This window comes from Lycium barbarum, chromosome 9 (assembly GCF_019175385.1).
Source record: "Lycium barbarum isolate Lr01 chromosome 9, ASM1917538v2, whole genome shotgun sequence".
Taxonomy (NCBI): domain Eukaryota; kingdom Viridiplantae; phylum Streptophyta; class Magnoliopsida; order Solanales; family Solanaceae; genus Lycium; species Lycium barbarum.
Genome location: NC_083345.1, coordinates 16,669,552 through 16,741,539, shown reverse-complemented (window position 1 = coordinate 16,741,539; position 71,988 = coordinate 16,669,552). Strand labels below are relative to the sequence as shown.

Sequence of the window (71,988 nt, the reverse complement as noted above, 5' to 3'; positions counted from 1 at the left end):
TATCCAGTAAAATCCCATAAAGTGGGATTTACATATTACATATTTGTTTGTTAATATTTTAGCACAAAGCTAGACTTTGAAGAGGTGACCTGGCACATCTCTATGTATTAGAAGATCATTTTTCTTTTTCCTTTTTTTTTTGGATTTTCTTTATTTTAAAATTAGTGTGCTATGTATTAAAAAACCAAAAAATCCCTCTCGTAAGTCTCTTAATTAATTATGCCTCTTAGGCAATTCTCTTAATTACTTACATCTTTTCCTTCCTCATACAACCGTTGTCTATTATTCACATCATTTTTTTCATTTATCTTCTGTTAAAAAAATTCACTTTCACAACTTATATATCATTATATCCATAAATATATTCCATATTCTCACAATTCCTATGTCTTTAGTATTCATAGCCCCCAAATACTTAATGAGAAAGTTTATGACAATTTATTGTCTTCATAAGCAAGAAGAGATGATGTTTTCAGTATGTAGTGTTATCCCAAAGGTTCCCCACTAATATTTTTAAGGTCTGCAAGAAGAGTCGTAAAGTGATTTTCCTATTTCTCCTCATAATCATCTACTAGACTACTACGGTATTTCCTTTTTTTTTTTTCTTTGTTGCATTGATATTAGAAATGCATATATAGCACCTGCTTTGTGACATTTACATCTTATAAATATTTGTCATTTTGTTGTTGTCATAATGGAGATTTTTAGGCAAAGATTGCTAGGAAAACTATTTATCCTAACATTTACGAAATATTTTGATGTAGAATGCTGAGAAGTATTACAATTTACAAGGATAGCTCACTTATTTTTATCTCTAAGCAAAAGTTCAAATACAATTGCTAAAAAAATTACTCGTATAATTTAAAATAACTAATGGAGTATCTTTTTTATGATCATTATTTAAACAGTATGGGAGTGGGAAATCGAGATGATGTATGTAAGCCCCAAAAACTCGATGTACAATTACTTAAAATGTTATTGTACAAACTAAAAAATATTAGTAATTTTTTCATTTTTAAATTCCAAAAGTCTCTAAAATATAATTAATAATAAATATTATTATTTACAATAACTAATAGTATTGTTTCCAAACAACATATATAATTACTAATAATTCTTTTCTCTATCCCGAAATTCCTACTGCATCTAACATTTTTTTTAACAATATTTACTTTTATGACCGCGCGAAGCGCGAATACATTCATTAGTGTATGTATAGGGAGAATGAAGCTGCCTGTAATTAATTTGGCTTTCTTTTTAACTGTCCTTTTTCTGTTTGTTTAGTGAGGTATATCTAGAATTTGACAATGGAAAGGGTAAGTGCTTAATGAAAATCAAATCTTTCACTTCTACGATGTGAAATTTGTCACGCATGTTAAATCCGTTATAATATACAGAATTAGGATTAGTAGATAGCATGTCCTGATGTATTGTAGCCTACAGATCTATATCTATATATAATATAAAGTTATGCATAGATAAGGTGATGTGACATCTTTTCTCTCTTTCTTTTGCATTTTATCTCTTTTATTTTAAATTATATGATATTTTAAAAATCTCAAAAAAACACATTAATTTCCTACATAATGCATCACTATAACACGTAATAACCGTTACTAATCCCCAAAGTCACATCACTGGTACTTAAAAGCCCAAAAGTATGTAGAAACATAAGCAACCAACCAACGTCTGGAATTTACATTGGAGATTTGTATAATTTCCAAAGGTTACTACCTAGATTGTTTGCAATAACCTTTACGCTGCCATTTTCTTTGCCATTCCTGAGATTTCTATATGTAGATTCTTGCTCTTTAGTTGAGTATTAATTATGAATTTATGTTTTTATTTTATTTTGAACATTTATCCGGCTTCCGTCTTTGAGTATGATTTTTGGGTTTTTTGAATTTCCTTTGGAGTGCATGTGTGGTGCTACTACATTATTTTCTTTTTAATTCTTTGGATTTATAGAAATGATAAAAGAAGCTAATCAAGGAAAAGAAAATGTTTTTTATTTTGTAATTTTGCAGAAGAATGAGATTTTTGCAGGAGAGATTGGAGGAAGAAAACTGCAGATTTGATTGGTGTGGACTAAAGGTGGCAACCGGTTCGGGCTAACCGGTTTTAACCGGTAACCGGACCGGTTAAACCGGAACCGGTAGAACCGGTTCCGGTTAACCGTGTAATTGTTTACCGGTCCGGTTCCAATATTTTGGAAACCGGAACCGGTTAAACCGGTAAAACCGGAACCGGACCGGTTTAACCGGTGAAAAATAAAAAAAAATAAAAAAAAAAAGGAAAGAGCCGTTGGGCCTTAATAGACCGTTGGCAACGGTCCATTTGCAAAAATGGCCGTTGCCAAACGGTTAGTTTTTTAATTTTTGGCCCCCAATTTTTTTTTTTTAATACTTTAACCCATCCCCACCCGTATATAAACCCTTCTTCATTTTCATTAAAATTCACATCAATTCACTCTTCTTCATCTTTCTCTCAAATTTCAATCTCTCAATTATAGTTTCTTTGCAATAATTAGCCACAAAGTCTTATTATAGTTTCAACTTTCAATTATAATATTGTTGGTGGAGTTGGTGATTTTGCAACAATCCGAAGTAGCTTTGGTGGATTTGCAATTCTAGCCGCCTTCACTTTGTTGGAAATTAATCCGGCAATTTGGTACCTTCGTTCCAACTCTATCTTTATTTTTCGCAATTTAATTCTAGCAATTTATTTTTCGCAATTTAATTCTAGCAATTTAATTTGTTGTAATTTATTTTCTTGTGATTTATTTGATTGTGATTTAAATTAATTCTATTTAATAATGTCAAAGAGATTAAGACGTGGTGCCGGTAGTAGTAGTCGTACTGTTAGGGGTGCGCTTAATGATGAAACATTTGTGGAAGAAACACCTAATTTAGGTATTGATGTTGGTGGAAATAATCCACTTTTAGGTCATGAGGCAATGCAACAACATTTTACCGACACTTTTAATGAAGACTTAGATGATGATGATGAAACACAACCCCCCGAAAATCCCATAGGAGATACATGTCCTGCACAATCACATACACAAGACAAACCGCCTAGAACTCGTAAGCCAACAGCTAAAGTTTGGAAATTTATGACTAAGAATAGGGAAAACCAAACAGCTACGTGTACCCTATGTGGACAAGTATTTAGTTTTAAGCAAGGAACTGGTAAGGATGGTGGAACGGGTACACTAAATGGTCATATGAGAACCAAACATATGGATATTTTGGGAGAACAAACGGGTTCAAATGTGGGGGGGATTCAAATGACGATAGACCCACGAACCGGTAGAAATTTTAAGTATGACAAGAAAAAAGAACGCGTAGAAATAGCTAAAATGGTAGCTAATGATTGTTTACCATTTTCCTTTCCCTCGGGTTTGGGGTTTGTTACTTACATTCAACGTTGTTATAACCCGTTATTTGAGGGTATTCCTAGAAGTACTTGTAGAGCCGATGTTATAGATTTGTTTAAAAAATATAGATTTTATTTGCGCCACGTATTTAATTCTTTAAATTGTAATGTTTGTCTTAACGCTGATTTGGGTCTTAGTATTAACCATTTAGATATTTTTGCTATTACATGTCATTAGGTTGATGACAACTGGGTTATGCAAAAAAGAATTATAGCTTTTTTATATGACGAAGGAAAAGGTCGTCACGATTAGGGCTGGGCGTTCGGTATTCGGTTCGGTATTTTCAAAGTTCGGGTTCGGTAATCGGTAATTCAAAGCATATACCAAATACCGAACTTTCAAACTTCGGTTCGGTAATTCGGGAATCGGTAAATTAAACTTCGGTTCGGTACGGTATTCGGTAATACCATATTGAAGTCGAAGTCCACTGTATTAGAATGCAAGTATACTATGCAGTAACAACAACAACATATTCTTAAAATAAATTGGGCAAAAATTGTATACTAAACTGGACAAAAGTTCCAGAATTGAAGACATTCTAGTTAGATCTTTAAAAATCCTCAAGTTATTTCAATAACAAACGACAACCCCAAAAAGTAGCTACTTATAAATTCTTAGTCCAAGATCTCATAAGTCATAATACAACAGCTTCCAATAACAAAAGACTAACAGTGATCAACAAGTTGGTTTTGATCTGCTAGCTGCGCCTGAAAAAACAAAACAAACTGCTTAATTGAAAGTGATTTATTAGAAAATTTGAAGCTTATATCTCCAAATACTTAACTATTTTTTCAGCATAAAATTACTTTGAAGGCAGAGAAAACACTTGAAAAGGGAATATGATAAAGCTATATTGGGAATCTTGAGAAAGCATAGAATTTTCAGCACTCTGCATATATTTGGCTATATTCTACTATCAGTTAGATACAGATACCTGTCTTAGTTTTGGAGTGGTCACACATTCCCCGAACTAGAGGAAATATATACATGACACCTAAGAGGTCATGGAGAAAAAGTGAAAATTTTAGTATTTCCTTCTCAGGTCATGGACAAGTGGTTAAAATGCTTAGTTTCCTCAAAAGGTTACTCCAATTTGCAATGTCACACATCCAAGAACTGACCTCTGTGAGATCAATGGTGACACAAGAATTCATGGAAATTCATCAACAATATTTTTTGTTTCAACCGATCAATTAGCAGCTGAAAAAAACATTGTATGGAGCATAAAACCATATGCTAGAAAATGTGACAACAGAGCAATGGGCAGTGTTACAAACTTAACAGTCAAAAAAGTTCATATTTCACAACAAATCCCAATTTGCACTAGAAATTATTCTGTCCCTGCAGTTGTTTTTTCAACTAAAGGATATGCTGGAAATCACTTCCATGATTTCATTGATGTGCTAATTCCATTATTCCAAACTTTGCGACATTTCAAGGGTGAAGTCCAATTTCTGATTAATTTTTCAACTAAAGGATATGCTGGAAATCACTTCCATGATTTCACTGATCCAGTTTTTGACATTGCATATTTGCAGTTAGTAACTGCCAGTTACTAATGAGCAAGACACAGGTAAAGGAAATCATAATCCAAGGCAGTCAAAGTTTAAACAAGCAAGTTATCGAAAATAGAAATCATGTTATTAAGGTGTTGGATAGTGGAAAGCTGATCAGTGATCATAAGCAGCAGCAGTCGGCATTATCAAAAGTTAAAACTAGCACTGGTGGAGAAATGAAAAATGAACATTTTAACTCTAACATGGACACATTTTAACACTTGAAGTGAGGGGAGAAATGAAAAATGAAAATTCAGAGGCTTATACCTGAGGCATCTTGCGATTACAAATCAAGAACGAGGGAATCTTTTGAGCTATCAGCCATATCTAAAAAGAATTTAAAATGTGTCAACAATTAAACTAAGTAAAAAATATAAAAATAAAATACAAAACTGAAAAACATACCAAGTTCAAGTTTCATAAGATCGTTAAAATCTTCTTCAACATTTATGGGATAAGGCTCAGCTAAGAGAACTTTACCATAATACTTGCACTTTGCTTTATTAATTCCATCTTCTATGAGCTTATCATAATGCGGCCAAGCAGCAGATCTTGGTTCTATAGCTTTCCTCTTCACAGTCACTGGATGTTGTTCAACTTCCGGTGTTGAATCAAGAGACTCGGTAACAAGTGCGCTTCCACTGACATTGGCTGTTCGACTTGTTTCATCTTCCATCTAAACATAGAAGAGATTACAAATGTTATAAGACATACACAGACCTCTTTCGACCTCTTTCTTCATCTTCCATCTAAACACAGACCTCTTTCTTCATCAGAAACAAAACACACACAGAGACCTCCTAATCTTATCTGGAGCCATGATACTTAAGAAACGAAAGCAAATTGAAGCTTTGAACCACATTTTGTTGGTGATTCAAGCTTCATAGATAATGACAAGAACCATGTGCGTAGCCAACTTTCACTTTTCGAGTAATCCTAGTAAATATCCAGACGATATCTCAGATTTTTTTTTAATTTTTTTTTTGGTTTATTCAGTCGTTCTTGTTTCGCTTTCCCTTTCTGAAAACTGATATTGTTGGTGAATATATTAAAGAAGCTTAAATTAGTGAATCTCACCATTGTTTTCTTCCAACACCAGTAATCGACTTCAAAACGTTGTCGTTCACACAAACAATGCCAGCGCCTTCGTCACCATAATCTGAAAATAAGCATTTGGGATCTTGTTAGTCTGTTATTTACATTACTTGATATATGTGAAGAAGAATTTACCAAGGACAGACGTATACATCCATGTAAAAAATTACATTTTTACATGATTTCAAGAAAACCCATTGCAAAACAAATTATAAGTTTACATGATTTAGAGAAAATACATTTCAAGAATAATTACACTTTCACATGATTTAGAGAAAACCCATTTCAAATTACACTTTTACGTGATTTAGAAAGAACCCATTTCAAAAAACTCAGACCTATATAAAAAAAATTGATTCTAACCGAAAATTAACAGAGACATTACAATATCAGATCAGGTTAATATTAATGAAGAGAACTAATAGAGCAGATTGAGAGAGAGGGATATAATGGTGAACCTGATTGTAATTGGAAGCTTAAGTAATTTGAATAGTAATGAAGAGAGTTAAGATGACAATGGAGATACGGACTCTAATCTTTGGTCTATTTAAGGGCTTGTGATGTTGTTGAGAGCTTTGATCTATGTGAAGGTCACGAGGAATAATATTGGTCGTTGATGAGATTTGCGACGGTGGAGGCTGAGGTGATACCGTTTTTGGAGGCTGAGATGATAGATGTCGGTTAGGGATGAAGGTGAAGTGAAGTAGTGAAGTGTTAGGGATTTAGGTCCAAAGTTCACTGAACTGAGTGATGATCGATGAGACGATGAATTGAAGATGAAGTACTGAAGTGTTAGGGATTTAGGGTCTTAGGGATTTTTAATTTTTTATGGATCTGGGCATCTGTGACTATTGGATTCATTTTCGGATTTGGGCTGGTCCTTTGGACTTAAAATGTTTTAAAATGGGCCTTTAGCCCCTTACTCCCTTAAGGTGTACAGACTGTACAGTACATTTAATTTCGGTATTCGGTATTTACCGAATTACCGAACGGTATAATTGTAAATACCGAATACCGAAACCGAATTACCAAATTTTATCTTTCAGTACCGAATACCGAACCGAAAACCGAATTACCGAATACCGAAATACCAAAATAGCCGATTCGGTTCGGTAATTCGGTTTTCGGTATTTTATGCCCAGCCCTAGTCACGATGGAAAATTTTTAGCCGATTCAATGTCTACTATAATGAGATTTTTTAACATTTATAGAAAAACACTTTGTATTGCTTTAGATAATGCTTCTAATAATACAAAGGCAATTGGTCTTTTAAAAAGAGAAATAAACCCTCCTCTAAGAAATATTTTTCATGTAAGATGTAGTTGTCACATTTTAAATTTAATTGTTAAAGATGGTCTTGTGCATTTTGATGATTCTGTTCAAAAAGTTAGAAATGCTGTTGCGTTTCTTTTTTGTAATGTTAATAGGGGAAGAATTAGAGATTTTAAGAATGCTTGTGTGGAAAATAACCTTAGACCTAGGAAAATTCAAGTAGAAATTGAGACTAGGTGGAACTACACTTACATTATGCTACAACAAGCATATGATTATAGGATTCCCATACAACAAGTTCACAACAAATATAATACTGATAGTGAGGATTGGTTAACCTTTAGGCATTGGGAAGATGTTAAAGAATGTATTGAACTCTTAGAAATTTTTTATAATGCAACTCTTGCTTTTTCTAGACAATTCTATCCCACGGTAACCGAAATTTTAGCCTACTTAGCGGAAATAGCTAGAGTTTTACAAGAGTATAAATATAAACCCGATTATCAAGTGGCTATTTTTGAAATGATAATCAAATTTAAGAAGTATTTTTTTCTCATCCCAACTTTATTTATATTTGGTTCCCTTTTAAATCATTGTTTAAAAGTGTCCTATACTAAAAATTTGGTTAGTCAAATTTATACATTTTTAGAAATTGAAGAGGGAGTTCAACCATCTTTAGCTGAAGCCGATCTCGCTATTGATGATGAGTTTAGAAGAGTTTTTACTCATTATTCTAGTTTGGAAGAATGTGCTACACCCGTTGCTCCACGCCATACTACTTCTCAGAGTAGCAAAAAGGGCTTGTCGGGTTTAAAAGTTTTACATTCACAGCCAACTTCTTCTTCTACTGCAAACTTTGATGAATTTAACTTTTATTTGATGCAGCCAAATGTGGATATCAGCCAACTGGATGAGGTGGACGTCTTAGCATGGTGGAAGAAGTACAAGGCAAGCTATCCGGTACTTTCAAGAATGACTCGAGATATCCTTACGGTTCAAGTATCAACCGTGGCTTCGGAGAGCGCATTTAGCCAAGGAAGACAGCAAATTGGAGACCATAGACATTCATTATCCGGCTTTAGCTTGTAAGTACTAGTGTGCATTCGAGATTGGATTAGATCGGAGCGACGCAACCAAAACTCAAAAGCGGAGGAAGGCGAAGAGGAAGAAATTGAAGATTTGATAGCTAGTGGACCGGACCAAATGGAAGACTTTGAAGATATTTCCATGACCGAATATGATGTGGGGAAAATTAACGAAATGGTTCAAAATTGGTGATTTTATTATTCTACTATTTTTGTACAACTCATGTATTATTTGCAAATTAAAAAAAATACAACTTGTAAATAAATGTTATCCAAGAATGAATAAAATATATGGCTCATTGAGCTTTCTTCTATAGTATATTAAGTTATATAGTATACTTAAACATATATAAGTATATATAGTATAAAGTATATATAGTATATAAGTAAGTACATATAATATACAGTACATATATATAAGTATATATATTAAGTTATACACATATATAAGTTATACATATATATAAGTATATGTAAGTTATACATATATATGTATACGAAAAGCACTATTCTGTATTGCTGACTTGCTGTTAGGCTGTTAGTCAGTAAATATTTAAACTTTAATTATAAAGTTGTATAACATATGTAAATATACCTACAATATACAAATAAATACTATAATATATATATATATATATATATATATATATATATATATATATATATATATATATATATATATATATATAATACAAAAAACAAAAACAAAAAAGATTTTAAGCACTCCAAACCGGACCGGTTCCAGTTTGGAGTTTAAAACCGGTAAACCGGAACCGGCCGGTTAACTAACCGGTTACCGGTCCGGTTCCGGTTGGAACCGGTTGCCACCTTTAGTGTGGACAGAGAGTAAGGTAAATGAAGAGAGTTTTTTTGTTTTTTGTTTTTGGTGAAATTTTGCTAAAAAGAAAGACATGTTGAATAGGGGGACAAAAATCCTAGCATTCTATCTTCGAATTGCTCTTTTAACGATAACGTCCGTGAATGTTTAGTTCAGATTCAAAGTTGACACAAATTATATATAATATTTATTGTTTGATATATAACAACGAATACGATAGTTGGATCATGGTGTGTGGTATTCTATGAGAAAACTTACAAACTTACACTTATTTTGTCCCTTCACGTTTTTAAGTCTATCCAACCCAACATCCAAATAATGCTAACACAATTAGTTTCTTACATATGGGAAGTTCATTCTAAAAGTTTTGATATTGGATTGCAGGGATACGGAGGATTAGGGAACACCATACAAAGAGATGTTCAATGTAAGAAGAAGAGAATTAAAAAAAGTAGCACTAATATACTCCATCAGCCAAAATACGGGTTGAATTAGAAATGCTCACCCATCACTCTGTTTTTCAATATGTGGTGGTGAAATTATAGATAAAGAAGAAGAATATTAGCAGTTCCTCTATTGAACAAGAAGATATAATAAAAGCAAAGGTGAACAGATTTAAGATAAATCAGAGTATTCCACTCTTTTCTGAACAAAAGAGTTTTTATTTGACACTTCAATAGACATTTCAAGACTCCGCTTACGGTATCATATTTATTAGATCCAATCACTTATGCTATGTTATTGATTGAAAAATAATGCTCAAGAATCAGAATAAATTTCAAGGGATGCGTCTTAATGTACATTGATTATAATTCTTTTTTTAAAAAAAAACTTGTCACTATTTGCCTTTAAGAAGTTTGTTGAGCATAATGCAAGTAAGCTTCAAATTTTTTAATATTAATTACGAAAATATTTACATAAAAATAGTAGGCTAGATGACTGATACATATATTTACTGCCCGAGGACTCTATTACTGTATAACTAAAAAAATGATGCTTTAATCCAGATTTAATTTTCTTTTCATATATATGCATTTTTCCTAATACATACACACACACACACACACACACACACACACACACACATATATATATATATATATATATATATATATATATATATATATATATATATATTTTATTTTATTTTATATTTTTTTTTATGCATGCCCTACTTTATGTATTTGTTTTTGGCATTTAAGAATTACAAAAGATTATCTCATGAATAAATATATCAAAATACTTAAAAACTTATATTTAATAACAAGTACATTAAGAGAGATTTATGTACTAAAGTTATGCTCATACACATAAACATTCTTTCTTTGTTTTATTATTTCGTAGGTAGAAGATACGCGAATGAGAAATGTGTTTCATCTAAGTTTAACTTCTAATAAATATATTATATGATTTTCTTAAATATATAAAAATTAATTATCACATGTGTATACCAATTAGAATGACGTTTACAACCGCGCCTATTTCACTAGTTAAATTAAATCAAGAAACACATCTTTTATTCAACTTTAATTCAAGGGCAAAATTTATTTCTTAATTAGACATTGGTGATTGGGCTGAGGGCACATTTGTGAAAGAAAAAGTAACATTGTAGAAGTGAAAGGAACCAACCGCATGTTTTTGCTCACAGTGATATTCTTGTAAGCAGTTCTTTATCCAATTGATAATTTCTAGTATAATAATATCAATATGCATCGGGGAATCACCTAACTATACCAACTTTGAACTTCACATATTAATAAAATTTCTAAAAATTATAGATTCTGCACAAGAAAGGTGATTATATCATTAGTGGCGGGGGAATTTTCACCAAGGGGCTGATATTTTTTTTTCTTACTTTATATGTACAGTGTGATTTTTTGACCCTTTGACCCCTCTAAACCCGAGAATATTGATTGCCGGTTATCATTTAGAGCAGCATGCACAAAGCATCACGGGTTAGCAGGGTTCGGGAAAAGGCCGCATCTCAATTCATAAGAGTAATATGAAGCAACTTGTCGATCGATATTTTTGAAAGTCCAACAAGGTGATACTTATCTTCAGACATGCTAGTGCTTTTATGAATAATTGAGTGATAAGAATAATAAAATTAGTTAATTTATTCTAGTACCAGAGTCACAAGTCACAACTCTGGTACGTGAATGCTTCCTTTTTTCATAGCAAATGCACAGAAAATGTAAGATATCCTATAGGTGCTATTGCTGGCTTTGTCCTTCCTTGATTACTACAACTTGCAAGGGCACTCCTCCTTCACGTCCTACGGACCAAACACCCCATACTAAAATATAAACAAATTTATTTAAAAGTTCATCGGGAATGAACGAAAAACAAATGACTAGAGGAGCAGTGAAGGAATTTACCCAAGAAATTTAAAAGGAAAAGCAGTTAGCTGTATGTGCGTGTCGACGGTGCTAGCATAACAGGACCCACTGGCAATAATATAAGAAATTTAAAAAATAATGTGAAATTTATTTTCTAAAATAAACCTTGAACATTAGTATAGCTATAAACCATTTCATTAAGGATAAAGGAGAATTTTAAAATTAAGTTATTTCAGCAAAAGTGGCTCTGCAGCGTCTTATCGATTGGTTGAAAGGCCTCTCTTTTTTTTTTTTGGCGTGGGTGGGGGAGGGGTGGGCATGGTATGATAGATACCGATTACCATACTGAAATCGAAATTTTTATGCCGCAGTTTCGGTATTATGGTATTTGATACGGTATTTGATATGCATTTTTAAAAAGTTGGATATTCGGTACGGTATTCGGTATTCATAAAGAAAATACCGAATACCATATCGAAGTATATAATTACATATATAATTCATATATCTTAGTATTATAATACAAACAAATATATAAACTAGTATTATTAGAAAACTAATTGTTTAAACGTTGGAACTTTGACTACTCTATTTTGATTTAAATGTCTTTTTTGTATAATTGATTTACGAAGGGGATTGCTTGTACTTTCGTTTGAATATTTTTACATGTGTAAGGTGTTTAATACATAATATTTGAGACGTTTCTTAAGTAGCGGAAGTCATAGTTCTCCACGATATGAGTATATGTAAGTCAAAGTCGGATAAACGATAGTACCGATTTACCATACCGCAAAATACCGAAACTGAACTTTAAAATACCGAACCATACTGAATTAATTTGATACGGTAATGGTATAGTATTTTAGAAATCGAAAATTAAAATTATTATATTAAAATTTTAAATACCGTACCATATCCACTCTTAAATGGGAGGGGGGTGTTAATACTATTTTCTGCACACGAAATTTATGAATAAATGATAGTAGAATATCCATCTTTCTACTTCTACTAAACAGGATGGATTGAACTATGTCAACTGACAGCAATCCAAGTTCTAGCTGGTTCTCAAACTTCAAAGGTGGCCTTACATCCTTTTTAGAGCAAACAGGTGGACATAAAATAAAATAAAAATTAATGGATCAAAACTCCCCTAAACTTTTACTTTTTATGGATAATTAACAATAATTAGCTTTTAGGAGCAAATGCAATAATTTGAACATTCAGTGGACAATTAAAAAGATTCACATATGCCCCTAAACAATAACAAATGTTCAAAATACCCAGACACAGCTTTCATTTTTAGTGTAAGATATATAAATGGACATTTTTAATATTTCAGAGATATATATTTAATACAAAAATAACTATGAAGACTTTTATGAATCGATAGGTTGAGGAAGAATAAATATAAGCCAAAACCCAACAGGTTAGAGTATTTTTCGCCATTTTCCTATAAATTTTAATAAATTGTAAGACACATCTTTATTTTTAGGAGTACTAAATTTACCTTTTGTAGATAATAAATTAAAATACTCTCAGTCCCAATTTATGTGACAATTTTTTTTTTAATCTGTCTCAAAAAATGTTATATTTCTATATTTAGAACAATTTAAAGATGATTTATAGCCACACTTTCCTTTTTAATATTCATTTTTTTCTTAAATTTCGTACCTAGTTAAATGGCGTCGCGTTAATTGGGACGGAGGGAGTAATTATTTTTTACTCCCTCCATCTCAAATTTATCGCATTTTTCATTTAGACGCCCATTAAGAAAGCATATAAGGGTGACATTTTGACTATTTTATCCTCTTAATATATTTCATCGTGTTCTCTTTCCGCAATAAATATTTACTGCATTAAAGATGAAATCTCTTAAGTGATGGTATGTGAACTCACAAGTTCATTAATGTAATTAATACAAAGATAAAATAAAAAAAAAACTTAATTTGTCTTGAGAAAATAAAATTATAAATATTTTTAGTTCGATTGATAAATATCGTTGAGACGGAGAGAGTATATGACGTTTCACTATGAAATTACACAATGTCATTAAAAATATTTAAAAAATGAAGAGTATATTGATTGAACAAAACAAAGAAGAGTGAGTTTAATTGTTAAAAAAGGCATCGTGCCAAGTGTCAATAAAAGAGAGGACCTTTGCGTCTAAATAGAGGCCAACATTCACGTGGCCCCAAATTAAAACCCTAGTAGTCCATGTAGGTTCTTCTCCATCTCTATATATATCCTCCCTTCTCTTCCACATTCCTCCTCACTTGTACTGTAAACCTAAGAGTCGAAGCTTTAGAATTTCAGTTCGCCGCTGCGGAAGCATAACGAGCAAATAAATAACCTTCCGCTGCAGCGATCTTGTATTGAAATTCTTTCGCTTCGATGGCTCGCTCTATCTCCAACTCGAAGGTTCTTTCTGCTTTTGTCTCCGACTCCGTTTCTGCTTTTCTCAGCAGGTGAATGACCTTTCTGAATGCTATGTAATACGTTTCATATTATTTGTTATGTCTCTTTATTTCTGTATTTTCTTTTTCTAATTGTTTTTTGAGCCGAGGGTATTTCGTCTGCCTACACTGCTCTTTCAGACCGCACTTATGAAATTACACCGAAACATCCTTATATCCTATGGACAAAAAGGACCAAGGTTATTAATGATCCGATCTCTTTTCCCCTGTAAAACAGAGGCGATCCAATGGCGTTGCATCCGTTATATTTTCTAGTGTATATACTAAAAACCATTTTTTGGTGTAAATCTAAATACTATAATAAATTTTTCTCAACTATATAAACCTATATATGGCATCTGAGTCGAATACTGTTGTGCGTTAAAATCATTATTATAAAAAAGTATGCGAACGGGTCAGGGTATTGGACTCTGTTTCTGTTTTTTCTTAGCAGGTAATGACCAAAACATTCCTTTATCCCGTGGATAAAAGACCTGAGGATAATGAATGTTCCAATCTCTTTTCCCCTGTATGAAACAGAGAAGATCCACTTTTTTAAATCGATAAGCGCGATTAGCCCTGCATCCGTTAAACTTTCCTTTTTGATATATATTTATATTTATGCGTAATAAATTCTTTTTCTCTATGAACCTACATATACCATCTGAACGAAAGTTAGGCAGAACGAAACAGGGGATCTACTTTGGAGTAGAGTTTTTTCTTAAATGACGTTCTATGTCTACTGGGAGAGAATATTTATGCCATGTAGCCCATATTTTGAGTTTGTTATCCAGTTTAGGTCATATTTGCGTTTTCTTTTATACATTTTATACAAGGTTAATGCATTATGTATAATGCTTTCTCCCCAGGTATAATGTTGTATAAAGTATTGTATATTGGGTTACGTGGTGTAATATTTTATGTTAGGCTGTATATTTGAAAATTTCCCTTTTTTTTTATGTGACGTGTATATGAATTATGTATGTATGTGCAGGCGTGGATATGCGGCGGCATCACAAGGTGTGGTCTCCAGTGGTGCCAAAGGAGGTGTGCCAAGGATGATGCAAAAAAGTGGAGAGGAATCATCAGTGAAGACATCATGGGTGCCAGATCCAGTTACTGGTTACTACAGGCCTGAGGGACAAGCTAATGAGATTGATGCTGCTGAGCTCCGTAAAATGCTCTTGAAGCACAAATCTAGAAACAACTGAAGAAAACCTATGGATCGAAAAACGAAGTTCAGGCTTTGATCAAGGTCTCTGGTCAACTAGAAAAGAGCTGGAGGATTTTAGGAGATATGTGTTATTAGTAAAAAAATAGTGAAAATCTACTCCTTGTCGTTGATGCTTCGTGCTTTTCAATTTTAAGCTTAATGTTTTTCTCCTATCTCTATCTTTTTTCATGCAATGAAGGAATCGTATTATTACGTTACTTCTCAATTTATGAACTAGTTTTTTTTTAATGCCTTTTAAGATTTTTAAGTTGTTAATTACTCGATTGAGATTTAGGAGTATATTCGTTAGGTAGTTTTTAAATACTATATAAATTTTATGTCAAAAAAAATTTAAAGCTTTTATATGTTTGAATGGTCAAAATTTTGAAGGTTTAATCAAGAAATTTGTGCCACATAAATAAGGACATAGAGTATAAATTTCCTGTGCTTATACTCTGTATTTAATTTTTTGAATTGGTCTTAACTCTTGCGAAAACAACCTGAGCGTTTTCAGTGGATAATGAGAAAATATGAAAAGGTCTTCAGTTTCTTAAAAATTATAACGGTCTACATAAACTCTGGTAAATTAAAAAATTCCGTTTATTTTAAGTACTTCATTTACTGGCATAGCTGTTATAGGGAGAAACGCAAGACTTTTACAGATCTAAATCTGAACCCACGACTAGTGCGTTCATTTGAATATCAATATGAGGTGTATTTCAGAATTCTCCATTTTCCAGCTACGCTTTGATTCCTTAATAAGGCATTCAAATTTTTTTCTTTTGGGGACGTCTCATAATATTCGATAACAGTTAATAAGAATATTGTTACAACTTTTTAAATCAAACTACTAGTATTTTAATCATAAAAATCTTAGTATATTTTCTTTTATTATTACCAATCTAATGAGATAAGTGAAACATTCTGACCCAAACGGAAGGACCCCGAGTATATAGGAAATGATGTAATCCTTTGATTGGATATAAATTTGAACCATTCTTCCATATCATCTGAGTTCGCATGCAAATCGTTCACTGCTTGGATATAAACAAATAGAATTTCAAAAATATGTTGTACGATGATAATACAGTAACAAAAATGGGAAACGATCATCTGTGATTTTTTTTTTCTTTTTCTTTGATGTGAGTACATGTAACATATTCCATTATAAGACCCTTTTTATATTATGCATGTACTCTTTGACTTTGTCGGCATCTCCCTCAAGTTTATCTTTAGAAGATGGCAATATGCTTTTGAAACGACGAGGGGGCGGTGCTGTCACTTTTTAATAAATTAATCAAATGATAAAGTAAGCGTATAGTTGACTTGACTTCATTAGCTTTAATCATGGAAAGCACGAGCAACGTCTGAGAATGGTGCCGTTGCTTACGCAAAGTTTAAAGTTATCATTAGCTATAGAACAAGCAACTAAAGTAATACTCTCTCCGTTTCATATTACTTGTCTACTTTTTCCTGGACACGCCTCTTAAAAAATAATAAATAATAGATGTATATTTACTATATTATCCTTATATCTCTCCAATAAATGCACTCTAATCAATATTGATTATTTTCAAGAACATTTAATATTAAGAGTAAGATGGAAAAATGGATTTGTAAATGAACGAGTAATTTTGGACATATATTTTTAATAATGTGGATAAGTAATGGGACAAAGGGAGTATTCTGTCATTTACATAGTATACAATTTATTATATGAAACACCTTTCTTTTAGTATGTCAAAGAAAATATTATCTTCCCATATTTAACAATAATATAATTTTAAAACTTTATTTATATTTTTAATGAGATAATCTATAGCCTGACTTGTTTTAGATCATGTTTTAAAAATCTTCATTTTTTTGGGCGTGTTTAATCAAACAATACCACGTAAATTAAGATAAAGAGTAGTACATCTTTTTGTTGTTTGTGGACCTTGCTCTTTTGAACCATCATCCATGAGGCCCAGACCTTTGTTGAAATTGGAAAAAGCAGGAGCAGATATCTTTATCAGTGTTTGTGCTCAGACTTCAGATTACTTATTAAAAAAACTAGTACTCCTGATATTAATATTTACACCAAATCACATGATCAGTTAATTATTAATTTGATGTAAATACTGCGCATGAACAGTTTTTTCCGTTCCTTTTAGTCTAATTTAACTTTTTTTTTTAATTCATTGTGGATGTCTTACCTTTAGTTTGAAGTAGAACGAGATTCTGAGGATCCAAGCAGAGGCGGATCTAGAATTTGAAGATTGTGGGTTCCCAGATAGCAGTGTCTGTTGTTGTTGGGTTCTCAGCTCAAATTTCTTATATATTTGAAGGGTTTCACATTATAAATACAAGGTTCAGATAAAAGTTGTGGGTTCCAGTGAACCCACACCCAATGGTGTGGATCCGCCCCCGCATCCAATCACTAAGAGGGGATTGAGAGGGTTCACAATACAATAGTCTACTGAATTTTACACATCTTAATGCTATTTTTTTTTATTTTTTTTTGGGTCGGGGTACCCAATTCATGCCTCATATGCTCCTAATTCGGGTCTTAATTAGTCATCATTTGCTAGCTTTTCAAACGCGTCCTTACTAAGGGTGGTAACCGGTTTGGTCTTACCGGTTTTAACCGGTAACCGGACCGGTTAAACCGGAACCGGAACCGGTAGAACCGGTTAACCGGTTCCGGTTAACCGTTTAATGGTTTACCGGTCCGGTTCCAATATTTTGGAAACCGGAACCGGTTAAACCGGTAAAACCGGAACCGGTTAAACCGGTAAAAAATTAAAAAAAAAAAAAACTAAAGTATATAAGTAAGTATATATAGTATATAGTACATATATATAAGTATATATAGTATATATATTAAGTTATACACATATATAAGTACATATAGTATATAAATATATATAGGATATATATTAAGTATATATAGTATATATAGTAGATATGTATATATAGTATATATATTAAGTTATACATATATATAAGTATATATAGTATATAGTACATATATATAAGTATGTATAGTATATATATTAAGTTATACATATATATAAGTATATAGAGTATATAGTACATATATATTAAGTATATATAGTAGATATGTATATATATATATAGTATATATATTAAGTTATACATATATATAAGTATATATAGTATATAGTACATATATATACATATATATTAAGTTATACATATATTTAGTATATATATTAAGTTATACATATATATAAGTATATATAGTATATATATTAAGTTATACATATATTTAGTATATAGTACATATATATTAAATATATGTATAACTTAATATATATACTATATATACATATCTACTATATAGTATATATAGTAGATATGTATATATAGTATATATATTAAGTTATACATATATATAAGTATATGTAAGTTATACATATATATGTATACGAAAAGCACTATTCTGTATTGCTGACTTGCTGTTAGGCTGTTAGTCAGTAAATATTTAAACTTTAATTATAAAGTTGTATAACATATGAAAATATAGCTACAATATACAAATAAATACTATAATATATATATATATATATAATACAAGAGTTTGTATTCTCAAATGATATCAGAGGGATTTGCATTTATTATGGAAATTCCGTTTTCTCTACGATTAATATCTTCTTTAAAAAAAATAGATTTTAATCACTCCAAACCGGACCGGTTCCGGTTTGAGGTTTAAAACCGGTAAACCGGAACCGGTTAGGCGGTTCCGGTTTTGGAACCGGAACCGGCCGGTTTCCTAACCGGTTCCATAACCGGTTCCGGTTCCAACCGGTTAACACCTTTAGTCCTTACCATGGCTTAATCCCACTCTTGCCTAACACCTAGGAGTTGACCTTTATGTTCCATCTTTTATGTCAACCTGTAGAATAAACATTATTTATCTTCCAATTCGACAAACTGTAATCAATAAATTTACCACAATAATGTAATGCTGTCATCGGCATCAAATAAGCTTATCATATTTTGGCAAACAGTCGTACTCAAGACGATACCTTTAACTAATAGCAAAGATTTCCTTCCATATGCATATATATGTGGTCGTAATAGCTAATTAGCTTGTCCTAACGCACTGTCAAAGGTAGAATCCTCAATATTGACGAACCTAGTCTACAATTTCACATAACGACAGGTTTAATCGCAACTTATATGTTATGGATTTATTTACTACTACTTACTATTGAAGAACATTTGAACATTGATTCTCAAAATTACAAAACCCCTTTCTATTTATTATCTCTGTGAGTAAAAAGATGGGTTAACAAAAACTCTTAAACAATGAGATCACAATTCGAATCATGAGTTATGAATTTAAATCCAGTGAAGGCAAAGACTTATCCCGTTAAATGGTGTATGACTCTAGAAGACAGAAGACAATCAGATAATCAAGAGATCACAATTTGAATCGTATATATGAATTCAGATCCATAACAATATTTTTCATCAACATGTAAGATTGCTAGTTCCTCTTTAACTATAAACCCCTGTAAACTGTCCTTAACAAATCCATTCTAATAACCCCCTAAGAAACCCTCATTGCCGTCTAGCGGATTGATAAAATATTTCGATGGCCTCCATTAACTAATGGAAATGAATTGAAAAATCGAATAATAAGATCCTCTCAGCAAACAAAAATATGTTTTGTCATTTCAGAGACAAAAAAGTGCTAAACTGTTTAGTCATGTGTTTTCTCGTGTGTCAAGAATGACAATCACAATCACAATGCCAGAAACGTTAAATACAAGGAACACAGTCAGGGGGGTTCACGAAAGTCTTCGAATATAGTAGATGATACCACTTAATAAGTTTAAGTCAAGATACATTGTATGTTTTTATAATATGATTAAGAATTGTAGTGCATGTCACCTTGTGATCCTAGTTATCTTCTCACTTTTTGACTTTTTGGCCTCTGATTTAACATAGTTCTGAGTTCTTTCGAGTTCGAGTACGAGCTATAGAGAGCTTTTTGAGAAAGCAATGAGACGATCATATGCGTGATTCACACTGGGTGATGAATCAATTTGACAAGAGTCCTAAAACGTGGAAAAGAACCTCGTTGTAAATTGTAGTGCATGTCACCTTCTGTTCCTAGTTATCTTCTCACTTATTGACTTTTTGGCCTCTGATTAAACAGAGTTCTGAATTCGATACGTGCTATAGAGAGCTCTTTGAGAAAGCAATGAGACAACCATATAAGTGATTCACACTGGGTTATGAATCAATTTGACAGTCCGAAAAACGTGGAGAAGAATCGTTGTAAGCAGCAATTTCAAGAAGATTGTAAACAACATATACAATGTAAAATTCAAGTAGTAAAAACATAAATACAAAGTAAATGAACACTGGAACTTTCTACTTCCAGTTTTGTGTTGTAACTCAGATGAGGAGGCAGGAGAGAATGACCACTTCAGGCTTTCTGGACACTGCAACAATGTCACCTGATCTTTTCCAGGAGTTGCACGCTGCAAGCACTCAACAAATGGAATCATGTATTAGGTATTTTCCTTTCTTATTTCGAGGTAATGCAGAAGTCAAACACACTATAAAGTACCACAGAACCTAATAACCAAAAGCCTGAAAAGCTACTAAGGAAGAGAAGGAGAGAGGGCAGAGGGGATAAGCATATCTTGTAGCAGGTCACTAACACGCAATGTACTATACAAGGGCATAGCATTCTTGCCAGAGGATTTCACCCTCAATTCATTAAACAGAGCTCAGCATATACAAATTCTATTTCCCTATTCATATCTCTTCTATTTTTGTTGTCCTACATGTCACTCAAATGATGAATAGGAAGAAAGTACCCTGAACCTAACTCAACCCCAAAAGATAGCTCACGAGGTGAAAGCCCAAGACGATATGAGGAGACAATAACCCATTTCCTCAACCAATGTGGGAATATAACTACCCTCACATGTCCATGGACAAAATAACACAGGACCTTACTTTGGAAATCAAGAACATGAATGGATCTGCTTCTGATATATATATATATATATATATATTTGATCAAGTCTGCTTCTGATATTATGTGAAGAAAATGGATCTTGGGGCTAACTCAAACGCAAAAGCTAGCCTCATTACGTGAAGATCACCCAGCAAGTTCATATAAAGAGACAACAACCCATTTCTTCAACCAATGCGGGACAGTTAACAGTGTCAATACATTAGCAAGTTGAGACCTATGTTGCTCGGATTCTCCAAAAGTGTTGCCACATCTGTGTTGGATCGTCAAAAAATGCACTACTTTTGGAGGATCTGATTTGCACCCACCCACATTTTTGAAGAGTCCGAGCATAGGTTGAGACTATATGCAAGTTTTTACAGGACTAAACGGTGTTCTCAATTATGCTTTGAGGACCTGACTCACCCCCTAGGTTTGCCCATCAAAGTTTCCTTTACCTTATTCTTAAATCTGTTTCCACGTAGAGATTCTTTTTATATATGGACAGTAGAAGGACAATCAATACAAACAATCACGAACCTATATCATGGGTACATTCAGCTCTTTTCTCCTATATCTCTCTTGGTGTCCGTGATATTCTTGTTAGTATTTTCATGCAAAAGCTTATCCAACTACATTAACATCAATTGCTTGATGGCACTAGTAAACTAATCGCAAGACTCTTATTCTCTTGTTTCCATATAAACAAACTTCAAGGAAGAACAGTAAGAACCAGAGATCCTTGTACTCATGCTTTTCAGCAACAAATTATGGTCCAAAGTGTTGGCATACCAATCTGTATCAGTTGATTTGTTTTGGTAGCAGCTCTTACAGCCGTGATTTTGACAAATGGCACCATGGTAATATGTAAGTCATATAGTTGCAGTATATCAGCTACCGTCGCAGTGAACCAGCAGCAGAAATGTGTTCTGACTAGGATGTAAATACAGGGAAAGTTCTTGCAAACATCAACAATTGACTAGAAGCACCAAAGAAGGGAGAACGCAACACTGAAGAGCAATCCATTGAGAATCAAGTGCTGATCAATGCATATTTCAGAATAAAGATCCATTCAGCCCTCGGGAATAAAGTTTGTATGTTTAAGCTTGTCCCATATCTCTCCCGTTCCATGGCAAAGAGAGGGGGGAGGGGGTGTAAGAGGGGAGAACAACAAGCTCAATAGATCATTGCACTTTTTACGCCTACAATGGAGAAAGAAGTCTCCCCCCCCCCCCCCCCCCCCAAAGAAGAAAGAAGATAGAAAAGCTAACACTCCCTGTCAAACTTGAGGTAGAAGTTTCAATTGCTTCAAACTATCAGCATGTATTACAACAAGAACGAAAATTAACCTAGAAACTCTGTGCATGTACCATACGAGAGGTATGGTTACCGAGACCTGGGTGGTAATACCAGTATAAAATTTGACATTACATTTATCCCGTGTTTGGTTATGGGTATTAGCCAATACTGGTGAAATTTGTATATAATCCCAGGAACCAAAAGACCCCCAAGTGTTTTAGCTAATATAACCCAGGCCTTTGGTCTAGTGGTAAGATCGCGGCGTGTAATGTATGGGTTATTAGGCACACGTCACAATTTCAAATCCTATCATAGACAAAAGCCTAGTAATTAAGTGGAGAATGGTAGAAGGGTGGGCCCACTATCCAGCGAGTTTCGAATTGTGCGCCATTGGTCCTCAGGGATTTCTAGGCTATTAAAAGAACGACCCTGCAACTTTTTATCTCTCTCATATATGTATTTTACATTTATGATGAAATTTATGAAAATTGATCCACCACTTCTTATTCTGGACAAATGAATCCTATCCCAAAAGGCTTACCTTATATTATAGAGAAGTCTGAGTTTTTCTTATATACGGTAGCACCCCCTGCACTCCTTGTTCAAGTAGATTAAGAAAAATCCTTAATATCATAAAGGAAGTTTGAACCCCCTTCAATTTTCTTGTTTTCTTTCACTTGCTGAAACTTCATCTTCCTGAGATCGTCAATATTGTGTTTGATAAGGCATCTCCAGCATTTCGCTAATAAAGGAAAGCATGAAGCAGTGATGCAAACATGCTTAACTCCTTGTTCCCTAAACCGGTCGCTGGTAGATCTGATTGGATCGCAGACACGTGAGAGTCCAGCCCAGGAGGGATGCATGGTTCCCTGCTGCTTCATGGGACGGACATTCGCGGTTCCTTCTTTTCCTAGAGAACGTCCGATTAAATCTTAGTGTAATGACTCAAATAGAATTGTTTGGGATTTAGAAGAGGAATAAATCACTCTATCTGCATCAAGGTTGGAAATTAATAATTGTCTCTATCTATAAAGATTGAGAGGCTAAAAATGGAAGTGTTCGCAACACATGCCGAAAGGGTACACTTTTAAGTTCGTTCAATTCACACAGCTAGGATGTGAAGTCACTCGACTGAAACGAGAGGGAACAGCCACAATGTTACACCCAAAAACTATACAGAGCCTCCCGGATGACCTAGACTATAGTTTACTAGACTCTTTTCTTTATTTGATTTGCATTTTCTCTCTCCTCTTTCACCAGTGAGTGGTGCCGTCGCTCATCAAGGGCCTAAGCCCGGTTGATTTCCCTTCCTTTAGCTACTAAGATGTCAACCTTGACTTTTCGATTGTAGATTTGTAGTCAATATCTTATTACGAGTAATTCAAATTCTCAAATAGGATTGAATCTAAGATGAATGAGGTTCTACAGAACGATGCCTGTAGCTTCATCTAGTGCCCCAAATCAATGCATTCCATTCTTGGCAGAGGTTCCTTCCGTAATGATTCTTTGTATACGCAAGCTAAAATACAATTAGATTCAAGATTTGCTTTTTGTGCCTACTGATGTGATGATAATTTAGAAGTGAGGCCAATTCCCGCTTCCAACCCATTACTCATTCTTTCCCGGCTCGCTAATATGGACTCACGGACAACGTAATTCAATTAAAAGAACACATACATGATACGTGCTTGTAGTTTCACATGCAGGGTCAACGCAAGATGGTCTCACTTTTGCCTTTTGTCCATTTTAAAGTTGTTTCACTCTTTAAATAGAATTACCCCACAACCACCACATGCTCCAACTGTATGTTTCTGCACCAGTTAAAATGACCTGCTACCATCCTCAAAAATCTTAAACATGAATAGAAGTAATATGTCACTCTACAAGTGGACCATGTTTTCTCTACAAAACCAGATAAATATAGCTCTCATATTAATCTATGTATCCTTTTCTTTTTCTTTTTTTAAGTAAAACAACTAATATGTATTAAACTAATGATGGGGGCATGGTCGGTGGATTTTGGTCATCAAAGTTAGATCTTAGATCAAGCTCTTCTTTTGTTCTTTTTCCTCATCTTCATTCAATCAAGTAAAATTTCTTCATTTAATTTCAGGCCACGAAATATTTAGATGTTGACCTTATTAGAGGATTAACATAATCCACATAAGTGTACAGAACATCATTACAGAGCACAACCAAGGCATCAGTATTAGCTTCAATGCTCACACTACTACAGATGATTTTGAGAGCCAGCAAATAATGCTTCATGGATCATTCTCACAGATTCCATGAAAATCGAACTGCCTAATCTGCTAGAGTCCTGAACATCTTCTGACCAGCGTACAGATGCAAATACTTCTCACAAGAGAAAAAGAACACTCACAACTGAAAGTGATGAACTATCTACTGATACACACCCTACCACACGATCAATGATTCCAATCACCGTTCACAACAAGACATGTTTATTCTTACTTGAGGGATGGGTTGGGGCCGGAAAGGAAGAAAGTAGACTTTCAATCACCGTTCACAACAAGACATGTTTATTCTTACTTGAGTGTTGGGTTGGGGCCGGGAAGGAAGAAAGTAGACTTTTTTTTTTCCGTAGAAATTTAAATGGCGGAGCGACTGAAGAAGCACTTTGCACTACCTATTTAGTTATGCACAACTGTAAGAGTTACCCTGATTTACATCAGAAAAGGAAATCCCTTTCCTGGTACACACCTATAAGAGTTCATCATAGAATAGCATTGGATGGTAGATTAAACATTGATGAGATTTATTGTAGGCCACATATGAATTGAGGTTTGCCAACAGACCATCTCTTTTCCTGATAAGTGATAAGTGACAGTTTTATCTGGTTGATTAAATAAGCAGCTTCAAAAAATTCTTCAACTGGTAACAATTCCACAAATCAAGGGACCTAAACCATATAAATATTCTTGAAATTAATAGTTCTTCACCCCAAATTGAAGTATTAAACATCTAATAACTTCTCCAAGTGAATCAAATATCAGTTCAGTGAGGAACCAACTAGCATATAATCAGAAATATTGCATGCCTTTATAATAATTTCTTCTTTCATAAATGAGCAAGCGAAAGAAAAATTTACAACAAACGAGCAAATTATCATCATAATAAAAAATACAAGGATCATATATTCAAAGCCTGAAACTGACCTCTTTCAGCAAACTCCCTCATCGATTTGGTATGCAGCTAAACCGAAGAGACAAGATGACTGTTTCGAATCTTTAGAATTTGTCCATTGCTATTGCAATTCAATCCACATCCACATTGTGGACACACCAAGAAGTTGTAAAGAGGAAAACTTGCAGAAGCAATCCCAACAGAGAACTCAAGGTTGTCACCATTCTTAACAACCTCCACAATATTTAACCACAAAAAGAGGATTTTTACACTAACCCCATATAAGCTTGTAAGCCTATCTTTAGCTATGTACCCACCGATCCTCGATTTATAACTGTTGAAAAAAATAATTCAAAGTTTTAGGAAATCAATACTGGTTATGTTATATTTTATTTCATGTCTAGTTAGTATTTATAGTTAAATTTCTAAGGGACTAGGTTTTCTTATTTTGAGTTAAACTAGGTTTCGTACTATTATAAAAGGGGGTGCTGTTAGCTATATTCATAGAGTGGAGATTGTGAACAACTTTCATAACAACAACATACCCAGTGTAGTCCCACAAGTGGGGTTTGAAGAGGGTACCTTTGTGGGGGTAGAGAGGCTGGTTCCAATGGTCACGATAGACCATCAGCTCAAAAGGGTAAACAGCTTTCACATATTTAGAATAAAAAATAGGGAAAATAACCCTCTATGACTATTTAGAGAAAATAATTACCCGAAATAGCCCGTGTTTGTAAAATTACTCGAAATGGCCCAATTTGTACCCTCACTTCAAATGATTGTTGTATATTTGTACCCTGACTACAATTAAAAAAATGTTGTATATTGTTGTATACAATTGAATTTTCTTGGATATAAACACCTCTTATACGTTATTATGCACTCTGTACATTATTATACATTTTTATACAAGATTGATACATTGTCTACTCCAGATGTATAAAGTTGTATAATGCTGTATATTGTGAAAAAGTGGCTATGTGGGGGTGTAATTTAAAAATATGACTACGCAAATGTAATTTTGCATGCTAGATTGTACATTATTGAAATTTCCCCTAAAAAACATTGGCAAATTTTCAGAAATATACAGCTTTTGAAAATTATTACACCACGCAGTCTAATATACTATAGTATTATACAACACTATACCTGGGGGAAAGCATTATGTATAATGTATCAATCTTGCATAATAGTGTATAAAAGGTGTTTATACACGTACATATTAGCTAAATTGGGATATATAATTTCAAAAATAGAAATAGAGCATAATTTTCCCTAAATATTACTATATCGGACAGTTAAAGTACAGTTTCGTACTCTTATAATATTTAGAATAAAATATTTTCGTTGAAATACCTAAGTTGATAAGAACCTTCTAGAGCGAAACTGCAAGAGCCGTTAAGGTAAGCACTCCATTTTCCGGTACTGTTATCCAGATCATAACCCGTAACACCCTTAGGAAGAATTCCAACAGGAAAATCATAGCTTGCCAGCAAGTCGTAAGCGGAGAGTGACGTGTCACCGTCAACTTCAACGGCGGTGATTAACGGCGTGAGAAAGATGATTAACAGAGGTAACGCGAGAGTAACGGCGATTTGACGTGTAGTAAACATTGATGATGCCGTTAATTGTGATAGGATTTGGATTAAAAGGATGTTTATATGTGATTTGATTTCTCCGATGATAAGCCGGCGATCTATGTAATTGACTTTGGGAATGTTTGGCAAAGTCGTTTGTTTTTTATAATTATTTTTCGTGTAGAAGACGATAGAAGACGTTATTTGGGTCAATGAAGTTGATGTCTTGCACAATAATTACCAATTTTCCCAATCAAGGGGATTATGTGTTTTGAGTATTACTCCCTCGTCTCAAATTATTTATCATGATTATTAAAAATAATTATCTCAATTTATTTATTATTTTAGAAATTTAAGGCATGATTAATAATTTTTTGTCATTTTATCCTTAGTGAAATTTTGTTATTAATGGAGATGACACATAAATAGAGTAAATATTTAATCGAGATAAATTATAACTTAGACATAAATAAAGATAAAGCAGGTCAAATACCCCCTACAATTTAATACCATACAAATTGAGACGGAAGGAGTATTATTTCTAAAATAGTTTTAAATTGTTGTGTCACCTGAAAACATACTCCAATTTGTTTACCACTGAATTTGTTAAAATAACAATTAAATTTATATAAAATGGATAAAGATACATAAATCGTAATCTATTAAATTATTTTCTTATGGTTAAACCAAAATTATAAGTAAGAGCAAGAATATAAATGGCATGAACTAAAAAGGCAAGAATCTATATACAAAATAAAATTAGGCATGGACAAGGTGATGTGTCGCCTATCTATAACCTCCATTGCTATTTATCTTTTTTTTTTTTTTTTTTTGACAATTTTCCCCATTTTTCTATTTTCTTGTTATACAAGAATAATTATGGCAATTACTACTACTCCATTCATTCCTATAATTTAATGTAATAATTTAAATACATAAAAAATTAATACTTCACTAATTCCCTGTAGGAGCTGACAGTCTGGGACGTATGGTCACAACTCACCATTAATAAGGAGTTGAATGAGTCTATCACGTAAATCACATAATATGAAGGAGTTTTTTCAAATCATTAGACCTTGAAAACGTACTATATAAACAAACCTCCCTATCATATGCTTCTATTTGTAAGTGATGAATACAACGCATTTCTATATTTTCTACTTTCTCATTAAGTCTAAATTTTTATGTTTAATTCGTGCATTTGAATGATAATTTTCTGTTTTTTCAGGTGCAAGAAGAATGCTATAATCTCACACAAAGAAATAGTTGTGTTGTACGTTTGGTGTTGCGGAATGATAATCAACTCTTTTTACTCCAAGACGATGCAATATAAACGATTTTGTAACTATATACATTAGAAGTGCTTCAAAAGACTTAAGATCGGAGGCGGAATAAGAATTTCAACTTTACACCTTATATTGCTGAATATTACAGTTAATCTTCAATCGAGATAGGATACTGCTGCATAGATTTTGAATCACATGTGAAGTAGTTAAGCTGTGATGGTCCTACATGAATAAAATCATTCTTTTTCATTTTATATTAAAGTTACTAAAATTGCAGTTATTTGCTAACAAAATATGTTGCATTATCTTTGTATTCATTTTTTCTTTTCTAATTTTGAGTTTATTGTTGATTTTTAAAATATCCCTTGACTAAGGGGATCAGCCTGATTATTGGCAAAAACATTTATGCTTCGTTTGTTCCTTTTTTTTTTTTTTTTTTTGGAGTGCTTAGCCATGGTTTTACAAACAAAAACAAAACAAAAAAGGTAATGGCCTTGCTCTTTAAAAAGGTTCAGCTGAAGCTAAAAGAAAATTAATAAAGAATAATGTTATTAATGATTCTCATATTGAAAATTGAAATAAAAATTTGGAATTATCGAGTTTTATTACTCGCTAACGCAATTTGCCTACCAAAGTTTTCTTTTGAAATTGAAGATAGGGTGCGACGATTGAAAATTAGACGTTAAAAGAAAATCTTTCAAATAATTTATCAAGAATATACTAAAAAATAGTAATTGTATTTTTGGAAAATAAAAGTGATTTTCATGATGGATTTTATTCATTTTGGAGAGTTAATGTGACACTTTTTAAACCAAAAGACATATTTATTATTTTCTCATTAAAGCCCAAATAAATATGATTAATGATAGACTCACGTTTTTATGATATTTAATTTTATTTGTGAAGAACTTTTAAACATGAACTGAATAGAGACGTCTCACTTATTTTTATCTCTATGGAAGAATCCAAATAAAATTACTAAGAGAATTATAATTTAAAATTACTAATATTCTTATGATTATTATTTAAAAGTATGGAAACTGGGAAGTCGAGATGATGTACATAAGCCCCAAAGATCTCTGTGGGAACTGGGAAGTCAAGATGATGTACATAAGCCCCGAAGATCTCTATGTACAATTACTTAACTTGTTATTGTACAAATAATAAAATTACTAATTTCTTACTATTAAATTTCAAAAACTCTAAATATCATTAATAATACATATTATTATTTACAATAACTAATAGTATTGTTTCGGAACAACATATATAATTATCAATAATATTTTTCTTTATCCCGAAATTCCTAATACAACTAATGTCTTCTAATAATATTTACATTATGATCGTGCGAAGTGCGAATACATTGACTAGTTAGAAGTAAAATGAAGTGCTTGTGGTACTTCGTATGAGCTCATGATGATGTTTTGTTACAAGAGAATGAAAATGCTCTTTCTTCTATGAGAAGGTATATAAATTTATTGGGTCGAGGCTAAGACTTTTCAACTATGTAAAAGTACAACCCAACAGGGCAAAACGACTACTCAACAAGGTAAAAGTCCTATTAAACTGTCTTAGAATTGACACTCGGCTTGAGGTTGATTGAAATCTGAAAGTCGTTGTGGTCCATACTGGTTGGTAAATGCATTGTTATCGAGGGAAAAAAATATCCTATAAAAATGGTATCACTGATCGCCCTGTCACAGAATAGCCCCTGTTGTGACGCGACTGGCAATGTCATTCAAGACTTACTGAAATGGTGATTCAAGTATGCTCCCGGGCTGTGGCTGGAAACATCTTCATCGTTTTGGATCTGATCAAACCAAAAACTTCCACGTGCCGAATTCTATTTGGTTCACCTACCAAGGCCGTATTTTATGCCATATAATATTGTAGAATAGTAATCTATAAAAAGTGAAACTAGTGGAGTACTTTAAGAGTAAATATAACTTTTCTTATATTATTAGTGTTTATAAATCAATACTGACGCGATATTCCTTCCCCCCCCCCCCCCCCCCCCGGTAATAATCAAGTAGAAATACTAAGATATACAAAAGAGTTAAATATCTTTATTTTAAAAAAAAAATTAACATTGTAGATAAGCTATTAATATATGAAAAAGTTGTATGCTTTGCGATTTTAAAATTATTAGTGTTTTGCATGTTAATCCGTGTAAATATTCTAAAATGATATAAATAATATTATAATATGTATATGATGAGTTACACTAATTTTGAAAGGAAAAAATTGACAAGTTCAAACTGATGAATAGTGAATCTGTTCGACGTTGGACAATTAAAGTTAGCTACATAAATAGAATACGTGTAGCGATATTTAATTTTGATATTAATTGTACAAATACATGACATGATCGTGTCTCAGCTAATACTTTCTTACAATAATGTTGATGCATTTATTATTACGTTCGTCTGTTTTGAACACTCATGTTACTCTTGAAACTGCAAGTCCATGTGATTGTATCATGACATGAAGTGTTTCAGCTAATACTTTCTTACAATAATATTGGTGCATTTAATATTACGATCGTCTGTTTTGGACACTCATGTTATTCTTGAAAGTACAAGTTCATGTGAGATAAGTTATGAAAATACAAGCTAATTTTGATTTTGAGATTATATGACCTTGTGATTTATTTATTATCATGTCAAAATATAAATGTATTGGAAAGTGCTTTCAACTAAATTTTAAAAAATATCCTTCATCTTCAAGTGCTAAAAATTATATTCCAAGGAAAAATAAGCATTCTTTAGTACAGCTTCAATCACTGTTATAGAGGTAGCTTCATACAACCAATTGAATTGGTATCATATTTTCTTACTAGGTTACAACTCAATGTATAGTATACCATTATGTGTTGTACTAATTATACTATTAATATTGTTTTTAATACGAAAATGTAAAGTTTTTCTCCAATTACGCAGTCCTTCTAACATATCAATTATTCAACTTGGTTATGTTCTTATTTTTTTTAATTATATATTTCAACAACATGTAATTTACATATGAATATTAATTACATATAGACTTAGGAGTATTTATTGCTTATGTTCAACTACATTTACATTTAGGAGTATTAAAATGTCTTTAGTTAGTCACGTTCACTTTCAACTCTATTTTTGTTTAGGGCTAATAATATATATTATGAAAGGTTTTGTTTCAAATATATATATTTAGGGCTTTTATTTTGTACCAAATCGAGATTTGCGATGATTAGTTTATGCATTATTTCTTGTTTTAATTTTGTATACTTTATTAGTCTTCAAGCTAATGAGTATTGACTTGATTCTTTGTAAATTTTATTTCAAGCGAATACTAGAATCATTACCTTCTACTAATGGAGGTTGACCTTGATCAAATAATGGCGATGTTGATTACTTAAAATATCGATTTAGTGGCAAAACTATTGATTTCAGTTTTCTTCCATCGCAAATTTCAAGTTGTTATCTTCTATCCTACCATACTCCTTTCTGTTATTGTTAGTTTTTTACAAGCAGTTTTGTTCTATTATTATGCTCATATATAATGTAGTTTATTTTTTCTTTACCTTAATTTTTTAAAGTGTATTTGGTATATCAATACCAACGAACTTTCGACTTCTGATATTAATAGCAAAATTTTGTTCGTTGCATTTAAGTTTGCTCCTTAATTGTTAGGGTGTCAAGGAGGTGAGTTATCGTGTTCCTCTTTAATTGTAACCCTAAATTTAGGACCATACTCCTTTCTATTATTGTTAATTTGTTACAAGTAATATTGTTACATTATTATGCTCATCTATACTACAGTTCGTTTTTCCTTTACCTTATTCTTTAGAGTGTATTTGTGTGTATCAATCTATATATATATATATATATATATATATATATATATATATATATATATAAAAGCAGGACACAGACCCGCTGACATGGGGCTCTAAAAAAGCAGTATTGATATTTATCTTTTTCCTGGTTTTTTTGGATTTTCCTCCTAGTTTCTCTCTTTAATTATTTTAAAAACCTAGCAACATGCCTCTCTTCGTAAGGAAAAAGACGCCTCTTTTGCTTTTTCCCAAATGCAGTCTGTCTCTTGCTCTACTTTTCCCCACGGTTTATTTTGCTATATCCTGCTTCATTACTCCTTCACACCGCGTATCCATGTCTACCATTAAATAGCCCTCTCTTTTAAGTACCTATGATGCAAGGATTTGGTAACAACCAGAAGAATTCCATCACTTCTTCCCAGAAGATTTGCTCTTCCGAATGCTGCTGAGGGGAAAATTTTGTTCTCAATGAGTGTTAAAGGTATATTCTATGTCATCGGAATTCAGCCATGGGTTCTGGTAATACACAACTTCTCATCAAGTTCAATAGTTATGCGGTTAATGTTCGGTTTCGGTTATATATTTGGTTCGTTTTTGTAAATTTATGTCTGTCGCGTATGCGGATATAGAGGATTATGGGTTTGAGTGTTCGGACAAGGGGCAGGACGAGCAAGACGTTGACTTTGAGAATAAATATTACAACTCCAAAAGTTTATAACTTCAATTTTGAGATTTTCCTGTAGAATTTTTGAATGTTCGATGCTGCAAGTATAGCGATGTCTTTAATTATTCTCAGTGATTTACACAGTATTATTCTACTTGCTGAGTTGTGCTCATGGTGTGTTCCATGAAACGTTTCATTGTTTGGTTACCTTGTATTGAAAAACGTTCTCTCTAAGGAGATTGTTTCATTTTAAAAATATCTTGATTAGAATACGTATCCTTGATTCAACTATTATTTTTCACATTGTTGTCAACATTTATAAGTTGCCATCTGATCGACGTACCCACGAAGATTCGTACTATAATTTTGTAGCAAATGCTAATTGGCGGAAAGTCTGATATACTATCATCTGAGTGAACCAATAGGTAACAAACCATTGGATTTTACAAACAAAAAACCTCAACTATTAGCAAGATGTGTCATGAAAAAATAGAGACATATTTCATTGCTCCATTGTAAAATAAGAAACCACATATCCAGGTATCATTATCTTCTCCTTCGTCATGTTTTCTCTTCCTCTTCGTAATCAATGAATTTGCTATTTATGATTTGTTGCTTTTGTCCCTATCAATTTAATCATTTACTTTATATCTATAAATGAGTTCCCTGATACAATCTCTGCAAGCGCAAATGACTTTGGCTCTCTCCACGTGGATTCCCAAGAAGCTAAATCAAACAATGGAATTCCACTCTTTTCCTTGCTCGTGGAGTTCAGTAATGAGTACTTCATGAATTTTTTAATTTTTTGGGGCTCAAACATCTCTAAATATCGGATGATTTATTTAACAAAGAATTATATACAGATATATCTGGATTTCTATTAAATTCATTTCTTAGTTAATTTTTGAATGGTTTAGTGACTGGACCCATAACCCATTTATTTAAGAAATAAATCAAACTCAATTATGCTTTAAATCTGGTGTTTTTTAAAGTAATGTTGATCATTGCTTAAATTAGCTAAGTAAACTATGATGCGTGCATTTGTTGTGGCATGTAATTCTTGGCTTCAAGTTTCTTCTTTGGCAGTGCATTGTGTTTACTGATGTTTATTATTGGATATGTTATTTGAGAGTTTGGTTTTATCCTTAGACTGTTAATGTTTATCTAGACCAGAATTCTCAAACTTGTAATGGAGCTAACTTTGATCCTTGTAGAGTTCCGAGTGCTTAAAAGAGAGAGACTTACTTTCTGAGAGTGATATGAGGGGGAACTTTGGAGGTTTTGTTTGAAATAAGCCTATGTACAGGAAATATATAATCTTGAGACCTCAATAACCGATAATCCACTCTGATCCAGCTACAAGCTTATTTTTTCTTACTCCAAATAATTAAAAACACCATGTCATATGCAATTAACGTCTTGATTTCCATGCATCTTTTACACACTTGAAGTAAAATGTCCATCTGCATTGGATTTCCTTTTCAATCCAAACTAGGTACTGGAATTATTCCAGGGCTGCAATGGCAAACAAAAACTCTGAGGATAATAGGACTTGGACCTCTCTATCAATATTTGTAATAGTTGGTCCATGCTGCTTCTTCTATTTACTTGAAGCATGACAAAGAAGTGGTTTTCGGAAAGGAGAAAGTATAGCTCTGGCAGTACCAAGAGGTGAGAATTGTGATATACTACCAAATCTCAATTTTGAGGCTCGACATGTTAGCGAAGCAGGCATGTCGAGTAAATCAAGCCATGTCAAGATCAAAATATGCAATGAACTTCCCAAGGTAAAGTATGAACTACCAAGAAAGGCATTGTCCACCTCACGAAGAGAAGTTACAATTCCTTATTCCAGCACCTAAGGGATATGTCGGGATTCGTTCCCTATGCCAGTGCTCTATATAAGAGCCTGACAATTGAGAAGGCCGTTCAGAACGGGGTTCAGGATGAGAGTAACGTGTTTAGGTTCCCAAGAGGCGGGACAGTTTCCTCAAGAAGCAGATATCTATATCGACTAGCTTGCTTCAGTAGTCCCAACTGAAATGGGACAGTTCAGGCTGCTTTGGACACTGGTTGTGGGGTATGCTCCCTCCTTTTTAAACTTTTTTTTTTCTGAGTGTGACTTGAGATATGAACACACTATATCTTTGTAGCCTTGTGAATGCAATCTGCCGTAACATGTGGGGCCCAAAGCTTTGTTAGAGAATGTAAAGACTAGAAAGTTTTGTCTTGATCTTTTCTTTAGTCTTTTGTAAAAGTTGGAGATTTATGAGCTACATATTCCTATCACAATCGAGGAGTGTATAAGGATGGATAGGATCCCGTGTTCTTTTTCAAACAACCTTACATGGTGCAATAGTGAGAAGTCAATTTTTTTCATCAATGGGTTTCGAATAACGAATGATTACACAAACAAAACACAAATGCATACTATTAATATGGTCGCTAATGTACATCTCCATATACATGTTACTTTAGACTGTAATCCTTCCTCTAATTACTACTTTTCATTTTAGGATTGCTCTTCTTTTCGTGGACTTAAATTATGTGTTTCTTTTGGAGAACAAATATCTCTTATTACAAAAACAATAACCTCTAAATAGATATACCAATAAACATTATTATATATAACAATAAAATTTATTTGTTGGACAAAATATAACTAGCAAGGGCAGGCTAGAACACTTGCTACGTATTGTTTTCCTCCATAAAATGAAGGTCCACTTCCCTATTATGTGACACTTTTATATGTATGTATTATTTTCATCTTTTCTATATCAACTAAATTTATAAATTGCATATCTTACCGCGCGTAGCGCGGGCCACTTAACTAGTACTAATATAATTTTGACTTCTAATATCAATGGCGAAATTTTGTTCGGCATTTAATTTTGGTCATTAATTGTTAGGGTGTCAAGGAGGTGGGTTATGATTTTTCCCTTTAATTATAACCTTAATAAAAGCGCGAAGGCTCTTAGTGAAATTTCGTTCGCCTCTTTTATATCCTTTAAAAAATTAATTCACACATGGGATAAAATAGTCATCTAATTATTTTTTAATAGTCTGCTAAAATTTTGATTATTAAATTTTTTCTTATTTAAACTATGTAGAAGTCCTAAAATAAAATAGTTTTTTGCCTTATATGAATCCTTTCCTAAAATTTAGGACGTTAGGAATTTAACGTGTTGTTGCATTTGCTTAGAGTTCTGAAATCGATTTAATAGTAATTTGTTGTAGCTTAATTCTAAAGTGTTTTTTTTTATTATTATTTTTTATTTTTTATAAACCATTCGAAGTCTAATACTAGGAGTTTATATGGGAATTTCATAATTATTACAAATTGGTAAAATGCAAATTTAAAATGACAAGAATATAATAGTAGAAAATAAAATATATTTTAAATGAATTATCATGTTTTTTGCTACACTTATTCTAACAAATTATACTATCAATATTCTTTTTTATATGAAGTTATTTCACTACTAAACAAACATGAATTAACGATGGAAAGTTAAACAGTAAAATTCGTTGCCAATCCTATCTACAGCTAGATTTAGCGATGAATTATTAAAAAAAAAATGTTAGTTACAAGTATTTTAGCAATCTAGAGTTGCTTGTCGTTCCAACCCAGTTCCAACAATGCATTTCTCGGATCGAGAAAGAGGAACTGCATGACGTTGTATATTAGAACTCATTAAAGCTCGATTCGCATCATTATGTTTGATAAAAGGAATGGGAATGAATTAACAACGAAGTTCGTAGCTAAGTCTAATATTATTATTTTTTTTGTAGTGTTTGTTGTCAAATGAGGTACGCGCTTTAGTCACGCGCAAAACGCGTACACTAAAACTAGTATAATAAAATAAGCCTGGGCGGCTTGAGCTTGGAAGAATCTCTCAATAAAGATGAATCCAAATCAATTCAAAGTCTTGAAAAACAATTTGTATCCAGAACAAAAAGTAACGAATTGTATTATAACTTGCTTGAAGCGTAAAGTGTAATTTGTTAAGTTAGAATTAGATGTGATAACGCCCAAATCCACTCCTCAAAGAGAAAGTGTACACGGTTGTATACAATATAATTTACCCAACTATGAGTCGGGGTCAAATCCACAAGGAACCATATAAAGGCGATTAAAAAGTTAAGGATTTATCACCAATTAAGCTAAGCCAAACACTTTTTCGATATTTATTTTTTTTTCATTTAAAAACTAACAAAGATAAAACTAACTTGAAAGCGGGTAAAATGATCAATGGCCACAAGCATGGATACAAGGAATTTTACTCTCAAGTAACGATCCAATGTATTTCACGATTTTACAGCTAAGAGCGAGTTTATGTTAATAGATAATAATTTTTAAAATCTCATTGAAAGTCTTCCAACCAAATCAATGAATTTCACTCTAAGTTTTTTCAAGCCTTAGACTGTGATATTAGACACAATCAATTTAACCTCAAGTAACTATCCTATTTCTAGCTCAAGTTATTAGATAGGTTTAAAGCCGCGAATTCTTGTTAATTAATCTTTCCCAACCTCAATTTTCCTCTTCCGAGCTCAAATGGAAGTAAATAGACGAGTCCTAGGGTTAGCTAATCCTTTAAGAAACATTAAAGAACAAGATTAATTAAAGAAACAAAGACCCACTTCATTAGAAATAAACTCATTCAATACATAAGCATAACAAAAGTTTCAATCCAAAACCTTAACAATGTATATTTCCATAAACAAGTTTCAAGTAACAGAATAAAATACTACACACTTAGATATTCAATACATAACAAGGAATTGAATAAATGAGTAAAAAAGTAAGAAATTTTTCATCAAAGTCTTCAAATCTTCAATCTCCAAATGTGAGTGTAAGAACCCTAGCTCTCCAAGACTTGTATGAATGGCCAAAGATGACAATATCTTCTCTCATGTCTTGTTTATATAGTTCCACAATCTTCCCAATTAAGATATGACAAAATCAACCCAGATTTTCATATTTCAGATTTAGGATTTTAGCCACATTTTGCGCTTCTAGCCACTTTTCTCATTTTCTTCAATTTGGCCTCTTTTGACTTGTTTTTCACTTGGTTTCTTCCCGATCACTTCTCAATCACATAAAATCTGTAAAATGGGAGTAAACGACATTAAAAACACTATTTTATCAAACAAACTTGGCAAAAATTTAAGATTAAAGAATAGATAAGTTGGTAAATACCAACTTAGATGTCCTTTAACACTAATGTTAGGCTCCCTTTATAGGTATCAATTTAGTAGTCAAAGGTCGTGAATTGCTCCCTCATTATCTACAATAATCAATAAATGCTCCTTAATTACAAATGCATAATTTTTGGCTGCATATCTGGTCCGGATATGTAACGTCTGACTCTCATAATTGCTCTGTGACAATTGATTCAGACTCTTTGCTTCGGACGCTTATGGAACAACTTCCTCTGGTTTCTCGACTAAAGTGCACCCTAATCACTTCTGTCTGCCAAATGTCAACACCATTCCTTGCCACGTGTAATGTCAGTTTTTACCCTATACAGATAGTCCCCACACTTTCCGGTCAAATATTAATATGCGATGGAAAAGTTAAAATGATCTTATCTACGATTCGTTACAATTCAGAAACCACTAGTCTTTATGGCGGAAAAATGAAACGTTTCCACTTCCCTCTAATTTGATGTATATATCCTTTCATTACTAACGTTCTGGACACGTGTCGCATGTGCTTGGCCAATGTGGACGGTTCGGGTTTCAAACTGTTTCCGTAATGATGACAAACTTTTCAATAAGAACCCCCAATCCTTCTTATGTTTCTTTTACTTTCTTCGATCTCTAACCCAAAACTCTCTTGCTGAAATTTTCCTTGCTCCTTGCTCCCATCAAACTATGAATTTCTTTGTTTCTTGTTCTTTGATCAAATCCGCAAAATGACAAGAACTAGACCTTCTTCTTCTACTGCTCGTGATGTTCCTTCTTCTTCTAGACCACTACCGACGCTTGCCGGCGATGGTATCAAAGTTGAAGAGGCTCCATCCGAAACCATTGACACCTCCTTCTCGTTTCTCCCCGACTTGTATAATTTCAATAATGATTTTTCCTTTTGTGCCGCAATTACTCAGAACGACTGGGGTGAAATGGTTAAAAATTACCCTTGTTCAATCACAGCTTCTACCCTCGAGATGTTCCGAAAAGGATTGTCACTGTGAATCCATTTCTCAAATCATTATTCCCAGTGAAAATGATGACATTACCACCCCAAGTCTTAGTTTCTCGAACGCGTACACATATCCGTTTGCACTTGGCTTAAATTTGGGGATCAATCCAGCGATAATCGAAATGTACAAACGATACAACGTTTGCCTTGCTCAAGTCGGTCCATCCATGTGGAGAGTGGTGGCTTGCATCCGGTCATTGGCCAATGAGGCCAAATTACCTTTCATTTTAAGCCATCTAATTCGTCTCTGTACTCCTAAATTTTTTTCGAGGTGGAGTTATCACCATTTCGAAGCGAGGTAAAACCTCGTTCATCACCAGTCTAGACGAAGACAAACAGAGGCTGGATGGAAAGATTTGTCGTTGTTCCTAGAGCGAAAATTATTCCAAAAGAAGATATGCCCTTCCCAGAGGCATAGAACTTATCTCGTAAGTTTTTATCTTTTATGAATTAGTAGACATAATTTTTCTGTGACTATTTCTAACCCATTGCTTCCAGCTGCCAAGTAAACCCCTAACATTCTCATGACCCTTCCCGATCAGGTTCGAGAAATTTTGGGCATTTCAATTTACGAATCCTGAAATTGGAAAGAAATGCCCCGTGATGGATAGCAAAGAACCAAGGTAAAAATACTTCCTTCTTTTATTTTATTATAAATTCATCATCTTTTTCCTCATACAAATTTAGTTTACCAGGTTTTCCCAAAGAAACTGTGCGCCTGAGGGTGATCATGTCGACCCTATTCTTAACCTGGCGGCTTTCGCTCGCCGAATCACCCGAGCAACAAAGAAGACGCAGAAGATGATTAGTTTACAAGAAAACTTTATCTACTACATCAATAAAAGTTAGTTTTTTGCTATTAAATCTTTCTATGATGTAAAATCAATTCAAGTTTATTCTATTTGATCTGCCAAATCAATCAAGTTTTGAGTTATTTGCTATTAAATCTTTCTATGATGCTAAAAAAAAAAATCCGCCTTTTCTTCTTTTATAATCCGTTTTTGTTAGATCACATCCTAGATCTAAGATCTACTAATTTGTCATTTTTAAATCAATCAAGTTTTGTTATTTTTGCTATTAGCTCTTTCTATGAAACTAAATCAATTCTAGTTTTTTTTTTTTATTCTTTTATAATCTGATCCTGGATCTGAAATCTGGTAATTCATCTGCTAAATCAATCTTTCCTTCATTGTCTTAACAATTTTCGGCCAGACATAATAGTGGCCGTCTCAGAGCACAAATTTGAAGCCTCAAAAGTTTTAATTCACAATTCTTGATTAGCCAACACCCATTGTTTCTTTTGCCATTGCCGTTTGTGCATCAAGAGTAAAATCTTATCTCGCCACGCAGGCGAAAAGGCACAACCCCAAGACCATTAGAGGGCTAGAGCCTTGTTGGAAACTTAAGCATATAGTTTGACACCTTTTTATTAAAAAAAAATAAAAATTATTTTAATAAGTTATTTCTAGCGGATGACCATTTGAGGAATTAACTCGACATATAGCTTGTAGATATTAATGTCTATTTACATTAGTAACAATTATTTCATAATAACGAGATGATAGTCGTGTATTCATAATATATTACATTGGACCGCATTGTCAAAAACTTTATTTATGAATGTGAAAATTTGAGTAGCTTATTTCAAAGTCTTAAAATATTAAGCGAATTTCTATGGAAAACTTACGAAATTAAAATAAATAAAAGCCATGAAAGGAAATTCTTATTACTACATTCTTAATGTCACCATATACAAGGAAATAATTAAAGGGTGAACTGCTTCTAAATTCTGTTTTAGGTTTCAGCCAAGACAAGTACTCCACTTCTTAGTAGCGTTTGGCCGTCGGAATTAGAGAGTGTGATTTCATATTTTGATTTCAAATCAGCGCTTGTTTAAAAAATTTGCATATAAATTTCAACTTTAACTTCAAACCATGATTTCAAATTCCAAATTCTCTCAAAGGCAGGATTTAAAATTCAAATCGTCATTTTAATTATTTTTTTAAAAATGTAAAACTTGATCCATAAATTTATATTTTATAAAAAAAAAATCATTTTTTTTTTAAACATTCATGCCGACGTGAAGAGATTGTTCATATCATGCGGAAGAATTTTATTAAAGAGTAGTTAGTTACTACTCTTTCCGGATAAAAAAAAAGAGTTCACTTAGTCTTTTTTTCTTGGATAAACGAAAGAGTCCACTTAGCAAATTAAAAAAAAAACTAAACTTATTTTTTCAAATTTGCCCCTATTAAGTGTTATATGATCAAATCTCAATGCCTATTTAATTAGGAATAGTTTAGTCAAATTACCTATTTTTGTCTAGGAGTTAATATTTTTTTAACGAGTGTGCGAATGACTAAGTGAACTCTTTTTTTGATCCGGAGGGAGTACTATTGATGATTTTCTGAAAGTTAATCTTTATAAAATTATGTGCATTTGAAAGTTTATAATAACATGTAATCGCGAGCATTTATCTACAAAGAAAATATGAAGATATATTAATGTAGCGGCTCAGGATACTTCGATACCTTATTTATGAACTATAATTTTCTCATTTGTGTAAATAAGAGTTAAATTTTTTTTGATAGTTTTCACAAATTGTAGATTTTCATGTTTACGAGAAAAAATACAACTTAAGAAATCCAAATTGCATATCCAAATAACATTTTAACTTCAAATCAATCTAATTTCAAATCATGTCCAAACGGACCATGCGTATATATTTTTAAATATTAACTTTTTATGTCAAAAATAAAAAATTGAAGAATCTATTCCAAATTCGTTAAAGAAATTAAATAATTCGACCTTCCAAGCTCTGAAAATGAAATAAGACAAAGGAGTAATAATCACCAAAATAATCCGACTATTTGTCACACCTACCAAAATATCCCCGAAAAGCTTATGTTGATAGTGATTGAAATCGTAAATACGCTTAAACAGATCTTTTTCACAAACTCCCACAAGTAAGGGGCGGTATCATCCCAAAAGAGCCAAGGAATAAAAAAAGCATATGCTTCCGGTTCCGTGGGATTCTGAAATACTACAAAATGGCCCTAATTCCAAAATGGGGCATTTTTGTGTTTTATTGTATTAAATTTGCATTATTTTGATAAACACAATGTTTTATATCGCTGTGTGTTGTTACGGTCACATATCAGCAATTTAATTTGAAAGATAAATCTACGAGATAAATAGGGAAGTAAGCCCGTTAACCGGTTTAACCGGAACCGGACCGGTAACCGGTTAGGGAACCGGCCGGTTTTCGGTTAAAAAACTAACCGGTTCCGGTTTACCGGTTTGAAACCTCAAACCGGAACCGGTCCGGTTCAAAGTCTCCCAAACCTTTTTTGTTTTTGTTTTTTGTATTATATATATATATATATATATATATATATATATATATATATATATATATATATATATATATATATATATTATAGTATTTATTAGTATATTGTAGGTATATTTACATATGTTATACAAGTTTATAAGTAAAGTTTAAATATTTTCTGACTAACAAGCTAACAGGAAGTCAGCAATACAGAATATACGTGTATATATATATATATATATATTAAGTTATATGCTTAAGTTATAGTGTTATACTACATATACCTAAAATATAGTAAGAATATACGTATATATATCAATATACTTAGGTTATATAACTTATATATATATATATATATATATATCTGTGTGTGTGTGTTTAAGTATACTATATATACTTATAACTTATATATTATAACTTATGTTATTTATAGCTTAATTTTTTTCTAAGTTTATAAATTCGTATATACGTATACATATATATATATATATATATATCAATATATGTATCAATATACTTAAGTTATATAACTTAATATATATAAATATGTTTAAGTTATATATAACTTATATATATGTATAACTTAATATATATATAACTAAAATATACTAAGAATATACTTATAAGTATAACTTAAACATATTAAAAATAAAAACTAGAAAGTTATATACTTGAAAATATATATATATATATACGTTTAAGTTATACTTATAGTATACTATACATTATAATGTATATTCTTAATATATTTTAGTTATTTTTCAAGTATATAACTTTCTAGTTTTTATTTTTAATATGAACACAAGTAAATAGAAGAAAGCTCAATGAGCCATATATTTTATTCATTCTTGGATAACATTTATTTGCAAGTTATAGTTTTTTTTAACTTGCAAATAATACATGAGTTGTACAGAAATAGTAGAATAATAAAATCACCAATTTTGAATCATTTCGTTAATTTCCCCCATATCATATTCGGTCATGGAAATATCTTCAAAGTCTTCCATTTGGTCCGGTCCACTAGCTATCAAATCTTCAATTTCTTCCTCTTCGCCTTCCTCCGCTTCTAAGTTTTGGTTGCGTCGCTCCGATCTTATCCAATCGCGAATGCACACTAGTACTTGCAAGCTAAAGTCGGATAATGAATGTCTATGGTCTCCAATTTGCTGTCTTCCTTGGCTAAATGCGCTCTCCGAAGCCACGGTTGATACTTGAACCGTAAGGATATCTCGAGCCATTCTTGAAAGTACCAGATAACTTGCCTTGTACTTCTTCCACCATGCTAAGACGTCCAAGTCATCCAGTTCCTTGATATCCACATTTGGCTGCATCAAATAAAAGTTATATTCATCAAAGTTTGCAATACAAGAAGAAGTTGGCTGTGAATGTAAAACTTTTAAACCCGACAAGCCCTTTTTGCTACTCTGAGAAGTAGCAGGGCGTGGAGCAACGGGTGTAGCACGTTCTTCAAAACTATAATAATGAGTAAAAAAATTTCTAAACTCATCATCAATAGCGAGTTCGGCTTCAGCTAAAGATGGTTGAACTCCCTCTTCAATTTCTAAAAATGTATAAATTTGACTAACCAATGTTTTAGTATAAGACACTTTTAAATAAGGATTTAAAAGAGAACCCAATATAAATAAAGTTGGGATGGGAAAAAAATACTTCTTAAATTTGATTATCATTTAAAAAATAGTCACTTGATAACCGGGTTTATATTTATACTCTTGTAAAACTCTAGCTATTTCCGCTAAGTAGGCTAAAATTCCGGTAACCGTGGGATAGAATTGTCTAGAAAAAGCAAGAGTTGCATTATAAAAAATTTCTAAGAGTTCAACACATTCTTTAACATCTTCCCAATGCGTAAAATTTAACCAATCATCACTATTAATATTATATTTGTTGTGAACTTGTTGTATGGGAATCCTATACTCATATGCTTGTTGTAGCATAATGTAAGTGTAGTTCCACCTAGTCTCAATTTCTACTTGAATTTTCCTAGGTCTAAGGTTATTTTCCACACAAGCATTCTTAAAATCTCTAATTCTTCCCCTATTAGCATTACGAAAAAGAAACGCAACCGCATCTCTAACTTTTTGAACAGAATCTTCAAAATGCACAAGACCATCTTTAACAATTAAGTTTAAAATGTGACAACTACATCTTACATGAAAAATATTTCTTAGCGGAGGGTTTAGTTCTCTTTTTATAAGACCTATCTCCTTTGTATTATCAGAAGCATTATCTAAAGCAATATAAAGTGTTTTTCTATAAATGTTAAAAAATCTCATAATAGTAGACATTGAATCCGCTAAAAAATTTCCATCGTGATGACCTTTTCCTTCATCATATAAAAAAGCTATAATTCTTTTTGCATAACCCAGTTGTCATCAACCCAATGACATGTAATAGCAAAAAAATCTAACTTGTTAAGACTAAGACCCAAATCAGCGATAAGACAAACATTACAATTTAAAGAATTAAATACATGACGCAAATAAAATCTATATTTTTTTAAACAAACTATAACATCGGGTCTACAAGTACTTCTAGGAATACCCTCAACTAACGGACTATAACAACGTTGAATGTAAGTAACAAACCCCAAACCCGAGGGAAAGGAAAATGGTAAACAATCATAAGCTACCATTTTAGCTATTTCTACACGCTCTTTTTTCTTGTCATACTTAAAATTTCTACCGGTTCGTGGGTCTATTGTCATTTGAATACCCCCCACATTTGAACCCGTTTGCTCTCCCCAAACATCCATATGTTTGGTTCTCATATGACCATTTAGTGTACCCGTTCCACCATCCTTACCAATTCCTTGCTTAAAACTAAATACTTGCCCACATAGGGTACATGTAGCTGATTGGTTTTCCCTATTCTTAGTCATAAATTTCCAAACTTTAGCTGTTGGCTTACGAGTTCTAGGCGGTTTGTCTTGTGTATATGATTGTGCAGGACATGTATCTCCTATGGGATTTTCGGGGGGTTGTGTTTCATCATCATCATCATCTTCATTAAAAGTGTCGGTAAAATGTTGTTGCATTGCCTCATGACCTAAAAGTGGATTATTTCCACCAACATCAATACCTAAATTAGGTGTTTCTTCCACAAATGTTTCCTCATTAAGCCCACCCCTAACAATATCACTACTACTACCGGCACTACGTCTTAATCTCTTTAACATTATTAAATAGAATTAATTTAAATCACAATCAAATAAATCACAAGAAAATAAATTACAACAAATTAAATTGCGTAAATTAATTGCGAAAAATAAATTGCGTAAATTAAATTGCAAAAAATAAAGATAGAGTTGGAACGAAGGTACCAAATTGCCGGATTAATTTCCAACAAAGTGAAGGCGGTTAGAATTGCAAATCCACCAAAACTACTTCGGATTGTTGCAAAATCACCAACTCCACCAACAATATTATAATTGCAAAATTAATAATTGAAAGTTGAAACTATAATAAGACTTTGTAATATTTATTTGAGAGAAATATAAAGTGGCTAATTATTGCAAAGTAACTATAATTGAGAGATTGAGATTTGAGAGAAAAAGAAGAGTGAATTGGTGTGAATTAAAATGAAAATGAAGAAGGGTTTATATAGGGGTGGGGGATGGGTTAAAGTGTTAAAAAAAAGTTTGGGGGTTGGGGGGCCAAAAATTAATTTTATGACCGTTTGGCAACGGCCATTTTTGCAAATGGACCGTTGCCAACGGTCCATTAACGGACAAAGGCCCAACGCCCAACGGCTATAATTTTTTTTTATTTTTTTATTTCACCGGTTTAACCGGTCCGGTTACGGTTTCAAAAAAATCGGAACCGGATCGATAATAATTAAACGGTTAACCGGAACTGGTTAACCGGTTAAACCGAACCGGTTGACGGGTTTATAGGGAAGGAGTAAAGCTGTTACAAAAAATGATACATAACTATAGAATTTAATGATACAGTACAATAAAATTTAAATAGCAATAAGTACAAACATTATTTTTAAACTAAAAGCACGATACGACAGGTAACAACCATCCAAACAAGCTGTTAGTTTCATCTTAAATCCACTTCTACTATTACAATGATCCCAAACTTAACACTCAATTTGAAGAGATAAGCTGCTTCAAATTGAACTCACCAGAATTGACACAATCAAATCCACATCCACACTGTGGAGACTCATAAAAATTATCAACACGAAAATCAGCAGAAGCAATTCCAACAGAAAAATCAAGCTGATCTCCATCACGTGTAACTTCAATAATATTAATCCAAAAGAAAAGCACTTTCACCTGTACACCTTTCATATTTGAGATATTATGTGCAGTTTGTTTTACAAGTAAATTTCAAACGCAGATAGAAGAAGAAGAAAATAACAATCCTCCTGGGGTAGAGAATGTGATTGCTAATCTCGTGGTAACTTAGATAGATTTATCATCTCTAATATTAGCTTATAAACTTAATTATAAAATGTATGACCACATATTTATTTGAGATATTATTTGCAGTTTGTTTTACAAGTAAATTTCAAACGCAGGTAGAAGAAGAAGAAAATAACAATCCTCCTGGGGTGCTGTCAATCAAGTTTTGTTATTTTTGCTATTAGCTCTTTCTATGAAACTAAATCAATTCTAGTTTTTTTTTTATTCTTTTATAATCTGATCCTGGATCTGAGATCTGGTAATTCATCTGCTAAATCAATCTTTCCTTCATTGTCTAACAATTTTCGGCCAGACATAACAGTGGCCGTTTCAGAGCACAAATTTGAAGCCTCAAAAATTTTAATTCACAATTCTTGATTAGCCAACGCCCATCGTTTCTTTTGCTATTGCTGTTTGTGCATCAAGAGTAGAATCTTATCTTGCCACGCAGGAGAAAAGGCACAACCCCAGGACCATTAGAGGGCTAGAGCCTTGTTGGAAACTTAAGCATAAAAATTACTTTAATAAGTTATTTCTAGTGGATGACCATTTAAGGAATTGACTCGACATATAGCTTGTAGTTATTAATGTCTATTTACATTACTAACAATTATTTCATGATAACAAGATGATAACCATGTATTCATAACATATTACATTGGACCGCATTGTCAAAAACTTTATTTATGAATATGAAAATTTGAGTAGCTTATTTCAAAGTCTTAAAATATTAAGCGAATTTCTATGGGAAACTTTAGAAATTAAAATAAATAAAAACCATGAAAGGAAATTCTTATTACGTACATTCTTAATGTCACCATATACAAGGAAATAATTAAAGGGTGAACTGCTTCTAAATTCTGTTTTAGGTCTCAGCCACTAAGCACTTCTTATGTGTGTGTCGCAAAAAGACAAGTACTCCACTTCTTGTAGCGTTTGGCCGCAGGAGTTAGACAGAATAATTTCATATTTTGATTTTAAATCAGCGCTTGTTTAATAAATTTGCATAAAATTTCAACTTCAAATTTAAATTATGATTTCAAATTTTAAATTCTCTCAAAACATAGGATTTAAAATTCAAATCGTCATTTCAATTTTTTTTTAAAATGTAAAACTTGACCCATATATTTATATTTTATAAAAACAACCACCATTTTATATTTTTTTAAAAAAAATTCATGCCGACGTGAAGAGATAGTTCATATCATGTGAAAGAATTTTATTAAAGAGTAGTTAGTTATTACTCTCTCCAGATCAAAAAAAGAGTCTACTTAGCCTTTTTTTTTTTCTTGGATAAACGAAAGAGTCCACTTAGCAAATAAAAAAAAAAAACTAACCTTATTTTTTCATATTTGCCCCTATAAAGTGTTATATGATCAAATCCCAATGCCTATTTAATTAGGAATAATTTAGTCAAATTACCTATTTTTGTCTAGAAGTTAATATTTTTTTAATGGATATGTAAATGGCCAAATAAACTCTTTTTTTGATCCGGAGGGAGTACAATTGATGATTTTCTCAAAGTGAATCTTTATAAAATTATGTGCATTTGAAAGTTTATAATAACATGTAATCGCGAGCATTTATTTATAAAGAAAGTATGAAGATATGTAATTTATTAATGTAGCGGCTCAGGATATTTCGATACCTTATTTATGAACTATAATTTGCTCATTTGTGTAAATAAGAGTTGAATTTTTTTGGATAGTTTTCACAAATTGTGCGTTTTCATGTTTACGAGAAAAAATACAACTTAAAAAATCTAAATTGCATATCCAAGTAAAATTTTAACTTCAAATCAATCTAATTTCAAATCATGTCCAAACGGACCATTTGTATATATTTTTAAATATTAACTTTTTATGTCAAAAATAAAAAATTGAAGAATCTATTCCAAATTCGTTAAAGAAATTAAATAATTCGACCTTCCAAGCTCTGAAAATGAAATAAGACAAAGGAGTAATAATCACCAGAATAATCCGACTATTTGTCACCCCTACCAAAATATCCCCAAAAGCTTATATATCAACAGAACAATAAAGTTTCTAAATGAATATGTTGATAGTGATTGAAATCGTAAATACGCTTAAACAGATCTTTTTCAGAAACTCCCACAAGTAAGGGGCGGTATCATCCCAAAAGAGCCAAGGAATAAAAAAAGCATTTTGCTTCCGGTTCCGTGGGATTCTGAAATACTACAAAATGGCCCTAATTCCAAAATGGAGCATTATTGTATTATATTTGCATTATTTTGATAAACACAATGTTTTATATCGCTGTGTGTTGTTACGGTCATATATCAACAATTGAAAAGATAAACCTACGAGATAAATAAGGAGGGAGTAAAGCTGTTAAAAAAAATGATACATAACTATAGAATTTAGAATTTAATGATACGGTACAATAAAATTTAAATAGCAATAAGTATAAACATTATTTCTAAACTAAAAGCACGATACGACAGGTAACAACCATCCAAACAAGCTGTTAGTTTCATCCTAAATCCACTTCTACTATTACAGTGACCCCAAACTTAACACTCAATTTGAAGAGATAAGCTGCTTCAAATTCAACTCACCAGAATTGACACAATTAAATCCACATCCACACTGTGGAGACTCATAAAAATTATCAACACGAAAATCAGCAGAAACAATTCCAACAGAAAAATCAAGCTGATCTCCATCACGTGTAACTTCAATAATATTAATCCAAAAGAAAAGCACTTTCACCTGTACACCTTTCAAGTTCGCAAGCTTATCTTTGGAAATTTTACCAGTAATTTTACTCATATACTTTAAATTGTAACCACTTATACTAAAAGTGCACGATTTATTAAAGTAAACAGCGAAATTGCCTGTAGTTTTGTTAAATTCGTACCTTGTTACGCCTTTGGGGAGTAGTCCTACAGGAAAATCGTATTCCTGTAGAATTTCGTATGCTGTTGGGGATTGAGAGGAGTTACCAGCGACCAACGGAGTAGCTGCATAGATGAGGAAGATGCAGAAGGGAAGAGCTATAGAAGGCATGTTGATTTGTTAGTGAAACTAACTAGCTTGAAATTGAGATGTTAGCCTTTGTTTTGGGTGGCTTGAATTTGAAACTTGTACTAATGAGTAGCTAATGGTGTGAATTGTGAAACACGTTGATTAAATTCGAGAAATTGTGAGGGCTCTCCTAGAAACGTAGAGGAGATGTGGTTTTATCTTTTCTTGCGGAGGGTGTCAGGGTGACCCAACTTATGTACTGGTTAAAAAGAAAATATTGGTGAGAATTTGTCGGTAGTTTTGCAAAGTTTCCTTAAAAGGATATAACGATTTTGTTCAAACTTTGAAAAAGAAATCAACTTCTTTGAAAACAAAAATGAGCACGGCAGTTTGGTGATGTAATTTGGATTAAATTTGGAATTTGTGTTTGTTTATGATATTTGAATAAAATTTTGATTTGAAATTTTTATTTTAAATCTCAAATTCACCTAAAAGGGGAATTTCAATGCCAAATTTATGATTTCAATTATCTTAAAATTTAAAACTTAACCAATGAATTTATATTTTGCAAAAAAAACTGATAATCTTAAATTTGCGAAAGAAAGATCCATGCTTTACGTGAAGAGATTGTTTGTTCCATCAATCATGTGAAAAAATTATATTAACACAAATTGTTAATTTATTGGATTAGTGAATCTTTGTAAAGTTATGTGATTTAAAAATTAGTTGTGTCATGTAATCGCAATATTTGGTTATAAAAATAACATGTAGATATGTGATTTATTGAAATGTAGTTTATTAATAAGCGCCTTAAGGATAATTTAATACTTTGCTTATGAACTATGATTTGTTTATTTTATTTTTTAAATTGTTTTTATTACAGTAAGAGACAGGGGAAGGGGAAATGGGGGAGGAAATTACAACGTGGGGATTCGAACCCTCACCAACAAGGTGAAAGTTCAGGTAGCCAACCAACTGAACTACTAGATCCCTACATGATTTGTTCATTTAGTAAGATTATATAAGAATTAAAGTTTTGATTATTTTTACAAATTAAGAGATTTATTTATGAGAAAAAAATATAACTTCTAAAATTCAATTTGCATGCATGTCGAAACAAAATTGCCACTTCAAATTAACCCCACCTAAATCAATCAAATCACAACTTGAAATTCAAGTCCAAACGCCTCCTAATACAAAATACTGCTTGTGAGATGATTAATAATGAATGAATTAATAGTTATACCTTCATTAATAATAGCACAATTGTTGTACAAAGCTTACATACTTTAAGAATATTTTTACCTTTTAGTAATTTAACCATGGCTATCGATAATATATATAGTTCATCACACATTTTATTTTATATAAAATAATAAAATTCTCAAATAAGGAGTACTATATTATATTTAATGCGGTCAGCACTCAGCTATGGAGTAATTAGTATCTTTATTATGCAGGCAACCGACTTCGCATTATTCTATGCAAACTTTCGTGCTGAAATTAATTACGCCAATAACCTAACTTTTCTCAATTGGATATAGGGTATTACGACTTACGAGTTAATCCTTTCTTTAAAAAGTTTATCTGTTCCAACTTTTCTTTTTGTTTTCACGTGGCTTGAAAACGAGAAGTTCCGTTCCCAAGGTTGGTGAAATAGTACAGTTTTGTAGAAAATATCAGATTAGTGTGTCAGTGTCTAAAAGCAGGCTCGAGCTTATCCTCTACAATACAGTTCATTGGTTCTAATTTCTCCGTCATTTCTCGGTTATTAAATATAAAATAAATTAGCAAATTATGCTTCTGCGATATATGGGATTTAACATAATTAATTTAATTATTTAATTTAGTTAATCTTTATAATTTATATATTTTACAAATGATACTGTAATTCTCTTTAATGAGTCTTCATATTTTTTTTTCTCTTATCTTTTTCTTAATTTTTCAATTATTTTAAAATTTATGTACTTTTACAAATATTGTGTAGAATTTTTAAGGCTCGAATTCTAACCGCGTGTTCCTGGAGTGTACGTACTATTGCAGTAGCCCCAGGATGGACCAGTAAGTTCTTTCCATGATATTCATATGTATAAATTTCCAAGCAATTCAGCAACACATGTAGTGTGTAGCTGACTTTTCTCCATATCGTTCAAAGTTTCTTTTACGCCTTTTCAAATCTCGACATCGTTGATTGAAGATGGACGATAGTAAATTTATAATTACAAGATTTAAAGAATATTTTACTATATTATACATATTTTTTTTTAAAATTATAAGATTTAAAAATCTACCTTTATTTCTTAAATTTCGTATCTAGTCAAACGTAGATACTTAAATTGAGACAGAGGGAGTATATGCTAACTGAAAAAAATGAAAGGACAATTGAGACACGTGGGGACTTAAAAAGTAAACACACAAGAGGCAGTATTTACGTTAAACTTCTGAAATGTACACATGTTAGTCCCAACTTAGAGTACAATTTCATTTGTTTTTTGTACAACTTATTGTTGATGTGTTTGTCCACCTTGGGTGTTTGTTGTTTAATAAAAAAAAATTATCTTATTTTAGTTATGTTCGTCTTTTTTTATATTTAGTAAGTTGACAATTCAAATATCCTACATGTCAAGTTTATAATCACAAGATTCAAAGGATATTTTATTATATTATACACATTTTTAATTTAGAACCACAAGATTTGAAAGTCTATCTTTATTTCTTAAACTTCGTGTCTAGTCATACATAGACACTTAAATTGAGACAGAGGGAGTATATGCCAAATGAAGGAAATGAAAGGACAATTAAGACACTGCGGACCTATGGAGACTTAAAAAGTAAACACACAAGAGGTAGAATTAATGTTCAACTTCTGAAATGTACACATTTTAGTTCCTGCTTAGAGTACAATTTCAGTTGCTTTTTGTACAACTTATTGTTGCTGTGTTCGTCCACCTTGGACATTTCTATATAATAGGAAAAATATAGGATTGAAAAATAGACATATATTTTTAGTAATGTGACCAAGTAATATGGGACGAAGGGAATACTTCATTTATTAATTCTTAAAGAACGTGAATAGTCAAGTAATATAGGACGGAGGGAGTACTTCATTTATTCATTCTTAAAGAACGTGAAAAGTCAAAAGTGAACAAGTAAAAGTGCACGGAGGAAATAAATATGTGTCGGAGAATTAAAATTGAAGTGCATACTGAGAAGAGAATAAATATTCAGCAAGAACGTGAAAAGTCAAAAGTGAACAAGTAAAATTGCACGGAGGAAATAAATATGTGTGGGAGAACTAAAATCGAAGTGCATACGTGTATACATGAGAAGAGAATAAATATTCAGTACTATGACATATGTCCACGTGGGATTATTAATTCTTAAAGAACGAGAAAAGTCAAAAGTGACCAAATAAAAGTGCACAGAGAAAATAAATTTGTGTAGGAGAATTAAAATTGAACTGCATACGTCTATACATGAGAAGAGAGTAAATATTCAGCAAGAACGTGAAAAGTCAAAAGTGAACAAGTAAAAGTGCACAGAGAAAATAAATGTGTCGAAAAATTAAAATTGAAGTGCGTACGTCTATACATATGAAGGGACTAAATATTAAGTACTATGACATATGTCCACGTGGGATTAAAAAATAGTTGGTTAAAGTGTACAAGTTATATAGCTTTTGATACAAGCATTCATTGCATGTACAATTTATAAAGTTTTTGATACAAACAGTCAAATACTGTGTTGGTCCCTCTTTTACATTTATATATAATAGAAATATAATGTTTGTGTTGCATAAACATTCATTACAGATAAAATGGAACGTTTAAAATTATTGATTGCAAATACAAAAATACGTGTATCTTTGTTACTAATAAAAATTTAAAAGTAACGTTACATATAATGAATTAAATTTTATTAGATGGAGTATGTATTACTCATTTTAACCCTATCACAACTCCTTGAATCAAGGGGATCAAAAACCATTCTCGAAAACTCCTCTTAGTGATGCCTCAAAAAGGTTAGAAGAAGAAAAACCATATTTGGCAACAAAACTTTTTTTTATTGCTATAGATTAATTATTATTGCAAAAAGTATCTTTAGCTACAAAAAACAAAAAAATATTGCATAAACTTTTTTCAACGGTTGTTATTGCAACGGCGTGCAATATTTTTTTTGTTACCAAAAGTACTTATTGCAACAATAATCAATACTATGACAATAAAATTAAATTGTTTGGCAACAAAAAAGTTCATTTGTCAACAATAAAACTAAGTTGTTACCAAATATTAAATTTTTTGTTGCTATTTCTATACTTTCTTGTAGTGTGTGGTGGACGAATAAAAATTCTTCATTCTTAAATATAAATTCTATTTATTTTTAAACAAAACTTTTGAGATCAAACTTTGAATATTGAGAGAAGGAAAAGATAAAAGAAAAATTGAGATGAAACACTTCATAAACGGTGGAGGAGGAACAGATGAAATACGGAAAGAGACTGATTGAAGCCCTTCGGTAGAATTGTTTATCCCGATTTTGGTAACCAATTGAATTTATATGCGGATATAGGATATGTTCTTGGGCCTAAATGTGGATCACAAAGAGCTGGTGTGAATGCTTGTTAATACACGAATAACAGGTATAAATGTCGGATCTATTGCACATATGGCGAGTTGATTGAAGGAATATGGCATAAAAGACCGAATTTGTAATGGACTGAATCGTATTTGGATAACAAGAATTATATATATATATATATATATATATATGTTGTGTTACAAATGTTCTTGAAAGTGAAAAGATGAGCCAACCCCCAAAGGGAGGAGGGAATGCCCTATTTATACCAGTGAGCCCATGGGCCTCCTCCCATATGAATTAATAAAATAGTAATAAAAGGGACAGCCCCTGCACGGATTAGGTGGGATTAGACTGACGGCGCCGTCTGACACACGCATAGTTGGTAGCCGACTATGACGTGACACCACTGATGCGTTCCAGCAACGGTCACAACGGACCAACGGACGCACGGAGACCGGACCAATAGGGATGAGACCTCGGAATGGGACCCCGAACCTTCGGTGACATAGAGACCGGGCCAGATGGCGCCTCTGCTTGGCTTTGATCAAAGCGCTTATCCGGAAAGGTGACTCCCTCGTCCGAACTCTCGGCCCCTTTCTTCCCCCGATAAATTGTTTCACCGGACTTACCCATATCCGATTTTTTACCGTATACAAGAATGAATTGTTCTCATTAGTGTATCGTGTCTTCTTTTTAAGCTACAAAACAAAATTTAATCAAGAATTGCATCTTTAAGCCCCCAATTTAACATTAATACTTGCACCATCACCATCTTTTCGCACTCAGGTCCACAGACTAACCAAAAGCTCAATTACTTTGGTTCACAACTTCACAGGTTAATTATACGAAGATTATAACGTAGAAATTTTTTGGACAAGATTATAACATCATGTAAATATTATTTGTATGGAAATGAAAGAATTACCGTGTAATGATTAATATAGGGATATTTTATAGGGATTATGATACACAAACGCAAAGTCAATCAACAAATAAAAAATAACCGCAACTCTTAAACTTGTTCCTAAGTCACTTTACGATTGTCGATTCGCTTGATGTTCTGATATCCTGACGCAAGGTGACTATAAACTCTCTAGTTAGAGAGTTGTTGCCTACCTCTTATATTAGAGATAATGGATTGGATATCTAATTTATTGAACCTGAATGTCTAATTTATTGAACCTGAATCAAATGTTTACTTTTTCTAAGTGATAGAAAAGAGGATCAGAATGTGACGCAGAAGACAAAAATGAATTATCAAGAACGTAGAGGAAGTAGGATACGGAGTTATTCAGATTTAGTATGCAGAATACATATCCAATAAATATGTGTCGGACATTTGACGAATGTTTTACTCGTTTCATGGTACTTTCATCTTACATGTGGGAAAGAGGTTCAAGTAAGCCCTGCAAACAACTTGATGTATTATCTCCCTTCAAATCCTAACTTGATGTACTATCTCCCTTCAAACCCTTTTGCGCGAAATACGGCAGAAGGAACAGAGGAAAAAAAACAATTCATTCATAAACCAACCCCATCATCTCCGCTCATAGGAACTACGAGACAATCTCAAGGCGCCTTCGAGCGAGGGGCCGTGACCGATCATAGAAACCCATTCAATAAATAGAACACATTTAATTATTTTCTCTCAGCAGGCTGGGAAATCAGGATTAGAGAAGGGCAATGACTCATTCTTTCTCGCCTATCTTGCTTGCAACACAACTTAGTTCTAATATTATTGAATACTACCAACCAAGCGCTACATTAGTTGTGCAGTGATTTTGGTTATGCATAATTATTCTTTCTTATATGACCAACCAAATACATCATCTTATGTGAATTTCATGCTAGGATATTATTTCTGTATCTTCAACCACATGACCCCTTTATCGTATACTGCAATTATTGGACTTGATTGCCCCCTTAGAGGAAAGATTGGAGTTAGAATATGGACTCCTATTTAACTTACTAGACCTTCCATTCTAGATTCCCACGTTGCCACATTGCCTCGTCTGATATTTGCCTTCTATGGATAAAAATCGTTTCTCCAAACACAAGCATATCTATCAATGCAATTACCGTTTCTCTTAATCTCCTTTTCTTCTTTTACTTTTGTTCCGATAGTTGGTTCTTCGAGGAAATGCAAGACTAAGTGATCAATAAAGCTCACTTGCATTTAGTATAAATCATGTACTCTGTCTCAATTTAAATATCTTACTTTTCTTAAAAAAAAAAAGAAAAAATGGATTTAAAAAAAAGCCAAATTTGACAAGGCACCTGCCTTTGTTCTTATTTCTTGAAGATATTGTTACACTAACACAGTGACACATAGGAAAATCAGAGTACCTACTCTACGAAGAAGATACAAGATTATTCTGCCCAAACTTGTTCTCCTCTTCATCAGTACAATCCAATCCACACCCACACAGTGGGCATTCCTCAAAGTTGTCAACCGGAAAATTCGCCGACGCGAGCCCAACTGAAAACTCAAGATTGTCACCTTTTCGCTTAACTTCAACAATGTTGACCCATACCAATAACACCTTAACACTAACACCACTCAGTTTTCTAAGCCTGCCTTTGGAAATAACCCCTTTTATAACAGGCTCGTAATTTAGCTGATACGAGTTCTCCAATCTGAAGCTGCATGTAGAATTAAGATAAGCTGCGAATTCACCTGTTTTTGTGTTTAATTCATAGTCTTTCACCCCTTTTGGAAGAATCCCCATTGGGAAATCATAACGCTGTAGCTCTTCATAGGCTGATGGCTTCTCATTTCTTGAAGCTGCTGTAGTTGAAAAGAAGAGGAAGAGGAGGTAAAAAATGTTTGTAGACATGGGTACTTCTTTGAGCATAAAAATAAGTAATGAAGTTTTAGGTTGTTCCAAAATTCACCGTCTTATAAAAGAGATGACATGACATAAAATGGTGGCACTTGAGGTTGACAGATGTTAGCTTCATAAGTATGACAAACTAGTTTGTTGCTCTGTCTAGTTGTCCACGTGTAGATTGATGCATGTCCTTACTTTATTAGCAATTTCTTGTATCTTTATCCATAATTTGTTACAGTAATATAGTTTATTGGATTGGTAGTTGGAATTGGAAGGGTGTGGACATTGAGAGCGGTTCCATCAGCACATGGTTGAATGGACAAAGGAAATATGAATAACATATTTTTGAAAGGTTTTAAAGGTGCTTTTTTCAGACTGGTGCGACTATACTAATGCCAAGCATACGAGCAAAGGACTCTACCTACCCCATACTGACGAATGAAAGAAGCTCATCGCGGATGATAGGACAAGCGATAGCGGTTCCATTCTTGCTCTTCCTATTCCATACCATAAAAAGACACCTTTGATTCATCGACATTGGCGCTAGAGGCTCTATCTCCACCCACCAGCCTTGGAGTTAGCGGACCAAGAGCAAAAATTCCCCAATATAATAAAGAAAGTAAGACTAAGAAGGGTGGAGAGGAACCTGTCATGTAAGGAATTTTGAATTAGGTCCCATTTTGTCTTGCTCACAAGGGTATGCTCTAATAATTAACGAAAGAGTCTGTAAATTGAGATATTTCAAATTTAAATTTGAGCGCAGGCAAAAAATGATTACTAGTTAGTAATTTCTTTCAATCTATCAACTATCAAAGCCCTATTGGATAGAGTTATCTAATATTTATAGTGTGAGAGGCTTTTAAGTATCTTGTGAATTTAGTTAAGGTACGAGCAAATTGACTTGGGCACAATTATTATAAAATAAAAAAACAAAACAAAAAACGCTGTGCTTTCAAAAAATCCGCCTAGCCTCTTTGGGCCAACCGCACCATTCAAAACTCGGGAATGATGAACCCATCTCTCCATTATTCTTCACTCAAATATTAGATTCAGTTTGTTAAATATACGACTCAAACTTGGTAACATAAAACAGTCTTGTTCTCGTAATTCAATCTCTTAATAAAAAATTATTCCAATAGGATCACAATAAATAGAGAGCATTAAAAATAAGGTACTTACATAATTGACCACAAACTTTTAGATTGAGGTTTCGTTAACTAATTGATTAAGAAAGGGGCACAGACCATTTAACACGAAGGGTAAACAGAATGAAGTATAACGTAATGGCTTAGGATGCACGTATACGGCATTTACAGGCCCACATATAATTTGCATGTGTTCCGCAAAACTCAATAATTTTGATCCAAATTCTATAAATTATTTAAAATGTAATATAAATATAAATTTAGAACCTAATAACTCCAAGACTAGAATCCAAAATCCATAAAATCTGATTTTCTACGACTATTAAGGGAATAGCATCGACGTTACATCCATCCAAATTTTAGCCACTCCCTGAGCTAAAGAGAAACGATGACGAAATAAGAGGAACATGTACAAATCCCTCCACGTTGACGAGAACAGTGAGATCTATTTCTATAACAACAACATACCCAGTGTAAAGTGTAATCCCATGGAGAGTCAGATCTATTACTACTGTTTAAGAAATCTGTATCATCCTGTTTATAGTCAACCCTAATCCTTCCCCCTCCGGAAATCACCTTTATCAGTTATCAGCAAGTAAGCAGCAGCTCTTTCCACACAGTGATTGACAACTCCACAAGCAACCTTTCCCAGTATCAGCATTTTTTTTACATCAAGAAATTCGCCTGGAGCTGACCCTTTGGGCCAACTGCAGCCTTCAAAATGCAGAGATGATGAGCTCACCCCTCTAAAGTCAGTTCACTTGGTGCAGAGCCAATCAAATGTGTGACCTAAAACACAAGTCCCTCAACCCTTCATTTTGCTGCAACATTATCTCCTGCTTCATCCCCACAGCTCCTCCTGTTATTAGTCGAGCAGCTTCTCACTGATATGTAGAAGCCATTTATTTCAATCCTCTCTTTTCCTTAAGCGAATTAAATCAGTCAGTGGTTGAATTAATAAAGATACCTAGCCATTTTTTCCTTCTTGTTTCATTACAGCTGGTGTAGTTCTCAATCCAACTCCAGAAGAAGATTATATGCCTAATGCAAAGTCTTGCAAAGTTAAGCAGGAAGTGTTTTGTCAACCCATGAGGCACAGCAACAACAAAAGATTGAAATGGTATAGATACAACAGGGCCAATATGTCATTATAAAAATAAAAAACAACAGAGCAAATAAGCAAACAAAAGATGTAATTATTCCACCAACAGAAAGCACAGGAGAAACTTGTGTTATGTTGAAACAACACTAGAGACTAAACAATGCAAGAAATTACTACTACATGAGAAAAACAGACTATATCTGAGTTGCAAAAGAATATGACCACAACAAGGAAAAGAATATGCTCTGAAGAATAATACAGCAATCAATGTGGAACTATGAAAGTAACAAAAGTGAAAATGGAAAGCAATTTGCAGTAAAGGAAGCTAGATATGATACCAACAAGTAATCAACACAACTACAATATGGAGATCTCCCAAGGAACATAACATACAGAGATTTGCTGACTCAGTTAACATCCTTCAATCTTTTTATCAATGCATCAAGAGATTTCTTCTTAGTGTTCTGCTTAGACCCCCTTGTGCCAAAGGACCCAAAAAGCCTGTCAGATTGGTCCTTCATCTTTTCTGAGATAGTCACAACTTTGCGGTAGTCCAAAGCATTATAACTTCGCTCTCTAATAACTGGATTCAGGAAATTTTCTGGATGATTGCTCAAGAGTAGATTAACCAACTGCCTGGACTCGGCCAATGCAGCTTTCAACTGACTAGCATCTGCCTCAGATAAAAGAGGAGCTTGGTTTTCAGCAAATGATTCCAACATTCGGATATCGACATCAAGACCATTAACAGCATTCACATTGAACCTTTTTACTGGTTCACCTAGTAAAGCCCCAACAATCATCTCCGATATATGACACAAAACATCTTGCAAAACTCTCTTGAGAACTTGAACAGGCAATATCTGCTGTGCAGTAGAAACTAGCGTTTCAAGAAAAATAATCACCTCATGCACATATTCATTTCCACCTTGCGGAGGATCATCGATTATCCAATTCACATTCTCAATCAACAAAAGGAAACCATCGACCTTTTGCTTAAGCAGGCCAGAAAGCATCTCTTCAGCAGCATCACGCGCTTTAGTCAAAGGAAACAGTCTCCTCCCCCTCTCTGCCATTCTCAATGGTATCCCAGAAAGCTGTGCAGCATGACGAAAGAAGAAATCACAAGCACGTTCAAACACAGCCATATTAGCTGCCATCTGCATTGCTTGGTTAACACCACCGATAGACGTATTAATGAGCTTCAACAAAGCTCCATCCAGGACTTCATTCAAAAGCCGATCCAAGTACTTCTTCACCACATCATAGAAATCAAGCTGACCGCCATGTGACATGAAACTAACCGAGTCCTCAATAAACGACCGCACAATCCTACAACAATCAGGCACCGTACATGAAAACGGTGCAACATAAGGAAATGCAGGCATAATATTCGACGTCTGTAACTGAAACGACAACACATTCATGTTATACTCATATTCCTTTTTCATATACATTTGCTCAAATTTATCCGCAGCAAGCGCCTCAGTTATCTGCTTTCGACAATCAGATAAAAGGAGCTCATGATACTTATCCCTGTGCTTACTCAACACATCAAGCAAAGCCTCCACAGGGTATCCGTATCTACGCAACGTAACACCAAGCAAACTCACATAATCCTTAATTAACAACAAATGATTCGCAGTTTGCATTCTCGAAAACTGATCTTCCAAAACAGAACACATTTTACTCATAGCAGTATCCCACAAATTCTCAACTTCCATTTTCGAAACCAACCCACCACCAGTCCTCAAAACTCGATCTTCCACGATGAAAAAACCAGCAATTTGCGCGAAAAACGTCTGATGAGATTCTAAAAAAGGCGTCATCGATGATACCTGAAAATCCGAAGCCAATTGAAGCTTCCTATTCTCGAAATAATACTGCTTGAATCTTTCCTCAAGTCCTAGTGTTTGATTTATATGATGAGCCCTATATAACGGCGTTAAATCAAACCCTAACATCCCATTACCATCATCATTAATCCCATTAAATCCATCATCATCTTCTTCTTCAAGTGCATAAACACAATCCCTTAAACTTAATCTACTTTGTTCTTCAGCTTGTCTTTGTTTAATTCTAAGTTCTTCTTCTCTTTGTCTTGAAGCTGATGCTTGTCCAATAGCTAGTTGACCTAAATTACGACTAACAACACGGATCTCAACAAGCCAATCACCAAACTCTTTGTTGATTTTCCTTTCAATATGTGAACGAATCTCAGGGATCTGTTTCTCAAGCATTCGTTTAAGAGTAGAAGAAGGTATTTTGTTAGTAAAATCTTGTTCAATTGAGTCAACACACTTCAACGCCATGTAGAAATTGTTCTCTTTAAGATGACGATTTGATCTAGAACAAAGCTCGATTATGTTAACACAAGTACGAAGAGATTGAATAGCAAGAGTGATGTTTTTGCATTTATTTCTTGCTTCAACGAATGAATCGAGAGTGGTTAACAAAGGTACAGCGACAGATTGAAGTTGAGAGTTTGAGTTTGAGAGAGATGATTTGAGTGAATCAACGTCGGAGAGAAGAGATCGGAGATCATCAACGGCTGTGATGAAGTCTTCGTAATGTGCTCTACAAACATCTTCGATTTCAGATTCTTTGGATTTCGTGAAGTGACGGAGGTGATGAAGGACTGTTTCAGGTTTACCAGAAGCGAATGCCTTGCGGACGAAAGGGGCAACGTCTTCGCCGTTACAGATAGCGGCGGAGAGGAGGAGTTGGTCAAGTTTGTCGCCGGAATCGGCGGTTTCTACCGCCGGGACGACTTTCCGGCGCATCTTTGACGTGTTCATTGGTGACGGACGGAGCCGTTAAAAGATATAACTGCTAGATTTTGACGGAGGGGATATAGGAAAGAGGAAAGTTTGACGGGGAGGCAGTGTTAGTTTTGGGACATTGAAATGAGAAAGTAATGATAAATGGTCTTTCTTTGACTATTTTACCCCTTTCCTACGGTCAGCCCTCTCCATAACATTTCCGAGTCCGCGACTTTTGTAGTAAAAAAAAAAAAAAAAAAAAAAAAAAATTGAACCAAAATAGCAATAAAAAAAAAAGTAGATTTCACGCACGAATTTTGTGCGTGAAAGGACCAAACTGTAAAGTTAAAACTTTGGTCCTTTCACGCACAGATTTTGTGCGTGAAAGAGGCTACTTTTTTTTTTTTTTAAGCTATCAAAATCATGTTTTTTTCATACTTTGGGCAAAGATTAGTCATATTTCAAAACTATGAAATATCAATATTTTATATAGAACTTAATATTTTGTTTTGCATACAATATCATCGGCTCATTATATCAAGTATACCTAAACATTTGGATCGTCGTTTTAGGGGTTGTAAAGTGCCCCGAAGTAAATTTTGTTTGTTTGAAAACTTATTATCTTTAGATCTAAGTGTCATATTTTATAGGATTTTGATTTTTGATTTAAGTGTTTTATTATTTAGTCAAGTCGAGTGTATAAATAAAAATATTATATTAAAAATAATTCATCCAATACGAAAAGTTCAATCAAGGTATAATATATCTCATTCAATGCTCCCATAAAGGTTTGATCCCATGTTGTTGGCATAAAAAAGAAGCAAGTAAAAAAAAGAGGCTAACCCACCAAGCCAAATTGGTGAAAGCAACAAAGTAGACATTTTTTATTTTTTATACTGTTCACTAATGCTATCTAACTTGTTTTCATAAATTGAATTTCGAACCTCGAAATTGACATTCAAAACATCATCACCACGGGATTTCCATCTTGAAATCTACTTTTTATCATTAGATTTTCACCAAGCAAGAATGAAAATTGTGCACCAATTTAGGGAAAAATTCAAATTGAATGGGATAATAGACGTTTTTTGAAAAATCGGTCCGGCCAAACCGCCTTGCAGCAATTTTCCTGGCTAGATCTCAAAAAATACCCTGTGTAAAAAAAAAAAACACGTAAATCGGACATCCGAGCGCAAATTTATGACCATTTAAAGTTTCAACAATTTACAACTAGTTTTCTACCTATGCTCTTGTCTTTATTTTTTATTTACGTCAAATCTTCTATGATACATAAATTAATTAAGGTCATGCCACAACGTTAAGGGTTTGGAGCTACTCAAATTTAACATTTAACATGGGAATATATCAATTTTTTTCATCCCATTGTAAACATAATTCAACATTTGTTTCCATTAGCAATCATAAAAATGTAAATTTGTCTCCCTCTATTCGGATAATTTTCAATGTATATATGTCACGACCCAACTAGGGGCCGCGACGGGTACCCGGAGCTAGATATCGAGCACCGCTCACTCTACTACTCATTTTACTCATTTAATGATCTTTTGCCAGTTTTACGCATGAAAGTATAAGAAACATAATTTGTATCAAAACATAAGTACTTTATATACATATGTCTCTCGGCCATCAAAATAATATATACATAATAATAGCATCTTTTGAGACCACCTGACCCACACTACGCATCTACGAGCCTCTACTGTCATAATGAATACATAGACGGAACAAGACTCCGTCGTGTCCAAAATATATATACATATATACCAAAGAGAAATCATAAGCACCTCCGAACAATGGAGTGCTCTCCACCGCTGACAGCTCCTAAGTATCTAGATCAAGCTCGCCTCCCTGTCTACCTGTGGGCATGAACACAGCGTCCAAAGAAGGGACGTCAGTACGAATATTGTACTGAGTATGAGAGGCATGAACAATGAAGAAAGGCATCAATAATATAATGAGAGCATCAATATAAAGCATATGGATCTGACCGATAATCATAAATGGAATAATGCATGCTGTCTTACTCATACTTATCATCGTAACATGTATGCATCATATGCAAGCTTCCCGCCCATGTCGGAACGGTGTGATAATCAATAATATAAGCCCGCGTCCAAGCCTCCCGCGTCCGGGGTACCATCTCATGCCGCCCACTAGTGGTGTCTGCCCACGCCCGAAAGTCGTGGTGTATCCGTATCGCCGCCCGCCGAAGCGGTGTCTGCCCGGCCAACTAGGCCTGGTATGCAATGCTCATGCCATGCTTATCATAAAATAATCATAATAATGTACTCATTGTAAAATACTTATCTTATCATAGCACATGCGTAAGGTTTGAGAACAACTTTACTCTATCGGGGTGACGTAAGGTCGTGACCCCCCGATTACCTTATGGAGCAATTACGGACATTCTGCCTCACCTTGAAAGGACTAGTACATAAGGTGAGTGTAGGCAAGGACTAACAACATCATCATCCTAGCATCATCATTTCGTATAACTTATCTCATATAGGCATTTAACTTTTTGGAATGTAGGAGCTCATGGAAAGATGGTAATTCGGACTATAAGATTCATGCCATTGGAAAGAAAGGACTAGCCTTACATACCTTGCCGTTTAGCTAAGTTGTTGTCCACTTATTCTCCTTCGATACCACGTCGTCACCTTCATGAGAGAATTCATATTACATTAGTTAATTAACTACAAGAACGGATCGCTAGTTCTAGGAAAATTTGGGCAGTACTTCCTTCGTTTATACTACTTTTCCCATGTTCTATATCTACCCCCAACATTCACAATGCTATTCGCAATATCGCAATCAAAATCATCATTTATGCACCATTAGCAAAATTCACCATTTTCCTCCAATTTTCCCATATTTCCCCCTATAGCTCACCTTAGTGCTTTCGTGCATTTACTACTTGTTTCATGTTATAAACATCATTTATATCGTATTTGTACTCACAACACTTCAACATTCATGATTCAATTCCACTATCATTCATTTATGTCACTATTCACTCAATAATGACCCATTCCTATGTTCTTCTACATTTTAAGTATCTAAGCCTTCCAATACCTTGAATCACGTGGTATAGTCATGAAACATACCTTAAATGATGATTGAACAGGCCTTGAGTTGAAATACTTCACTTAGCCAAAACCCTAGTTCCACCCTTTTAAGGATTTCTTGACTTAGATGATCCTTTGATGTGTTCTTACACTTGTTTTCATGAATTTAGTGGTGTTGATCTTGATGTTCCCTTTGATTCTCTTGAATTCTTATGAAGGAAATATTTGGAGAGTTCTAGAGCATTCTTGAGTTGTATGGAAGAAAAATGAAATGAAATGGAGCCTAAGTTCCTTTTAATAATCACAAAACTGATCTTTAATGAAAAATTGTCGGGATGAACAGTGGTCGTAAACCACAGTTTACGGACCGTATTGTGGTTTACGGTCCGTCCTTCATGATCGTTTTTAATCATCCCAGAAACAGAAAGTTTGGCTGGGGGACATGGCAGTTTATGACCGAGGTTTACGGTCCGTAAACCAGTTTACGGGCCGTCCTCCAAGTCGTGTTTAGCCATTTCAACACTTGGCAGAAACTTTGAGATTTTAGAAGGCTGGAGGACGATTGCACTTTACGGTCCGTAAATCACTTTACGGGCCGTATAGTGCCCTTTACGACCACTGAGCTGAAAATTTTCCGCAACCTTCTTATTTCCAAAAATTCATAATTAGCCATTCCCAACTTAGTAAAACATCATACACTCAAGCCCTTCATTGTTCTACTCATCACACAAGTACGAAAAAATTTTCGAGGTGTAACAATATACCTCATATGTATGGGCAACACGTTTTTTGGCCTCTCATTTTTTGGCATCTCGTGTGGGCAACAAGACCGTGGTAGTGCGTGCAAGTTCGTCTCGTGGTGGCAGAACATCTCGGAGTAAAAGAGCCTATCGTCTTGAAATTTTATTTTGAATATTTTGTTATTGTAAAAAATGATGTATTACTTAATGCAATGAATTATTTTTGAATTATTTTGAACCTCTCGTATTGGATGAATTATTTTTGAATTTAATATTTTTATTTGTACATTCGATTTGATTAAATAATAAAACACTTAGATCAAAATCCTATAAAATATGACACTTAGATCTAAAGATGACAAGTTTCCAAACAAACAAAACTTACTTCGAGACACTTTACAACCCCTAAAACGACGATCCAAACGTTTAGGTATACTTGATGTAATGAGTACGCAAAAAAAGATGTTAAGTTTTATATAAAATATTGATATTTCGGGGTTTTGAAACATGATTAATCTTTGCCCCAAGTATGGAAAAAACGTGATTTTGATAGCTTAAAAAAAAAAAGGTAGCCTCTTTCACGCATAGAATCTGTGCGTGAAAGGACGAAAGTTTTGACTTTACAGTTTAGTCCTTTCACGCACAAAATTCGTGCGTGAAACCTATTTTTTTTTTTGTACTACAAAAGTCGCGGACTCTAAGATATACTCTCACGTAACACCACCTCTGTATAATAGTAAAGTTTTCAAAAAAATTGATTTTTCATGTTACTCTTATATTTTATTTTTCTTTAATAATTTTTCACCTAACAATACGTTCTTTATAAAATTAGCAGTTATTTTGATTTTTTTGGTATTATAGTGATTGACATCATTATAAAAATAGAATTTTTAAGATTATTTATAATGGGTCTATTTTGACCAGATATTTTGATACTTCTATATACTCCATACTATTTATAACAAATAATATTATATAAATATATATCTTCATTATTAAAAAAAATTCCTTCGTTATACAAAGTGTGATTAATCTTGAAATTTGGCAATGAAAATATAGGGGCATGATAGTAACTACAACCAAATAGCAGACTTTTTGTAATAATTAGAGACGGTTATTTGGTGATTTATGGAGTATTATTAGAGTAACATCATTTTACATTCCAATTTAGCTACGGTGCTTTCCATAATATAAATACAACGAATCTACGAATCAAATGATTCTTATCACTTATTACTAGTTACTAGATGACCCTTGCCCGTGTTGAGCACGGGCTATGCCTAACATTGCTGTATAAAAGAGGTCTGAAGTCTTCTATTGAAGGAGCAATCAATAGCCTTAGGTATATAGTTGGAGGAATTGCAAGCTGTGGAAGAACATAATGTCATATTTTATAGTGAGCAATCAACAATAAGTGGAAAATCTGCTAGTTTTTCGCCACGAGTATTGTCAATCCAAGGCAAAGTAGCTTTTGTCCACTGTCCAGCTTCAAGATGAATGCCAAGGTTGCTTTGTTAACTGTTGGCCACGAATGGAAGAGCCTTGGAAAGAGAAATATAAATCTGTTATGAAAGGACAGTGATGTAACTATAACTGATTGATTTTATTTCTCCAAATAAAGCACATAGTAAGTTTTAATCAAAAGACAAGTGTTTACCCCCAAATAGTAGTAGATAACAATTAAATTTGTAAGTGGTGAATAGGATATGTGGATAGATTTAATTATAATATAAAGGGATAGCGAATAAGTAATGATATGTATTAGCAAATAATAGTAATGGAAACTAGAAAAGAAGAGTTCACAATTGTTGTGAATTGGTCCGGTCCAGAAGAAGCTTCTGTTATTCGAGCCAAAATACTTGAGGAAATATTTATGCCACTTTTCTGATTACAATCTGTTGAATAGTAAAAGCTAACCTAAAAAAGGAAGGGATAGCCCTCTATTTATAGGTAACAATAAATGGGCCCTATTACAATGTAGAAAAAGTCTTTCTAGAAAAATCCTAAAATGGATAAGGCTTGTCTGTACGGTCTGACGCCCGTACTGTTGTCAACGCAAGTGGCGGAATGGTTGGATGACGCGTGGCCTGCTCCATAATTGATTATCCGAACCCATATTGAGCGTGCTCTTTAGGCTTGGATTTACCATGTCCGATAAAATACTCTCGGTGTTGAAGTAGAGTTGAACGTGTTCGTGACCCCTCGGCTCCATCCTTTACTCCAGTTCCCATCAGACACAAGTTTATCCGATTTTTACCGTATACAGATAGTCCTCACACTTTCCGGATCAAAGTTGCACCGAAGTGACAAGAAGTGGGAAAATGGAAAAATTCTTCCGGTGTGACTTCCCCAGTGACTTTATTTATTCAATACTCGAAAATAAGCGAGAAATGAAACGCCTCCTCATGTCACGTCCTTTTGACTTCGGCCACGTGTCGCCTTTCGATTGGCCAGCTTCGATAACCGTCTCAGGGTCACGTCTCATTAAATTTCGAACACGTGTCCTTTCTCAGTTGGTCGGCTTCGGTAACCGTCGTAGAGGTTCGCCTATATAAAGAGAGTCACAGTCATTTCTTCACTTTCACCAGCTCTTACTCGTTGCTTTATTTGCTTCGAGATCTTCATATTTTCGTGAAGTTGTTACGGAAATTCCTTCGGGATCTCAAAGTTTTCTTCTTTTTCCAGCAAATCTTCTTGAATTTCTGCTAACTCCATTTGTTTATCTCGAAATCTTCATACCTTCATACTACTGGGCTTCGAATCTTCATACCTTCAACTCAAGCTTTCATATTTTCATCTTAAATCTTTCGAATCTTCATATTTGATCTTTTAAATTCAAAATGTCGACGAATACCAACACTGCTTCCCAGAACGTGCCATCGATTTCTTCTCCGACTGTCGAACCTGCTACTAATCCCGAGGGTAAAACACCTTTCCAGCCGACTGCCAAAGACATAATACCCTCGAAACCCAACTTTAACCATGAATTCGCCATCAAAAAAGCCATGCAGACTTCTGACCGGGCTTACGATGTAAGATGTTACCCCTTGTCGATCAAAGAAGAGCATCTTCCCCGAGTACGGGCTGAGTGTGGTTGGGACAACCGCCCTGTACAAGTTTTTGCTCCCGGTGATGACGAATCAATCACCGACTTCAAAAAAGGATTTCTATACGTTTACACGTATCCGTTTACTCTCAAGCTCAACCCTCCAATTGATCCGGTCATTCTTGAAATGTGCCGGACGTATAACGTGTGCCTTGCCCAGATTGACCCGAATATCTGGAGAATCGTTGCCTGCCTTCGTCTTTTGGTGAATAACGTCAATAAATATTTTACGTTGGCTCACTTCATTCGGTTATATTGCCCGAGGATCTTCCGCGGTGGTGTGATAAAGGTCTCAAAACGAGGCAAAAATCCTATTCTTTCCAGCATTGATGAAGACAAGGACCGAGGTTGGCTCGAGTGTTATGTCCGGGTTAGAACCGCGGATATTATACCGACCGAATATATGTCTTTTCTCGTAAAATGGAATGACAAACGTAAGTTTCTTGAATTTGCCTCCTTTACGTATCTTCGAGCATTCCTCCTCTTCTATTTTAACTTCTCCAATATCACAGCCGAAGCTTGGATTCTTAGTGCAATTCCGGGTTTCGCCGATTAGATCGAAGCAATCATCGGTCAACATTTGCACGAAGATCGGACATGGGCAGACTTGTCCCGTGATCGATGGATTACGCAGAATCTCGATAACCTTTCCTTTCTTTAATCCTTGTCGCACCTTTTTCATTCCAATTTACCTTCATTTAACCTTCCGATACCCAGGTTTGGGCAAAGGTTCTGTGACCCCAAGACCCGCACCAGCGGATGAGCCCGTAACACCGGGCCCGAATTTTGACATGTCAGGGTCAGCTCGGTTTATTGCTGCGGCTGAAAAGAAAAAGAGAAAACCCTCGACCAAGGGCTAGAAGAAAAAGAAAAGGTCAAGGGATGATGTTCGGGGCCTGAGGGATGAACCCGAGGCCGATATTTTGATCGCAAGTGTATCGAGACCCTCCGGTTCCACAACTATCAAGGTCGAGACAGCTTCGGTGGAGGTTTCGACCCCAATCACAGGTGGGGAGGGTGAGGTTCCTTTTCCTCTAATAACCGAGTATATTCAAGCTCCGATTCCACCAAGGTCTGTTGACTTTATTGATATTACAGGTGACACTTCTCCCGAGGTAGCACCCTTGGTAAAGAAGCCTAGAAGGGTCGGCCCAACTTCAGGGGCCGAGAAGGCTCAAAGGGTTGAAATGACTGGAGGGGTCGAAACAACAACGACTACCGACTCGCCCCCAAGAGTCGAACCAGCTCCTACGGCCGAGGTACCTCCAACGGCCGATGCAACCCCAACTTCTCATCCTGCTCTTTCTTCGGAACAAGAGAACCTAGATGATATGTTTGCTAATACCCCTCCTGCTACGGCAGAAGCTTCGGGGTTCGGCCATCTCCAAATTCCTCGAGCAACGAGGATTGCCAGCTGTCTACTGAGTCAGGTTCGCAAACTAGACTTGCAGATATTTTCCTAAGTGTAGAGCTGAGGAGGACAAGGTCGACCATGGTCACCGTCCCCGAAGACTCCAGCTTTTTATCTCGCCCCATGGGGGTTGCCAGTTATCTAAGACCTCTTGTTTCAGATTCGGACAAGGAGAAGATGGAAGGACTCTCGTGGCAATGTCTTATGAACGAGAGCATGCATGCAGGCAATCGGGTAAGCATTCTTTCGTCTCTTTAAAGCATCTGATGTATGATTCTTTATCTTTGTTTGTTGATTTTTTATCTTCATTTATTTCACTTTTGCATAGCGTCGTGCTTGTGACTGAAGGCTTCGTCCGAGCTCAGCATTAGATAGATGACTTGCGGGCCAAGCTAGATGCTCAAGGCCGAGAGACCGAAAAGTTCAAGCTTCTTTTGTGAGAAAAAGAGGATCAACTGAGCTGGGTCATCTCTCTCCCGAATCTTCAATTCGAGCTTGAGGCAACAAAAAGGGAGAATCTTCGTTTAAAGGCTGAACTCGACGATGTATTCAAAAAGAGCAATCTCCTGGACGGGGATAACAAAAACCTCAGCCGAGAGAATGCTGACTTTGCCACCAAACTTGGTGAGTTTGAAGCTACTATCGCCCAACTAAGGGAAGGGCTTGATTCTGTCAATGTCGATGCTGAAAAAAGAGAAGAGAAGATCAAGCAGCTCGAGGCTGAGAAGGCCGCCGAGAAAGACAAGTTGAGGATAATTGAAGAGAAGGCCGAGACACGAGCCCGGCTAAATGACGAGCTCAAAGAAAAGCTCGAGGCCTCTATTCTAGCCAATGACGCCCTTCAGATCGAACTGGTATTTGTCAACGAGGTTCGAGTCACTATGAGTGACATGAGGTCCGAGCTAGAGGAGAAATTAAAGAAAGCTCAGGCCGACCTGGAGGAAGCTTGTAAAGATATGGAGGCCACCGAGGCTCGTTTGACACGCTTAGTTGAACATGAACGGTGGAAATCTCGGAGGGCTACACTCGAGAAGGTTGAACGGGGTATGGAAGATATCCCGGTTCGCATACTCGATGCGAGGATATCGAGGATAAGGCTAAGAAAGCTCTCGAGGATAGCTCCGAGGATGATTCTGAAGAGACCATTTTTAAGAACTCGGGTTCTTGTCATACCGAGTAAAATAAGGCCTATACGAGCCT

The 71,988-nt window shown here is 33.8% G+C and overlaps 5 protein-coding genes and 1 long non-coding RNA gene across 6 annotated transcripts; 2 read left to right on the top strand and 4 right to left on the bottom strand.

Annotated features, from left to right (window-relative positions):
- The first annotated feature begins 13,884 nt into the window (after nucleotides 1-13,884).
- On the top strand, nucleotides 13,885-15,508 carry LOC132610519 (protein SENESCENCE-ASSOCIATED GENE 21, mitochondrial-like). The gene is made up of 2 exons (XM_060324841.1): nucleotides 13,885-14,089; nucleotides 15,072-15,508. The coding sequence occupies exons 1-2, from the start codon at nucleotides 14,016-14,018 to the stop codon at nucleotides 15,286-15,288; spliced, it is 291 nt and encodes a 96-aa protein (XP_060180824.1). The 5' UTR covers nucleotides 13,885-14,015; the 3' UTR covers nucleotides 15,289-15,508.
- Nucleotides 15,509-20,506: 4,998 nt separating this feature from the next.
- On the bottom strand, nucleotides 20,507-27,520 carry LOC132610249 (uncharacterized). Its single transcript, XM_060324561.1, has 3 exons — nucleotides 27,073-27,520; nucleotides 25,749-26,050; nucleotides 20,507-20,788 (listed from the first exon to the last, which is right to left on the bottom strand). Exons 1-2 carry the CDS (start codon nucleotides 27,327-27,329, stop codon nucleotides 25,786-25,788), a joined length of 522 nt encoding a protein of 173 aa, XP_060180544.1. The 5' UTR covers nucleotides 27,330-27,520; the 3' UTR covers nucleotides 20,507-20,788; nucleotides 25,749-25,785.
- An 11,350-nt stretch (nucleotides 27,521-38,870) lies between these two features.
- LOC132610164 (uncharacterized) lies at nucleotides 38,871-40,186 on the top strand. Its single transcript, XR_009571039.1, has 3 exons — nucleotides 38,871-39,699; nucleotides 39,814-39,894; nucleotides 39,967-40,186. It is a non-coding gene; the product is annotated as an uncharacterized LOC132610164 (long non-coding RNA).
- Nucleotides 40,187-46,532: 6,346 nt separating this feature from the next.
- On the bottom strand, nucleotides 46,533-50,274 carry LOC132609205 (uncharacterized protein At5g01610-like). Its single transcript, XM_060323075.1, has one exon. The coding sequence runs from the start codon at nucleotides 50,064-50,066 to the stop codon at nucleotides 49,578-49,580; it is 489 nt and encodes a 162-aa protein (XP_060179058.1). The 5' UTR covers nucleotides 50,067-50,274; the 3' UTR covers nucleotides 46,533-49,577.
- Nucleotides 50,275-56,866: 6,592 nt separating this feature from the next.
- LOC132610938 (uncharacterized) lies at nucleotides 56,867-57,472 on the bottom strand. Its single transcript, XM_060325346.1, has one exon. It carries the CDS (start codon nucleotides 57,455-57,457, stop codon nucleotides 56,954-56,956), a length of 504 nt encoding a protein of 167 aa, XP_060181329.1. The 5' UTR covers nucleotides 57,458-57,472; the 3' UTR covers nucleotides 56,867-56,953.
- A 2,282-nt stretch (nucleotides 57,473-59,754) lies between these two features.
- LOC132608879 (exocyst complex component SEC15B) lies at nucleotides 59,755-62,594 on the bottom strand. The gene has a single exon (XM_060322657.1). The coding sequence runs from the start codon at nucleotides 62,476-62,478 to the stop codon at nucleotides 60,088-60,090; it is 2,391 nt and encodes a 796-aa protein (XP_060178640.1). The 5' UTR covers nucleotides 62,479-62,594; the 3' UTR covers nucleotides 59,755-60,087.
- Between the last annotated feature and the right edge of the window lie 9,394 nt (nucleotides 62,595-71,988).

Excerpts from the sequence above, each read along its gene's own strand:
- LOC132610938 (XM_060325346.1), bottom strand. The coding sequence starts at position 57,457 with ATGCTCAAAGAAGTACCCATGTCTACAAACATTTTTTACCTCCTCTTC.
- LOC132609205 (XM_060323075.1), bottom strand. The coding sequence starts at position 50,066 with ATGCCTTCTATAGCTCTTCCCTTCTGCATCTTCCTCATCTATGCAGCT.
- LOC132608879 (XM_060322657.1), bottom strand. The coding sequence starts at position 62,478 with ATGAACACGTCAAAGATGCGCCGGAAAGTCGTCCCGGCGGTAGAAACC.
- LOC132610249 (XM_060324561.1), bottom strand. The coding sequence starts at position 27,329 with ATGTTTACTACACGTCAAATCGCCGTTACTCTCGCGTTACCTCTGTTA. Across the intron at positions 26,051-27,072 it reads GAAGGTTCTTATCAACTTAG|TTATAAATCGAGGATCGGTG; the intron begins GTATTTCAACGA and ends TTTTTTCAACAG.
- LOC132610519 (XM_060324841.1), top strand. The coding sequence starts at position 14,016 with ATGGCTCGCTCTATCTCCAACTCGAAGGTTCTTTCTGCTTTTGTCTCC. Across the intron at positions 14,090-15,071 it reads GTTTCTGCTTTTCTCAGCAG|GCGTGGATATGCGGCGGCAT; the intron begins GTGAATGACCTT and ends ATGTATGTGCAG.